Here is a 70,937-nt window from a genome sequence, read left to right on the forward strand (position 1 = left end):
AGAATCCATTTACACTGAGCTCACCACTAGGGGGCGATAACACCTCCCATATATATAGTTCAGCTCAGGCTTAGCTAGTGCGCACAGCTTCCTGTTGAGACTAGAGTTGCAGTTGGGCACAGCCTAGCAGTGTATGCAGTCTGTTATCTCCATCCCTCAGTTATATATCTCAGCCCGGAGCTGAAGTGCTTTATCTACTCAGAAAACACTAAGGAAAGGAGGCCCCCAAAGGGTTATGGACGCATCTTATTAGTGCTTTAGGACCTTTGGACTCCACTGTGAAGGATTTACCAGCCTTTGGCAACTTCACGAGCCTGAACCAGGATCACCAGGACCATTCCTGAAGTCCTCTATCAGTAAGGCTACAACTTCCTTATATTTAATATCTAGAGAGGGACATTTGCACCCGTCAGCAGAGGACCTGCAGCAGTGCTATCTCTGTACTGTTATCAGAAGTCATCTTCAGTAAAGTTCCACTTTGAGTTTCATCCTGCTTGCCTCAGTCTCAAGTTCCTCTATTAACACTATAGTAAATGGTTCCATACAAAAGGTACTGGCGTCACAACTACAAGGGACCTTGCCACTGCCACATTAATACAGACCACCAAGGGCACCTCAAACCACCATCTGGCCGGTGTCCCTTACATCAGAGTGTGCCCCAGAGAATTCCTGTGCCGTTCTCCTCATCACTTATGCGAGCCTGCCCAGGGACGACGTAACCGTGAGTAACCAGAACTGTACTTACCTCGGCCCACCTACTGCTCACACCGTGACCTCACACATAATTCCCCCGCAAGGTCTGGCATACCGCAGAGGTGCCGTTGTTTTTTTGTGGGTGGAAGGCAGGAGATATAGGTGCTGCAGGCGGCGGACGGTGCTGGAGTCAGTAACCAGACGAGATGTAGAAAATAGATGAGTCTCTCTTTACTGAAGTATAGAATTGGAGTTGTAGTACATTCTATGGTATCAAACACAGTTCCAAACACTTCTCAGTGCACATCTCCCCAAATAGGGATGTATGGATTTAAGTAACGATAGGAGTTGTAGTACTCCTTCCAGCTATCTTTCCAGTCTTTCTCTGCAGAATCTAAGGCTAGCAATACGGTTGTTGCAAGCGTGTCTGTAGTTCCCAGGCTGAAGGGTGCAGGATTGGGAAGCAGTGGGCCAAACCGTGTCCAAGAGTGAAAGCTGTACCAGCGATGTCCCTCTCACTGCAGTAAAGTCTCCATCAGCCTTAGGCTCCATTCAGACGTCCGTAGTGCATTGCGGATCTGTAAACTGCGGATCCGCAATACACCCGGCCGGCACCCCCATAGAAATGCCTATTATTGCTCTATTTTTTTCCGTAGCTGCGGATCAGAAGATCGGGGCCGCGCTCTGGAAATGCAGATGCCGACAGCGCAATGTGTGCTATCCGCATCTCTTCCGACCCCATAGAGAATGAATGGGTCCACACCCGTTCCACATAATTGCGGAACGGATGCGGACCCATTCTACGGACGTCTGAATGGACCCTTAAACAGTGAATACTAGTGATGAGCGAGCACCAAAGTATTTGGGTGTTCGGCCCGAACACTTCGCGATATTCGTGCGCTCGGCCGAGCAACCAAGTATAATGGAAGTCAATGGGAGACAACCAGGCACCCCCTGCTCTGAAGACGTGCCTAGTCCATTGGAAAATGTCAGAAAGTGACAGAAACACCACCGAAATGGGTCGGGAACACCATGGGGATGATGTCTGGATGCATCTTGGACTCCCAGGTCGCTGCGGGGAACCGTTTTGTCTGCGTTGTACGCCACTTTTACAGACTGATCAAAATACACACAAAACCCCCCCTAAAAAATTTATTTTAGAGTAAAAATTGTTAGGAAATATTCTGTCCTGTATATTAAATTGTATATAAAGTGCAAGTTCTGGCAAAAATGACAAGGAAGAGGCACTCCGATACAACCTGTATATCACATAAAGGAGGGCCTCATTCACATTGTGGCACAATTGTTCAGGTAGTGGGACTCCTACATTCATAAAGCCTATGCAATACGTGAAAGGGCTGCCAAAAATTACAAGGAACCATCACTACAATACACCCTTTATTACACATAAAGGAGGGCATCATACACCCTTGAATAATTATCATTATTGGCCTGCTGGTGACCCTCAAAAACATTAAGAAAAAAAGGGTGAATGCAGCAGCAACCTGCAAACCAGATAAAGTACAATAACGCCATAGTCACAAAAAACATTATAGTGCTAATGCTACGCTTATTTATAAAGTAAGATGCTTGGCAAATGCATTTTGTACAAAATCATCTGAGCCCGTCTGCCAAACGTCAAGGCGATCTCTGTAAAACAGGTCCTAACACTAAATTTTGCCTGTTATGCGCCATAATGGCCGCCATAAAGTTTAGGAAGTTCGAAAACATTAGGCGCAAGGCCATGCTGATCTGACCATCTAAAATATCAGGGGTGAGGGCCTGCAGATGAGCAGACGCTCTAAAACATTATATGCGAGGGCCTGCAGATGAGCAGACGCTCTAAAAAACATCAGAGTGGAGGGAATATATACAATCTGGATGAGGAGGAGGAAACAAGATTCAACCATATGCTCTTTTTTGTGTTGGAAAAGGTGCATGGGAATACACTACAGTAGATTGAGTACATTATAAATGATAGATTGAAATTGCCTTTATGTTCATCATCAGCTCAGCTCTCCTCTGGTGGAGTAGAGAAGTCAGGGGCAATCCAGGCCTTGTCCATTTTTATCTGAGTCAACCTGTCAGCATTGCCAATGGACAAGCGGATACGCTTATCTGTTATAATGCCACCAGCAGCACTAAATACACTAAAAACACTGGTGGCAAGGAAGGCCAGCACCTTCAAGGCGTAGAGTGCAAGTTCGTGCCACGTGTCCAGCTTGGACATCCAGTAGTTGTAAGGCACTGAGGGATCATTGAGGACGCTGGCACGGTCTGCTATGTACTCCTTCACCATCTTCCAAAAGTATTCCCTCCTTGTACCACTAGGCCGCACTTCAGGGTGAGGTTGCTGGCGGGATGTCATGAATGTGTCCCATGCCTTGGAGAGTGTTGCCCTGCCTTTGTTGGAACTGCTGTGTGTTCCCATTGTCTCCCTTCCTTGGTTGCCTAAGGAAGTACGGACTCTGCCACCAGCGTTGTCACATGGAAAATACAGGAACAATCTCTCAACAAGTACCTTCAGGTATTGCACCATTTTACTCATCCTCTCTACCACAGGAATAAGAGATGAGAAGCTCTCTTAGTAGCGGGGGTCGAGAAGTGTTATCTAAAATGCGTATAACGCGAGGGTCAGGGGAAAGGCAGCCTAAGATGAATTCAGCCATGACTCTTTATCTCTTCCTCCTCCTCTTTGGCCCATCCATGCTAAACAGATGGAATTAAAGTTCCATGGGTACTACCCTCTGTAGCAGAGGCAACTGTCTCCTCCTCCTCTTTATGGTCCAATTCGTGCTGAGAAGACAAACTGTGGGTGGTCTAGGTATCACCCTGTGTGATGTCTTCCCCCAGTTGCTCGTCTGCCACATTCAGAGCGTCGTCCTTAATTGTGAGCAGCGATTATTTGAGTAGACACAGCAGTGGGATGGTTACGCTGATAATAGCGTTATCGCCACTAACTATCTGTGTGGATTCTTCAAAGTTTCTTAACACCTCACAGAGGTCTGACATCAATGCCCACTCCTCGCTTGTGAATAGAGGCTCGTGAATAGAGTTGACTCGAAAGTCGATGACCATGTTGCAGCTAGTATTCCACAACTGCCCTCTGCTGCTCACAAAGCCTGGCCAACATGTAGAACGTAGAGTTCCAGCGCGTGCTCACGTCGCACAACAGTCGATGAGCTGGATGCCGCAAGCGCTGCTGCAGCGTTGACAGACCGGCTGAAGCTGTGGACGACTTGTGGAAATGTGCACACACAAGGCGCGCCTCCACTAGTAGCTCTGGCAAGTTGGGGTAGGTTTTGATAAGCTGCTGAACCACAAAGTTTAAGATGTGGGCTAGGCACGGGATGTGTGTCAGTTTGCTGAGCTCCAAAGCCGCCACCAAGTTATGGCCATTGTCAGACACAACCATGCCTAGTCCTAGGTTGAATGGCGAGAGCCACAGCTCGGTCTGGTCCCTAATACCCTGCCGAAGCTCTGCGGCGGTGTGCTGTTTGTCCCCTAAGCAGATCAGCTTCAGCACGGCCTGTTGACGCTTACCCACAGCAGTGCTACACTGCTTCTTGCTACCGGCTGATGGCTGACTGCTGCTGGAGGTGGAAGAGGAGGAAGATGAGGTGGAGGAGGAGAAGTGGAGGTTGGAGCCAGTAACATAGCTGCTGGTGGAGACCCTGATGGATCTAGGGTCTGCAATCCTGGGCGTGGGTAGCACCTGTGCCATACCAGGCTATGACTCACTCCCGGCCTCCACCACATTCACCCAGTGTGCGGTCAGGGAAATGTAGCGTCCCTGGCCACCAGCACTTGTCCATGTGTCTGTGGTTAAGTGGAACTTCCCAGTAACTGCTTTGGTCAGGGCACGGGTGATGTTCTGGGACACATGCTGGTGTAAGGCATGCACGGCACACCGTGAAAAATAGTGGTGGCTGGGGAGTGCGTACCGAGGGACGGGCGCCGACATCAGGCTGCGGAAGGCCCCAGTGTCCACAAGCCTATATGGCAACATTTCAAGGGCCAGTCATTCTGAAAGTTGCGCATTTAGTGCTATGGCCTGTGGGTGGGTGGTTGGGTATTTGCGCTTGCGTTCAAATGACTGTGTTATGGACATTTGGACGCTGCGCTGGGACAGGGAAGTAGATGTTGTTGCTGTTGGTTCATGCGAAGGTCCAGGTGCAGGGTGAGAGGCATCCGGGCCTGCGTCTTGGACAGGGGATTGTACAGCATGTAACACAGGGGAAGAAGAGGCAGTAGTGTGACCCGCAGACCCAGATAGTGGAGCTAGGCATTCGGCCCACTTATTTGGGTGCTTGGATGCCATGTGGTGGATCATGCTGGTGGTGGCGAGGTTGCTAGTGTTCACACCCCGGCTCATTTTGGTACGGCACATGTTGCAAACTACCACTCTTTTGTCGACTGCACTTTCCTCAAAAAAGCGGCATACTGCGGAACACCTACCCCTTGACAAGGTAGATTTACGCATGGGGGTGCTCGGTGTAAAGGTTGCTGGCCTGTTTGGTGTGGGCCGACTTCTCTTTTTTGCAACTCCACTGCCTCTTCCAGCCTGTTGCGGTGCTGCGGATCCCTCCCCCTCTGTACTGCTGTCTTCGCTCCGCTTTTCACCTTCCCATGTTGGGTCAGTGACCTCATCGTCAACCACCTCCTCTTCCACTTCCTGACTCTGCTCATCCTCCTGACTTGACCTAACCACAACCTCAGTGATTGGTAACTGTGTCTCATCATCAATAAATTCAAAGACTCCAGTCAAGTTTTATGCGAAGTGCAATTTTTGTTTATTCAGCAAACAGTGAAATGTTGCTACGGCAAAGTAAATGGTGACGTTTCGGCACATCCGTGCCTTCATCAGACCAGTGCCGCTTGTGGTACAGATGATCGCAGGTGCAGACGTAGATGTGGACGCAGTGATAGAGAAACGTGCGGATTTACCGCTGAAGTGAGAAGGCGCCAGTGTCTCATCATCATCCACCTCGTGAACGAATGATTGCCGTTCACCACCGTCATCTTCTTGAGACTGTGAAGGCTCAAGAGGTTGGGAATCAGGGCACAATATCTCAGGTCCCTCTTCAAGCGTGCTGGCCGCGAGGGCCAAATGTAATAGTGGTGTTGGAAAGAGCTCCTCGGAATATCCGAGTGTGGGATCACTCGTTTGACAAGCCTCTCCATGGTGGGTGGAAGGATGATCAGAGAGAGTATTCGGTTGACCAGACTCTTGGCTACAGAGACTGGACTTGGTGGAAGAGAGGGTGGTGCTTAACCTACTGGAAGCATTATCGTCAGCAATCCAACCAACCAACTGTTTGCACTGGTCCGACATGGACAGTGTTGTCCTTTTTGTGGTGCACTGACAGCAGGCACAGTTTCATTGCGCCCACTTCCCCGTCCCTTAGTGCTGGCCTTCTTCATATTTATGGATTTGTTACTGGTTGTGACGCAGTTTTTTTTACTGTCCACAAAAGACACCGTTTTCAGATGCAGTACAGTACATGACACAGAACAGTACAGATTTTGGACACTATTTTAGACATAGATTATTGGAATCTGCAGTACAGAGACTGTTTTATGATGTTGTCTATGTTTATAACTAGAGTTGAGCGGACACCTGGATGTTCGGGTTTAGCAGGTTTGGCCGAACTTGAAAAAAAACTTGACCCCGAACCCCATAGAAGTCAATGGGGACCCGAACTTTTGGGCACTAAAATGGCTCTAAAATAGTCCTGGAAAGGGCTAGAGGGCTGCAAAAGGCATCAAAATGTGCTTAAGAGCATGGCAACTGTTCTGCAAACAAATGTGGATAGGGAAATGACTTAAAATAACATAAAATACAGAAAATTTTAAAATAACAATCTGGATCTAGGAGTAGGAGGTTGAGGAGGCCGTAGATGGGTGGATGTGGCGGTGTAGGTTGACGTGGCGGTGTAGGTGGAAGTGGCGGTGAAGGAGGAATAGGTAGCCAATACTGATTTTCGTTATTTTTTATTTTTAAATTGGGGTATCCCCCAAAATATTGGGACATATAACAAAATAAAACAAAGAATAAGTGCACTTGAGTACAAGAATGGATGGTTGAGTCTGGTATAAATGTCTATTCTGCACAAGGTACGGACAAGTCCTGTGGGATCCATGCCTGGTTCATTTTAATAAACATAAGCTTGTCCACATTGGCTGTGGCCTGTGATAATGCTCTCTGCTGTGCTAAACACACGTTCACACTATACACTGGCTGCAGGGCAGGGCAGCACCTCCAAGGCTGACAAAGCTTGTCCACATTTTGGCCATGCTAACCCTCCCTTCTCAGGTGCTGGAGGTGCCCCAGCTGCGTTGGCGACCTATTCCTTCTCCTCCTCTGCCTTCGCCTTGTGCTTCCACTGTGCCCCCGCTGTCAGGTGGGAATGCCATCATCAGCGTGCGCTTGTAGTCGCGCATCTTCTGATCAGTAACAGATGTTTTCACTAAATTTAGTTCCCTGTCAGCGATGCAGAGCAGGGGTTCATTCACGGCAAAAGGGGGTTCATGTCACCCAGCAATAGAACAGAGGATTTTGAGAGATTTAGGCCCCTGTCACCCAGGCACAGCAGGGGTTCTTCACGCTAGACAGGATACAAGATACCACAGAAAACCACAAACAAGTGTCTAGGCCAGAAGCTGGTCACCTCCTTACTAAATGTCTAGGTCACCTCCTTACAAATCCCTACCAGCTCTCCCTAGACTACTGTGCCCACGTTCAGACCCTGAAGGTGGGAATAACGTGCCCCCGTGCCTAAAGCTGAAGATACCCTAAAATCCCTAGGATGGTGACAGGGGAAAAGAGACAGCCTGCTTTCTCAGGACCTTGAGGAGGCAGGCGTCTCCCTAACAGCCTAGACAGAACACACAAAAGAAAACCAAAACCAACTAATCTTGTCACAGAGCAGAAATAGCAAATCCTTCCTTACTTCTTCCACAGAGCAAGATTGAAGTGATAACCCGCACGGAACACTGGGAAGAGGCGTGATTTAAACTCCTACAAACAACCCCACCATGAGCACATGAAGGAAGGCGGATACAGCTCAACTCCAAAACAAAAACAAAAAACTACACACAGTGCTGCTAGCCTGGCAGACCTCCGCACATAATCTGAGCAGGGCATGACAGGTTCATTCACGGCAAAAGGGGGTTCATGTCACCCAGCATTACAACAGAGGATGTTGAGAGATTTAGGCCCCTGTCACCCAGGCACAGCAGACAGCAGGGGTTCATTCACGGCAAAAGGGGGTTCATGTCACCCAGCAATAGAAAAGAGGATTTTGAGAGATTTAGGTCCCTGTCACCCAGGCACAGCAGGGGTTTGTATGCGCCAAAAATTGTAAAATGTCACCCGACAATTGAAAATAAGATTTTTTTTTATTTAGGGCACTAAAATTGGCACTTTTTTGCATTAAAATGGCTCTAAAATAGTCCTTGAAAAGGCTAGAGGGATGTAAAAGGCAGTAAAATGTGCTTAAGAGCATGGCAACTGCTCTGCAAACAAATGTGGATAGGGATATAACTTAAAATGAAATAAAATAACAAAAAATTACAAATTATTAACCTGCAACTCAGAGAAGGAGGTGGATATGCAGTCAGAGGTTGAGGAGGCGGTGAATGTGGTGTTGTAGGTGGAGGCAGCAATGGAGGAGGAGGAGGAGGTAGCCAACAATGTTTTTTTTTTGTTTTTTTTTATTGGGGTAGGTAGCCCCCAAAAGATTGGGACAAATAAAAAAAAAGAAAACAAAGGATCATTGCACTTGACTTGAGTACAAGAATGTATGTTTGATGGTGGTATAAATGTCTATTCTGCACAAGGTACAGAGAAGTCTTGTGGGATCCAGGCCTGGTTCATTTTAATGAACGCGAGCTTGTCCACGTTGGCTGTGGACAGGCGGCTGCGTCTGTCTGTAATGACGCCTCCTGCCGTGCTCAATACACGTTCAGAGAGTACACTGGCTGCAGGGCAGGCCAGCACCTCCAAGGTATACAGGGCAAGCTCTGGCCATGTGGACAATTTGGAGACCCAGAAGTTGAATGGGGTAGAACCACCAGTTAGTATGTGTAGTCGTGTGCACAGGTACTGTTCCACCATGTTGTTCAAATGCTGCCTCCTGCTAACACGCTCCATATCAGCAGTTGGGGCCGGTTGTTGCGGCGAGGTGACAAAGCTTTTCCACATGTCGGCCATGCTAACCCTGCCTTCTGAGGTGCTGGTGCTGACACAGCTGCGTTGGCGACCTCTTCCTCCTCCCCTGTATTCGCCTTGTGCTTCCACTTGTCCCCCGGCGTAAGTCGGGAATGCTCTCAGGAGCGTGTCTACCAGCGTGCGCCTGTAGTCGCGCATCTTCCGATCACGCTCCAGTGAGGGAATTAAGGACGGCACATTGTCTTTGTAATGGGGATCCAGCAGGGTGGCAACCCAGTAGTCCGCACACGTTAATATGTGGGCAACTCTGCAGTCGTTGCGCAGGGACTGCAGCATGTAGTCGCTCATGTGTGCCAGGCTGCCCAGAGGTAAGGACAAGCTGTCCTCTGTGGGAGGTGTATCGTCTGCGTCCTCCGTATCCCCCCAGCCACGCACCAGTGATGGGCCCGAGCTGCGTTGGATACCACCCCACTGTGAACCTGCTTCATCCCCATCCTCCTCCTCCTCCTCCTCGTCCTCCAGTAGTGGGCCCTGGCTGGCCAAATTTGTACCTGGCCTCTGCTGTTGCAAAAATCCTCTTTCTGAGCCACTTCTAAAAGACTGGCTTGAAAGTGTTAGAGATGACCCCTCTTCCTCCTCCTCGTCCTGGGCCACATCCTCTTCCATCATCACCCTAAGTGTTTTCTCAAGCTTGCTGTGCTGCAGCTGAAACTCCACTATGGCCTGCTGCTGTTCGCACAGTCTGTCCAGCATGTGCAAGGTGGAGTTCCACCTGGTGGGCACGTCGCATATGAGGCGGTGAGCGGGAAGGCCGAAGTTACGCTGTAGAGCAGACAGCCGAGCGGCGGCAGGATGAGAACGGCGGAAGCGCGCAAAGACGGCCCGCACTTTATGCAGCAGCTCTGACATGTCGGGATAGTTTTGAATGAATTTCTACACCACCAAATTCAGCACATGCGCCAGGCAAGGGATGTGCGTCAAACCAGCTAGTCCCAGAGCTGCAACGAGATTTCGCCCATTATCGCACACCACCAGGCCGGGCTTGAGGCTCACCGTCAGCAACCACTCGTCGGTCTGCTGTTCTATACCCCGCCACAACTCCTGCATGGTGTGGGGCCTGTCCCCCAAACACATCAGTTTCAGAATGGCCTGCTGACGTTTACCCCTGGCTGTGCTGAAGTTGGTGGTGAAGGTCTTTTGCTGACTGGATGAGGAGGTGGAAGAAGAGGAGGAGGAAGCCGAGTAGGAGGAGGTGGCAACAGGAGCCAAAGAATGATGCCCTGCGATCCTTGGCGGCGGAAGGAAATGCGCCAAACAGCTCTCCGTCTGGGGCCGAGCAGCCACTACATTTACTCAGTGTGCAGTTAGGGAGATATAGCGTCCCTGGCCGTGCTTACTGGTCCACGTATCTGTGGTTAGGTGGACCTTGCCACAGATGGCGTTGCGCAGTGCACACTTGATTTTATCCGATACTTGGTTGTGCAGGGAGGGCACGGCTCTCCTGGAGAAGTAGTGGCGGCTGGGAACGACATACTGTTGGACAGCAAGCGACATGAGCTGTTTGAAGCTGTCCGTCTCCACCAGCCTGAATGACAGCATTTCATAGGCCAGTAGTTTAGAAATGCTGGCATTCAGGGCCAGGGATCGAGGGTGGCTAGGTGGGAATTTACGCTTTCTATCAAAGGTTTGTGAGATGGAGAGCTGAACGCTTCCCTGTGACATGGTGGAGGTGCTTAGTGACGGAGGTGGTGTTGTTAGTGGCACATCCTCTCTTTGTTGGGCAGCAGGTGCCAATGTTCCTCCAGAGGCGAAGGAAGAGGCCGAGGCAGCAGCAGAAGAGGGAGCAGGAGGGGCCTGAGCCCTTTCTTGTTTTTGAAGGTGTTTACTCCACTGCAGCCCGTGTCTCGCATGTAGATGCCTGGTCATGCAGGTTGTGCTAAGGTTCAGAACGTTAATGCCTCGCTTCAGGCTCTGATGGCACAGCGTGCAAACCACTCGGGTCTTGTCGTCAGCACATTGTGTGAAGAAGTGCCATGCCAGGGAACTCCTTGAAGCTGCCTTTGGTGTGCTCGGTCCCTGTTGATGGTGGCCAATAGCACAGTGAACTGTTTTGGCGACGGCTGCTCTGCTTTTGCACCCTGCTCCCTCTTTTGCTACGCTGTTGGCTCCGTCTCACCACTGCCTCTTCCTCTGAACTCTGAAAGTCAGTGGCACGACCTTCATTCGATTTGGGGTCTAGGACCTCATCGTCCCCTTCATCGTCTTCCACCCAGTCTTCCTCCCTGACCTTCTTTTCGGTCTGCACACTGCAGAAAGACGCAGCAGTTGGCACCTGTGTTTTGTCATCATCAGAGACGTGCTGAGGTGGTAGTATTCCCATGTCCTCATCAGGAAACATAAGTGGTTGTGCATTAGTGCATTCTATGTCTTCCACCCCTGCGGAAGGGCTAGGTGGATGCCCTTGGGAAACCCTGCCAGCAGAGTCTTCAAACAGCATAAGAGACTTGCGCATGACTTGAGACTCAGACAGGTTCCCCGATATGCACGGGAGTGATGTGACAGACTGATGGGCATGGGTTTCAGGCGCCACCTGTGCGCTTTCTGCAGAAGACTGGGTGGGAGATAATGTGAACGTTCTGGATCCACTGTCGGCCACCCAATTGACTAGCACCTGTACCTTGCTCAGGCCTTACCATCCTTAGAACGGCATTAGGCCCGACCAAATATTGCTGTAGATTCTGGCGGCTACTGGGACCTAAGGTAGTAGGTTCAGTAGGACGTGTAGCTGTGACAGAACGGCCACGTCCTCTCCCTGCACCAGCGGCTCCACCAACACCACCACCACGACCATGACGCGTCCCTTATTAGATGTTTGCCTCATAGTTAGCGTTCACAAAGCAAAGTAAAAAGTGGTTAAGTCTGTTAAAAATAATTAACTGCCAATATAAACCCTGATGTAGGGTATTGCACTAAATTATTTTTTTGAAACTCCATATGACAGCGGTATTTGTGGCCTAAATGTGACACTCACTTATGCACCTATAATCCTAGATGTGCACTATATGAAACTATAAGATTTTTTTTTTTCACCCCAGCATACCCCATTAAGCAAAAAGCCGTATTTGTGGCCTATATTTCACAGTCACTTATGCACTTCTAATCCCAGATGTGCAGTATATCAGTGGGTTTTTCTGACCCCAGTAAGCAAAAAGACGTATTTCAGTCCTAAATGTGTCACTTTTGCTTGTCTAATCCCAGGTGTGCAGTATATTAGAGGGTTTTTTCACCCCAGTATGCCAAAGCTGTATTTCTGTCACCGCCACTTCTGTGAGAAGGTCTGTTAGATATTCTTCTCTACCTGCATGACGTTCTTTGTTTTGGCTTCACTTTGTCATCTCCTTTCCTTCTCCCAGCTGTCACCTATTTACACTAATTGTCTCCCTTTATATTACCTCCCATACTGCCTCACTTTGCGGTTTATACTTCTTCCTGGATTGTGTTCACTGCTGGAGGCTGCTTCTGCTGATTCCTCAGATAAGTCTGTTTCCTTTATTTGTGTTTCCTTGCTGGCCTGATTCTAGGTGACCCTGACTCCATCCGTATTAAGTGCAGGGAGCCGGTGGTCGTGTCCCCTCACTATTATAGGGTTTTCAGGTGTCACATAGTATGAGGTACGTGGGCATGCAATCGTCTACCATAAAGACCTTTGCATGGGCATAGCAGCCAGGGAGAGCTCTAGAGGGTTTATAGGGCTCCCCCATATGCTCCTTAATTTGGGATCAAGCCAGTCGGATGTTTATTTATAAGTTCCAGCTTTCTGCAACACCATCCGTGACAATATATGGACTTGCAGATAGCCAAGAAAGCGCCGAACACCGAACCCGAACTTTTACGTAAATGTTCGGGTCCGGATGCCCAAAAAACCTAAAGTTCGGTACGAACCCGAACTTTACAGTTCAGGTTCGCTCAACTCTATTTATAACTATATTATTCCCAATATATGGCCCTAACAACCACAGACGGTGTTCAAATGCTGAGCACTGAGATTAACGGCTTAATCCGCAGACAGCAAAAATGTGGTCAGATTCTGGGAAATATATGTAAATGATAAAAAAAAAAAAAACTTTGCACTTTCAAATTGCTGCCAACACACATAATAGTCCATAAAAGGACTTTTGGGTCTTTAAAACGTCCTTTAAAATGAGTAATTTGCTCGCAATGAGCCGAACCTGCATGACCGGGTGCTATATACAGTAGCACCCGATGACGCATTCCAGCCAGCCAATCACTGTAATGCCAGTAAAAAACATGGCTACTGGCATTACAGTGATGGCAATACTTACCTGCACATTTATTGGCTGCTTAGCGGGCGCCAAACGTGCGGGGTGGAAACTCGAGCATGGCGCTCGAGCACATGTGATACTCGGCCAAGTACCGCCATGTGCCAAGCGTAGCGATGCTCGAGCCAAACAGGTATTCGGCCGAGTATGCTCGCTCATCACTAGCAAACACAGGAGGATCAAGTGCAGTGCTCACAGCCACGATGAGTGACAGACTGTCGCCTACAGGCACTGAGACAGAGCCACTGAGCAAAGGTAGCCCTAGTAGTACTTTCTGAGACAAAGGTTACTGATGGTGAGTACAGCATGTTACCATCACTCTTGTGCCAGTAAGAGAAACCACGGGTCCAGGAGCACACCATGCCAGATGGTGCAACAGGAGGTCACGTTACCGAGGGAGAGACTGCAGAGACAGTAGAGTATTGCCATGTACAGAGAGTGCCCCCAAAAAAGGAGAATGAACCAAGTCAGCTGGTGTAAATCAAACTACCAATTATATTGTTTATGGACAGGTGAAATGGTAATGTCATGCCCTGCTCAGGTTATGTGCGGAGGTCTGCCAGGTTAGCAGCACGTGTGTAGCCTTTTGTTTTTGTTTTGGAGTTGAGCTGTATCCACCTCCCTTCATGTGCACTGGGTGGGGTCCTTGGTATGAGTTTAAATTACGCCCACTCCCAGTGTCCTGTGCGGGTTATAGCTTCTGTCTTGCTGAGAGGAAGGAAGAAAGGATTTGCTGTTCCTGCTCACTAACAAGATAAGTTGGTTTTGCTTTTCTTGTGATTGTCTGTCTAGGCTGTTAGAGAGACGCGGCCCCCTCCAGGTCCTGAGGGAGCAGGCTGCCTCTTTTCCCCTTTTCACCATCTTAGGGATTTTAGGGAAAATTCAGACTAGGCATGGGGACACGTTCATTCCCACCTTCAGGGTCTGAACGTGGGCATAGAAGTCTAGGGAGAGCTGGTAGGGATTTGTCAGGAAGTGACCTTTATCCCCAGCTTCTTGCCTAGACACTTGTTTGGTTGTATTCTGTGTATCTTGTATCCTGTCCAGCGTTACAGGTAACCTTAAAGAGACTGCACGTGGTGGCGAGTTGCTATCACATCTGAGACTGAAATAGATCAGGACCCACCTGGGAGACATCAAATGTTGTGCCCATTCACAAGAAGGTAGTAGGGAGGAATCAGGCAACTATAGGCCAGTAAGCCTGACATCAATAGTGGGGAAATTAATGGAAACCATACTTAAGGAGAGGATTGTGGAACATCTAAAATCCCATGGATTGAAAGATGAAAAGCAGCATGGGTTTACTTCATGGAGATCATGTCAAACTAATCTTATTGATTTTTTTGATTGGGTGACTAAAATAATAGATGGCAGAGGTGCATTAGACATAGCTTATCTGGATTTTAGTAAGGCTTTTGATACTGTCCCACATAGAAGGCTTATCAATAAATTGCAGTCTTTGGGCTTGGACTCCCATATTGTTGAATGGATTAGGCAGTGGCTGAGGGACAGACAACAGAGGGTTGTAGTCAATGGAGTATATTCAATGGGATCTGTTCTGGGACCCATATTGTTTAATATCTTTATCAGCGAAATTGCAGAAGGCCTCAATGGTAAGGTGTGTCTTTTTGCTGATGACACAAAGATTTGTAACAGGGTTGATGTTCCTGGAGGGATGCACCAAATGGAAAAGGACTTAGGAAAACTAGAGGAATGGTCAAAAATCTGGCAACTAAAATGTAATGTTAATAAGTGCAAGATAATGCACCTGGGGCGTAAAAACCCAAGAGCAGAATATACAACCAGTGATACAGTCCTAACCTCAGTATCTGAGGAAAGGGATTTAGGGGTCATTATTTCAGAAGACTTAAAGGTAGGCAGACAATGTCATAGAGCAGCAGGAGATGCGAGCAGAATGCTGTGGTGTATAGGGAGAGGCATTACCAGTAGAAAGAGGGAGGCGCTCATGCCGCTCTACAGAGCACTAGTGAGACCTCATCTGGAGTATTGTGCGCAGTACTGGAGGCCTTATCTCCAGAAGGATATTGATACTTTGGAGAGAGTTCAGAGAAGAGCTACTAAACTGGTCCATGGATTGCAGGATAAAACTTACCAGGAAAGATTAAAGGACCTTAACATGTATAGCTTGGAAGAAAGACGAGACAGAGGGGAGATGATAGAAACTGCTAAATACATAAAGGGAGAGAAGATTTAAAAAAAGGTAAAAGAGGAGAGAATATTTAAAAAAAGAAAAACTGCTACAAGAGGACACAGTTTTAAATTAGAGGGGCAAAGGTTTAACAGTAATATCAGGAAGTGTTACTTTACGGAGAGAGTAGTGGATGCGTGGAATAGCCTTCCTGCAGAAGTGGTAGCTGCAAATACAGTGGAGGAGGTTAAGCATGCATGGGATAGGCATAAGGCCATCCTTCATATAAGATAGGGACCAGGGGCTATCCATAGTACTCAGTATATTGGGCAGACTAGATGGGCCACATGGTTCTCATCTGCCGACACATTCTATGTTTCTATGTAAGCAGCATGAAGAAGTCCATCTGAGAAAGATGGATGAAATGTAGAAATGGAAAGATGACAAGGATGAGGGACAAGTCCAAGAAAAGAAATGGAGGCAGCATGATCGGTAGAAAAGTTCCCTTTAATGGGAACCGCCAAGTGAACAAACGTGCAGCAGTTGTGACGTTTCGGCTGCTTCACAGCCTTTATCAAACACAAAGGATGAGGGACAGACAGGGGGGAGAAGAGACAGCTAGGAACAATAGGAGTCAAACAGGAGGGAGAAGAAACTGATAGAAACAATACAAAACAAGAGGAAGAACAGATAGGAAGGATAAGAGACAGACAAGAGGGAAAAGAGACAGAAGGGAAGGTTGAGAGAAAGACAAGTGGGAGAAGAGACAGAAGGGAAGGATAAGGGACAGACAAGAGGGAGAAGAGACAGAAGGGAATGATAAGAGACAGACAAGAGGGAGAAGAGACAGAAAGGAAGGATAAGAGACAGACAAGAGGGAGAAGAGACAGAAGGGAAGGATAAGAGACAGACAAGAGGGAGAAGAGACAGAAGGGAAGGATAAGAGACAGACAGGAGGGAGAAGAGACAGAAAGGAAGGATAAGTGACAGACAAGAGGGAGAAGAGACAGTAAGAAAAAGAGTCAGGGCTGCAGAAAGCAATAGACACAGTACTGAGGGTCCTCAGAGAGTGGAGCTTCTACTGGTGGTTCCCCACTTGCTCCTGGACCTTGTGCCCTGGTGTCTCCTCAGCTGCTGGTTCTCTGGATGACCGGGTAATAAAGACTGGTATGATGTAATCAGTGTTACAGCTGACACCGTAATAACACATCATGTCACCTGGGACACATTAGTCCTATACTAAGGACAGAAAAGACAAATCAGCGGCCGGAGAAGATGAAAGACATCCACTACACAATGTGACACCACAGTCCTACACAAGACGGTGGTGGGGGCACCACACTGCGGGATCACCCATATGGCATCACCTCTTCACCCTGGCTTGGGGTCTACAGGTGTATACGTCCATAGTATACTGTGACTGAGGACTGTATGGAAGCCTACCGTTTACAGGAAAAAGTAAGTGAACCCTTTGGTGTGACCTGGATTCCTGCATTCATTACTGATAAACCGTGATCTGATTGTTATGTGATTCGCACGATGTAAGTAATAGCACACGGTTATACCGCTAAACCTTCACAATCCAGGGAGAGAAAGTAAGTGAACCCCAACATTAAGAACATTTAGATCCAGTTTTAGCGGCAGGCACCTCTACCAAATATCCTGGAACTGCAGATAGGATTTTCACTGTGTTGAGGAGGAATTTTGGACCATTATCCCCACATGTACACTCCAGTCATAGTGTGCCAGTTATGATGCCCCTTGGTGCCCTACACAGTAATAGGTACCTCCCTTTGGGCCCCACGCACTATACTGCCCACTTTAGTCTCCCTATCTGACAATGCCTCCCTTTGTACCCCTCACAATACTAATGCCATCCTTTGGGGCCCATACAATACTAACACCCCCTGTGGGCCCTCAAGCAGTAGTTATGTCCCCTTATACAGTAGTAATGTCCCTTCTGGACTTGGTCGTGGTTGCACTTCCTGTGACTGCAGTCATTGCTGGGGGCGCTAAACATCAGACATTAATTAAAATAAATCATCTGACAAACTATAAATTGCGTGACTGAAAATGTACTTGAAGAACACCGTACCCTGCGAAAAAATGTGATGTGTAAATACGCCCCTAAGGGCATGAATACATTTCCACGTCTCCATACATTCAGTTTATCAAATTGGAAACAAGCGGGGATATTGGTTGACATGTTCCTCAGATATCGATCAGTCTCTATCATCAAGTGTCCTTCAGATTAAAGTCCATCATCCCCAGGTGACCACTACTGACCACCACTCGTGATCTCACATCTTCCTACTGATGGTCAAGGTATCCCAACTGTGGCTTCATCTTGTAACTGAAAAGATTGCAGTACACATAGCAACCAGCAGGGGCACAGTCACTGCTTCATAGAACTTCACCGTACTTGGAGCTGGAGGGTAAAGGAAAAAAACATAAACCAAATAATTCAGAATATAATTTTTGTCGGACAATCTGTCTAATGATATTCTTTTTGTAGTTTATGGTATGAGTGAATTGAGTTCCTACAGCCCTTAATGAGCATGTCCACAATTTTATTTAGTTTTTTTATATTATGTCAAAGTCTAAAGTTTGCAATTATTGTAGGAGCTCTCTGTTTTGGACCACCCCTACCTGTTAGAAGGATACCTTGAAGATAAAATGACCACTAAGTTTTCCCTAGTGAGCAGCTGTAATCTGGAAGTAAGAAATAATTTTGCCTGCAGCTCCCCCACAGGGGAGATGGAGTATTGCACAGTGTCCATTCCAATCAATGAGTTGACTGGGTAGTATAGGACAGGACCAGTCCTCCAGAAAGCTGCATCTCTGGTCAGGAGTTGAGTATCCTGATGATCGGACCCTTCAATAAGCTCAGAATTCACTAATAGGGTGTATGGATGCGTTTTCTAGACTGTACGACCACCATAACGTCATAATACATCTTTAGGGTCTGGAGCTCCGTTTTTCTGCTACAGAGCTCAATCCTCACCTGAGTTATAGATGCAGCTGCGCCTTTTGCTCCCTGAAAATACAAAAGAAACAAATGACCTTCATTCCTATTATTACAATATAAATGCAATAAAATACTTTAGTTTGTTTTATGTACATTCCATTTTCCTCTCTGGTAGCGCCCCCTGCTGTTTATTCTTCCGGACCGCCTTCTCCTGCATTCAGTGGTGGACAGACATGCTCAGTGGCTTCCCTGCTCCCCTCAGTGATGGCATAGTGATATCAAAGAGACCTTTCATTCATTCATCCCTACTACTAAAATCTATAGAAATATATATGGCTACAACTACATCTCTCTGTAGACAGGGGAGAAGAGAGGTGTGGGGGCGTTATATGCCATAGGTATCACTGGAGTCATAGCTGAGGGACTATTTTCTAGGTGGGGCAGGAAGGGTTTAACAAGAGCTAATTGTAAAGCCTCCTGTGAGATGCAGTTGCTTGTCTGAATCTTGTGAGTTGCTGCCCATCCACAGAAAGGGAAGAAAGTCCTGCAATAATCCACTACTAATTAATATACTTTTTGTATTGAAATGGAAACAATAAGAAAAGTGAAGCGGTGTCTATGACACATCAGGTCATATGTGGACCTTGGACAATGGTGGTTATGGTTTTCAAGGCTGAAGATTTACCCTTCTTATTTTTTCATCCATATAGATCCATAATTCTGTGCTGTTTATTCCACATCTTTACGGCAACTAGCTGTAAGGACCTCCAAATGCCCTGCATAGACATAAACTGACCCTTGCTGCCACCACTAGAGGGAGTTCTGGACCCCAATGCATACAGATATATACATCGAAAGGGAATTCCCATCTGGGACATTGATGCCATATCCCTAAAATATTCCATCAATGTCAGATGGCTGCGACTCTCAGCTCTGGAACCCAGTCCCATCTACAGAACATGTTCCCAAAATGGTTGTATTTATCTGTATGCAGTAAGCTTCTCAGCTCCTCTTAATGGTGGCTGTATACAGTACAGACCAAAAGTTTGGACACCTTCTCATTTAGAGTTTTCTTTATTTTCATGACTATGAAAATTGTAGATTCACACTGCATCAAAACTATGAATTAACACATGTGGAATTATATATATAACAAAAAAGTGTGAAACAACTGAAAATATGTCATATTCTGGTTCTTCAAAGTAGCCACCTTTTGCTTTGATTACTGCTTTGCACACTCTTGTCATTCTCTTGAAGAGCTTCAAGAGGTAGTCACCTGAAATGGTCTTCACTTCACAGGTGTGCCCTGTCAGGTTTAATAAGTGGGATTTCTTGCCTTATAAATGGGGTTGGGACCATGAGTTGCGTTGTGGAGAAGTCAGGTGGATACACAGCTGATAGTCCTACTGAATAGACTGTTAGAATTTGTATTATGGCAAGAAAAAAGCAGCTAAGTAAAGAAAAACGAGTGGCCATCATTACTTTAAGAAATGAAGGTCAGTCAGTCCGAAAAATTGGGAAAACTTTGAAAGTGTCCCCAAGTGCAGTCACAAAAACCATCAAGCGCTACAAAGAAACTGGCTCACATGCGGACCGCCCCAGGAAAGGAAGACCAAGAGTCACCTCTGCTGCGGAGGATAAGTTCATCCGAGTCACCAGCCTCAGAAATCGCAGGTTAACAGCAGCTCAGATTAGAGACCAGGTCAATGCCACCCAGAGTTCTAGCAGCAGACACATCTCTAGAACAACTGTTAAGAGGAGACTGTGTGAATCAGGCCTTCATGGTAGAATATCTGCTAGGAAACCACTGCTAAGGACGGGCAACAAGCAGAAGAGACTTGTTTGGGCTAAAGAACACAAGGAATGGACATTAGACCAGTGGAAATCTGTGCTTTGGTCTGATGAGTCCAAATTTGAGATCTTTGGTTCCAACCACCGTGTCTTTGTGCGACGCAGAAAAGGTGAAAGGATGGACTCTACATGCCTGGTTCCCACCGTGAAGCATGGAGGAGGAAGTGTGATGGTGTGGGGGTGCTTTGCTGGTGACACTGTTGGGGATTTATTCAAAATTGAAGGCATACTGAACCAGCATGGCTACCACAGCATCTTGCAGCGGCATGCTATTCCATCCGGTTTGCGTTTAGTTGGACCATCATTTATTTTTCAAAAGGACAATGACCCCAAACACCTCCAGGCTGTGTAAGGGCTATTTGACCATGAAGGAGAGTGATGGGGTGCTGCGCCAGATGACCTGGCCTCCACAGTCACCGGACCTGAACCCAATCGAGATGGTTTGGGGTGAGCTGGACCGCAGAGTGAAGGCAAAAGGGCCAACAAGTGCTAGGCATCTCTGGGAACTCCTTCAAGACTGTCGGAAGACCATTTCAGGTGACTACCTCTTGAAGCTCATCAAGAGAATGCCAAGAGTGTGCAAAGCAGTAATCAAATCAAAAGGTGGCTACTTTGAAGAACCTAGAATATGACATATTTTCAGTTGTTTCACACTTTTTTGTTATGTATATAATTCCACATGTGTTAATTCATAGCTGTGATGCCTTCAGTGTGAATCTACAATTTTCAAAGTCATGAAAATAAAGAAAACTCTTAGAATGAGAAAGTGTCCAAACTTTTGGTCTGTACTGTATATCTGTATGTAGTAATCTCCCGATCTCCCTCTAGTGGTGGCTGTATATATCTGTATGCAATAGGCTCCTGATCTCCTGCTAGTGGTGACTGTATATATCTGTATGTAGTAATCTCCCGATCTCCCTCTAGTGGTGACTGTATATATCTGTATGTAGTAATCTCCTGAGCTCCCTCTAGTGGTGGCTGTATATATCTGTATGTAGTAATCTCCTGAGCTCCCTCTAGTGGTGGCTGTATATATCTGTATGTAGTAATCTCCTGAGCTCCCTCTAGTGGTTGCTGTATATATCTGTATGTAGTAATCTCCTGAGCTCCCCCTAGTGGTGGCTGTATATATCTGTATGTAGTAATCTCCTGAGCTCCCTCTAGTGGTGTCTGTATATATCTGTATGTAGTAATCTCCCGAGCTCCCTCTAGTGGTGACTGTATATATCTGTATGTAGTAATCTCCTGAGCTCTCTCTAGTGGTGACTGTATATATCTGTATGTAGTAATCTCCTGAGCTCCCTCTAGTGGTGTCTGAACATATCTGTATGTAGTAATCTCCTGATCTCCCTCTAGTGGTGGCTGTATATATCTGTATGTAGTAATCTCCTGAGCTCCCTCTAGTGGAGTCTGAACATATCTGTATGTAGTAATCTCCTGATCTCCCTCTAGTGGTGGCTGTATATATCTGTATGCAGTAGGCTCTGGAGTTCCCTCTAGTGGTGACTGTATATATCTGTATGCAGTAATCTCCTGAGCTCCCTCTAGTGGAGTCTGAACATATCTGTATGTAGTAATCTCCTGATCTCCCTCTAGTGGTGGCTGTATATATCTGTATGCAGTAGGCTTCTGATCTCCCTTTAGTGGTGACTGTATATATCTGTATGCAGTAGGCTCCGGAGCTCCCTCTAGTGGTGACTGTATATATCTGTATGCGGTAGGCACCTGATCTCCCCCTAGTGGTGACTGTATATATCTGTATGCGGTAGGCTCCTGATCTCACCCTAGTGGTGACTGTATATATCTGTATGCGGTAGGCTCCTGATCTCCCCTAGTGGTGACTGTATATATCTGTATGCGGTAGGCTCCTGATCTCCCCTAGTGGTGACTGTATATATCTGTATGCAGTAGGCTCCTGATCTCACCAGAGTGGTGACTGTATATATCTGTATGCGGTAGGCTTCTGATCTCCCTTTAGTGGTGACTGTATATATCTGTATGCAGTAGGCTTCTGATCTCCCTTTAGTGGTGACTGTATATATCTGTATGCAGTAGGCTCCAGAGCTCCCTCTAGTGGTGAATCTATATATCTGTATGCAGTAGGCACCTGATCTCCCCCTAGTGGTGACTGTATATATCTGTATGCGGTAGGCACCTGATCTCCCCCTAGTGGTGACTGTATATATCTGTATGCGGTAGGCTCCTGATCTCACCCTAGTGGTGACTGTATATATCTGTATGCGGTAGGCTCCTGATCTCCCCTAGTGGTGACTGTATATATCTGTATGCGGTAGGCTCCTGATCTCCCCTAGTGGTGACTGTATATATCTGTATGCGGTAGGCTCCTGAGCTCCCTCTAGTGGTGACAGTATATATCTGTATGCAGTAGGCTTCTGAGCTCCCTCTGGTGGTGACGGTATATATCTGTATGCAGTAGGCTCCTGATCTCACCCTAGTGGTGACTGTATATATCTGTATGCGGTAGGCTCCCGATCTCCCCCTAGTGGTGACTGTATATATCTGTATGCAGTAGGCTTCTGATCTCCCTCTGGTGGTGACGGTATATATCTGTATGCAGTAGTCTACTGATCTCACCCTAGTGGTGACTGTGTATATCTGTATGCAGTAGGCTCCTGATCTCACCCTAGTGGTGACTGTATATATCTGTATGCAGTAGGCTACTGATCTCCCCCTAGTGGTGACTGTATGTATCTGTATGCGGTAGGCTGGCTGCTGGTACCTATAATTTATTCATGTAACATACTGTATATTCAGGGAATTTGGTGCTCCCTATCAGAAAAACAAACCTTAGACTGCTATCATTCATCAGCAAAGAGCTTTTGTCCTAAAGTGAAGAGATGATTTAAGATGGAGATTTGCTTCAAAGCTAAATATGTATATTGAAACCTCACTAATGGGCATAACTACAGTTATAGCAGCTTCTGTGTGATCCAGATGCTGAGATGAACCAGGTGCCAAAATCTTGCCAGAACAGATATAGTAAACTGACGCATTTCTCATGAGATCTCAGTATCGTATGAACATTATACTTCTTGCATCCTGCCTCCTTACCGTCATCTGCCACGTTATCCTTAGCCATGTTACGAAGCCTGTGTAATGGGTTGGCCATTGATTATAGGCTAGCTACCTCTACTTGGTAGCATTACCGTCAGCTTTCTTGGAAGAGACCTAATCTGCATATCCCTTTTCCCAAGGAGCATTGAATGGCCTATAAGACCCCCAACACCTGTTCTGACACTCTCCACATGAAGAAATATCTTGAGACTTACCCCCCAAGTAGGCACAGTTGTAAAAACTGCACCTCCTATTAGTGGTCTTGAGGATGAGCCTGTTCCCCTCCTTAATGTACTTGGTGACATGAAACACTTCATCGACAGGTATGAGCACCTCCTTCTGGGATGGGTAGTGTGAGAATTTTTCTATATCTGCCCCGAAACACGTGGTAATATTGAAGAATGATGCTTGGCCAAATTGCTGGGCCTGCTTGATATCAGCAGAGCTGGAAGAAAACTGGCTAAGTCTTATAGTAGCTTGAGGGTCAGATGGCGGCTCAAACTGGACCGTACTGGTTCCTCTGTATGTAGACCATGGATTCCCATCACAGCCAGCTCGAAGCAAACTGAGAGCTCTGGTAAGATAGAAATGCCATGAGTGGAACATGAAGGAGTCGGGACGTTGTCCATATTCCCGGACACCTCTGTTTAATTCCTTGTACAAAGGTAAATCCATATAGGTATATAATAATAAGGCAACCCCATATTCATCCTTAAAACCATCAGGAAGGTGTCCCACAGAAGATTTCTTTTCATTCCATGCTGCAGATGAGGTATTCCAAGCGACATCCAGGTCTGGTCTCAACTCTCGTTCCTTCTTCAGTAATTCTGGAGCTATGGACTCCATTTTGTCCAGACATCCAATGTACTGATCGTCCAATGAATCCTCATACATTTCCAGATGCACTCGCAGGCAGAAGACCTGAGAAGGCAGGAAAAGACATAAAGTGGGTCCATCAACAGCACCATCATAAAGACCTCATCACAGTGACCCCCCAGTGCTAGCCTGGTGTATAACTATAGGGGGTACAGCAGTCACATTGGGGTCCTGGTAATTGATGGGGCTTAAAGACTCCTCTGCTGCATAAGAAGTAAGACATTTGTGGCTGTTATAGATTTTGCACAAGGACCAAGTAGATATCTCTATCTGTAGCCATGTAGTGCCAAACAGTGTTTCAGTAGTCCCATATAGTGCCATACCTGTTGTTCCTTAGCCCTTTGCTACCCTTTGTCTGGATGTTTTGACGATAATTCTCTTGAGGCCTGTAGCTTGTGCAGCCTGCATCCGACCACGTAGACCTCTTTAGGTCCATGTTCTGCCTACAGAAGACCTGCAGCTGGCATGGCACATACTGGAGAGTGGAGCAAAGTGCTCCTTAGAACCCAGCAATGCAAACCAAATCACAAGCCCAAGGCATGCATTTTTAGATCGAAACAGGAAATCCAAAACTTTTTTTAATTTGGGATAATAGATTTAACTCCCCCTTTCCCCCAAGTATTTTTCAGTCTACCACCTTGTAGGAATCTTTCAGAGAACACAGGCGATAATTTTTGACTAATTCATGGGGCGGTAATTACTGTTTTCTGGTCTGCTATTGCAAACAACAATGGGGGTGGGCTCCTGCTAAAATCAAGTGCCTAACAGTCAGACAGAGCTTTGTGGTATGAGAAGAGAGGGGGCTGATCTCCTGGGACACAGCTTCGACTGAAATCAGAGACTCTAATGACAATCAGATTCTCTACATTTAGTTTTCCTTTAAGCATCAGCAGACCATAGGCGTGCACACGGGGTGTGTCGGGTGTGCCTAGGCACACCCTAATCAAGCCGACTCGAGGTTCTGTCAGGGCCGGGAAGCGCTGAAGGCGCTATACTCACCTCTTCCTTCCTGGTCCTCGGCGATCCACTGTGAAGGCTGCACACAGTGTGAGGCCTGTGCGTGCTGACACAGCAGACTGTACAAGAGGATTACCGAGTGGGGGCGGTGAGGAGCGGCAGCATCCGGAGCAGGAACGGTAAGTGTTTTTTTGTTTTTTTTGGGGGGGGGCTGATGGAGGCAATGTGGGCTGGAGAGAGGGTGTCGGGGGGCTGATATGAGGCACTGGGGGCTGAAGAAAGGCTGCTGGGGGGCTGAAGAGGGGCACTGGGGGCTTATATGAGGCACTGGGGGGCTGAAGAGGGGCATTGGGGGGTGATATGAGGCACTGCTGGCTGAAGAGAGGTTACTAGGGGCTGAAGAGAGGCTGCTGGGGGGCTGAAGTGGGGCACTGAGGGGCTTAAGAGGGGCAGTGTGGGCTGATATTAGGCACTGGGGGGCTGAAGAGAGGCTTCTGGGGGCTGAGGAGGGGCACTGGGTGGCTGAAGAGGGGCACTAGGGGGCTGAAGAGGGGCACTGGGGGCTGATATGAGGCACTGGGGGATAAAGAGAGGCTGCTGGGGGGCTGAAGAGGGGCACTGGGGGCTGATATGAGGCACTGGGGGCTGATATGAGGCACTGGGGGGCGAAAAGGGGCATTGGGGGCTGATATGAGGCACTGGGGGCTGAACAGGGGCATTGGGGCCTGATATGAGGCACTGGGGGGCTGAAGAGAAGCTTCTGGGGGCTGAGGGGGGGCACTGGGTGGCTGAAGAGGGGCACTAGGGGGCTGAAGAGGGGCACTGGGGGCTGATATGAGGCACTGGGGGCTAAAGAGAGGCTGCTGGGGGGCTGAAGAGGGGCACTGGGGGCTGATATGAGGCACTGGGGGGCTGAAGAGGGGCATTGGGGGCTGATATGAGGCACTGGAGGCTGAACAGGGGCATTGGGGCCTGATATGAGGCATTGGGGCCTGATATGAGGCATTGGGGGCTGATATGAGGCACTGGGGGGCTGAAAAGGGGCACTGGGGGGCTGAAGAGAGGCACTAGGGTGCTGAAGAGGGGCACTGCGGGCTGATATAAGGCACTGGGGGCAGAAGAGATGCTGCTGGGGGTCTGAAGAGGGGCACTAGGGACTGATATGAAGCACTAGGAGCTGATATGAGGCACTGGGGGGCTGAAGAGGGGCATTGGGAGCTGATATGAGGCACTGGGGGGCTGAAGAGGGGCATTGGGTGCTGATATGAGGCACTGGGGCTGCTATGAGGCACTGGGGGGCTAAAAAGAGGCTGCTGGGGGGCTGAAGAGGGGCACTGAGGGCTGATATGAGGCACTGGAGGCTGATATGACGCACTGGGGCTCTTATCTGAGGTCTGATTGGGGGTAATTCACATTGGGGTCTGATCTGAAGTCTTACTGGGGTCTTATTAACATTGGGGGTCTTATTGGGGCTGTCAGCTGAGGTCGGATTATCACTGGGGGTCTGATTGGTGGTCTGACCTCAGGTGTAATAAAAAATATTTTTTTCTTATTGTCCCCCTCTAAAACCTAGGTGCGTGTTATGGGCCGGAGCACCTTATAGGGCGAAAAATACGAATAAGTTTAAAAATTATTTAGTCTCCCTTCATTATATTGATAGTGCGGGTCTGTATGTATGCAGAGTGTATTTGTGTATATATATATATGTGTGTGTGCGCGTGTATATCATATATACATATATACACACGAGCGCGGCATATGTGTTTGTGCTTTAGGGTGCACACCCTAATGCAATAGGCTGCGCACGCCTTTGCTGCAGACGTTTTGCAGTAAATACTACAGAAATATCACCAAACCCTGTTACTGGCAAAGACAAAGGGATCTTTGTGATGGAGTCAGGCTGCCTCGATGGATATGAAGGCTTTTGTTGTCTGTAAGCCGATGCATGCAGATCATTCATATAAAGGGCATAGCTATGGACGGTGCACCAGACTCAGATGTCTGATAGGACCAAAGTCCACCAGAAATCCAGTCTAGATGTAGTGAAAGGGCACATGTGTACCTGAGTATATGTGTTACATATGTCTGTGTGTGTAGTAAGTGTGTTTAACCATGACCAGACAATTTTGGGCCTTAAATGGGTTTCCAAGATTTTCTTACTGATGACCTATCGTACTGATGACCTATCCACCCGTTTCCCCCACCGATCATCTGCTTGAGAAGTCAGCAGCGCTCCTGTGAGTGTCGCAGCCTTTTCTCTCCTTTTTCTAGGGCGAGTGACGACACGTTCATCAGTCACATGGCCTGGGAGCAGCTCAGCCCCATTGAAGTGAACAATACCAAGCACGGCCGCCATACTATGAACTTGGGAAGCTTCAAGAAAGGAGCCTTCTGAAACAGCTGATTGGCGGGGGTCCCGGGTGTCAGACCCCCACCGATCAGATACTGATGAACTATCAAGAGGATAGGTCATCTGTAAAAAAAAAAATCCTGGAAAACCCTTTTCACCCTTTTCTAATATCTTCCGTATATGCATGGTGGATGTCGGGTCTTTAAAGGCAGTGCCCACTCTGGAGCTGCAATGGTGCTACAGCCAATGGGTGCCTGCTGTTCTACACAGCAAACATCCACCATGCAACCATGGAATGTGGTCATTTGCAATAACTGTAGTGGCGCATGCACAGTCACTCTCCAGTAGAAGAGGCTCTGCGCTTGCGCCTCTACTCAGAGCATCAGCACTGGTCAGGGACGGCCGATATATATTTGGCCCTGTCAATCAAGCAGCAGGGACGGCATCTCCAGCAGCGGGGACAGCCCTTCATAGGTGTAGAACTCTGGTTGATGAGACGAATCGACTTGTATGAATCCATTTGCTCATTTCTAGAGGCAAAGAAGGCTTCAAAATAGATGGACACAAGGTAAAACAAAATCTCACTGTCGTGTAGCAAAGGTCTGTGTGAATCCACCACCTAATGCAACAACGGAGTCCTGCCCAATATTACACAGAACAATAGGCTCCTTTCACAAAGACGACTCCATCATACTCATTAGTGATGAAAGAAGTCTGACAAATCCTAATACTATTATCATACCTGATCAGTTATGAGGAAAGCCAGCCAGAAGCAGAAGAAGAGCAGCGGAGGACGAGTCATGGCTGGATGAGAACCTACAAGAAACACATGGAGTCACCAAAAATCTAATCAAGAGAATGTACAGATATATATATATATATATACAGGGCCTTCAAAAAAAATTAGCATATTGTGATAAAGTTCATTATTTTCTGTAATGTACTGATAAACATTAGACTTTCCTATATTTTAGATTCATTACACACAACTGAAGTAGTTCAAGCCTTTTATTGTTTTAATATTGATGATTTTGGCATACAGCTCATGAAAACCCCAAAATTCCTATCTAAAAAATTTGCATATCATGAAAAGGTTCTCTAAACGAGCTATTAACCTAATCATCTGAATCTAATTAACTCTAAACACCTGCAAAAGATTCCTGAGGCTTTTAAAAACTCCCAGCCGGGTTCATTACTCATAAACCGCAATCATGGGTAAGACTGCCGACCTGACTGCTGTCCAGAAGGCCATCATTGACAGCCTCAAGCAAGAGGGTAAGACACAGAAAGACATGTCTGACCGAATAGGCTGTTCCCAGAGTGCTGTATCAAGGCACCTCAGTGGGAAGTCTGTGGGAAGGAAAAAGTGTGGCCGAAAACGCTGCACAACGAGAAGAGGTGACCGGACCCTGAGGAAGATTGTGGAGAAGGACCGATTCCAGACCTTGGGGGACCTGCGGAAGCAGTGGACTGAGTCTGGAGTAGAAACATCCAGAGCCCCCGTGTACAGGCGTGTGCAGGAAATGGGCTACAGGTGCCGCATTCCCCAGGTCAAGCCACTTTTGAACCAGAAACGCCGGCAGAAGCGCCTGACCTGGGCTACAGAGAAGCAGCACTGGACTGTTGCTCAGTGGTCCAAAGTACTTTTTTCGGATGAAAGCAAATTTTGCATTGTCATTCAAGGTGCCAGAGTCTGGAGGAAGACTGGGGAGAGGGAAATGCCAAAATGCCCGAAGTCCAGTGTCAAGTACCCACAGTCAGTGATGGTCTGGGGTGCCATATCAGCTGCTGGTGTTGGTCCACTGTGTTTTATCAAGGGCAGGGTCAATGCAGCCGCTATCAGGAGATTTTGGAGCACTTCATGCTTCCATCTGCTGAAAAGCTTTATGGAGATGAAGATGTCATTTTTCAGCACGACCTGGCACCTGCTCACAGTGCCAACACCACTGGTAAATGGTTTACTGACCATGGTATTACTGGGCTCAATTGGCCTGCCAACTCTCCTGACCTGAACCCCATAGAGAATCTGTGGGATATTGGGAAGAGAAAGTTGAGAGACGCAAGACCCAACACTCTGGATGAGCTTAAGGCCGCTATCGAAGCATCCTGGGCCTCCATAACACCTCAGCAGTGCCACAGGCTGATTGCCTCCATGCCACGCCACATTGAAGCCTCCTGGGCCTCCATAACACCTCAGCAGTGCCACAGGCTGATTGCCTCCATGCCACGCCGCATTGAAGCCTCCTGGGCCTCCATAACACCTCAGCAGTGCCGCAGGCTGATTGCCTCCATGCCACGCCGCAGTGAAGCATCCTGGGCCTCCATAACACCTCAGCAGTGCCACAGGCTGATTGCCTCCATGCCACGCCGCATTGCAGCATCCTGGGCCTCCATAACACCTCAGCAGTGCCACAGGCTGATTGCCTCCATGCCACGCCGCATTGAAGCCTCCTGGGCCTCCATAACACCTCAGCAGTGCCACAGGCTGATTGCCTCCATGCCACGCTGCATTGAAGCAGTCATTTCTGCAAAAGGATTCCCGACCAAGTATTGAGTGCAGAACTGAACATAATTATTTGAAGGTTGACTTTTTTTGTATTAAAAACACTTTTCTTTTATTGGTCGGATAAAATATGCAAATTTTTTTAGATAGGAATTTTGGGTTTTCATGAGCTGTGGCCAAAATCATCAATATTAAAACAATAAAAGGCTTGAACTACTTCAGTTGTGTGTAATGAATCTAAAATATATGAAAGTCTAATGTTTATCAGTACATTACAGAAAATAATGAACTTTATCACAATATGCTAATTTTTTTAGAAGGACCTGTATGTGTATGTATATATATATATATATAAATAATAATGTAGGCTGGCTCACAGTATTTTTGCATATAAAAATATATTGACCCACTAGATATTAAACAAAACTAATTTGATGTCGACATATCAGCATAAATACATAAATATATATATTGTATAGATATATATATAATATTCATGATACAGAGAGACATGGGGACTATAGGTCTCATGCAATGTCACTACTACATCGTTCCTAATGACAGCAAATGTGGTTACAACCTGCAAGTAGCAACATTTACTATGTTCATCTTGCAGGGCTACTTGTCACTGTGTAGTCCTAGACACTTGTTGTAGCTGACCAGCTAAGACCTGTCCTAGGTTGCTAATATAGCTTGTGTGTTTATACAGCTAGACCTGCCAATAACCTTAATACAATTCTTATGTTTGTGTGTTAAAGACAAAAGCAGAGTTATTTACAGTGACTTCATGTTTGGATGTCATATAACAGTTATATATTGTGTTCACAGAAGCAGAAAAGATAATATGCCTTTAAGATCCATTATATAATGTAAGGTAAGCTCAATGACACAGCAGAAACAACAGAAAGCATACAGTTAAACTGTTGTTGCTGGGCAGGAGTCTAGACCAATCACAGCCAGCCTCACACACAGCCTGTGTGGGAAATTCCCTAGCAGGAGCTGCTAGAAATTATTATTCACCAGATAGAGAAGCTGAACAGAGATTCACTCCACTAAGAGCTGTATTTTATGGAAGCAGAGAGGCCAAAATAGGTATTTAAAACAGTTATATCCTGTTCCTACTGTTAATATAGTGATTAGAACTGTATACTGAACCAGTTATATGTGTGTTTACTTACAGTTCCACCAATTGCAAATTCAATTGCAAACTACAAAGTTCACAATCCAAATTCAAATTCCATATTGCAATCCAAATTGCATACAACATACCAGATCATACTCAACCAATCTGCAAATAGTTACTGTTAACTGCATATTGCAAATTGCGACCAAATTCAGCAAGTTAACTATTAGTTAGACCTCAGATATACCTCTCAAAGAGATCATAAAGTGCTTAAATAACTTAAAGTGAGAGTACAGATACTGAAGAGAGAAATATATCCACCATTTTATGTTGAATGACAAGATTGAGCAGTTGAACCATCATCTTATGCATACCGCCATTTTGTGATATCTTTTCAACACGTGTTATGTACATGGACTATCTGCTGCGGAGGCGGCAGTGTTATATATGAAGAAAAGTTGAAGTTAATAAAGAAGTTATTTCAGGCATGTGGTGAGCTCTTTAAACCTACTGTTTCCATAGAACGGCGCTAGAGGAATTACAGAGTAATAGACAGTCTGGTTGGACTAAAAGTCAGAGATATCAAAATTCTTCTAATGCAACAGTGCAAAAGGCACTTCATAGTGCTGCGCCTGCCACAGTGGTGATATATATGATGGGGAAGTCTGAGAGACAGACTGATACCAGGAAAATAAGAGACAGGAGGAAGAAATGACAGACAAGAGCCAGGGCTGCAGACAGGACTGAGGCTCCGCTGGTGGTTTCACCACTTACCCCTAGGTCTGGGGCTGGGATCTCCTCAGCTTACTCCCTGTTGATCTTTGATTCTCTGTACGAGCTGGTAATAACAATGACAGGACTTTCCTCCTCGTCGCTGAGACGCTATAATTAGCCTCCATATAACAGCTGGCGTCAGAAAAACACGACATGTCAGGGTAAAGTTACATTGTGAAATCCAGGGTTTTTTCTACACATCAGAATGACCAAAAGAAGAGGAACTGACCATCAAAGAAGCAAAAAGTTACCAAATGTCAATCAACTATAACAAAAACACATTTCCATGTCATGCAGACGACAGCGAGTGTGGGTTCGGGTGTAAGCAGCTGTCCAGCAGAAAGGGGACGTTACTGCTATAAATAGGGCTTTGTATGCCTCCCCTAGAGGAAATGTCACCGCCAAGATCATGTATGGAAAGATGAAGGTCTGATTCGTCCACTTCTACCCATTGACCCCATTTCTCAATCTGTCTCCGTTATGGTTCTCACCAGACAAGTAGATACTAGAGCTGGACTTGGTCTGTCTCTGGCTACACTGACGTCTAACTTGCTGCATTTTAGATATATATAAACAGGGAGGAACACGAAACAGATAATGTAGTGGAAAGAGAACAATTTGATATCAATTTCAGCTGCTCATATCTGAAGAGATCTGAGCAATGTAGTGTCTCAGTTGCGACTTTCAGAATCTGTGAGAATGGAGCCTCCATCAGGGATTAACACATAAGATTAGCAGCAAGATGGGAAGTTCAGGATCTTCTTGAGACAAATGAAATCGTTAAGATCAAGAGGTTCTGTTCCCTCAACAAAATGGATTGTCCTCTGGCAATAGCTGATCTTTCATAAACTTGGGAGAAAATCCTCCACTTCATCTTGTTCCTTTAGTCCTAAGAAAAATGCAGACAAGGAAATAGAGGCCATCTTTGTAATGCAGCAGGTTTGGACCCTCTGTGCCGTTGAACAGATTTGCCCTCAGGCTACGCTTGAGGAACCTAAAGGTACCATATATACCAAAGGAAGGCTGTCATAGGCTGAGGACAGACTAGCCTATACACATGATGGCCCTTTAAAAGCCAGGGAAAGTGCACACACCCTATGGAGCCCAGCAGAAGAAGGAGGCAGGGTTGGCCGGAACTGCAATGCAGCAGGAGGGGTGAGTAATCAGGCGCTCACGTCTGCTGAAAGAGGAGAGATAAGTCCTCTTCTAAAGTCCACACTGTAGATGGAATCTTCAGAGAAGATCTGGCATGTTGATGTTTCAGCAGGCTTAGAAGAGCTTTCCTCCAGGCAAAATACCTTCCAATGCACCAAGCAAAACAATTTGCTTCCAACCCTCTTGACAAAGACTGGAAACTCGAAGTAGAAGTTGAGAAACAGTGGTTTGAGATATGAAATATGGAAGGAAATGAGTATACAAAGAGACAATGTAAGTAAGGCATAACTTACTGAAATAAAGGATTGATCTGCTTCAAAAGGACCCAAAAACTAAGGAGAAAACTTGTAGGTGTATTCTCAAATGGATGTTCTCTTTATACGAGTAGTCACTTGGACCAGGCAAAATTTTGTGTCCAGCCAGATCTGGAGGAAGTCCTTGGGCATAGAATCAGCAGCTGGCACCTCAAAGGAAACAGAAAGAAGGAGTGAAATCTGCAGTTGTCTATATATGATGTACAATAGAATGGAGAATTGCCAGTGGACTTGCCTATAAGTAATGGTGGTTAGAAGACAATTCAGGCCAGGGAAGCAAAGGCACCCATCCCAGTGATTTAGAGGAAAACAGATGAAATGGTGCAGATATTTCTCCAGAACTTGATCAATAAATTCGACCAGTCCGTTGGACTGAGGATGATATGATGAAGAGAAGTCCAACTTGACATTCAGCAATCTGTAGTGGGACTTCTAGAAACTGAACATAAATTGATCTCCTTGATCAGAGATGATGTGATAAACCATGTTAACAAAAAATGTCCTTAAAAAACAGGTTGGCAGTAAGAAGACAGTTTAGAGCAGGGGCGCACAACCTGCGGTCCACATGCGGCCCCCAGAGACAAGGTTTGCGCCTCCCGTCCTGCTGGACAGATCGGATGATCAGCTGTGTTTCTTCCTGGAGCGCCACACAGGGAAGGATGACAGCTCCTGCCCCTGTACTATAGCAGGAGTCTGGAGCAGGACGGGACCCTGGCTATTGGTTAGAGGGGGGGAGCCGAGGAGAAGGCAGGCTCAGTTTATCAGTGCTTATACCTTCTTCTCAAGGAGCGCTCTGCAGCAGTGGCGTACTAATGGAGAGGCCCTGGGTGCCGCTCTCAGGTGGGTGCCAGAAGCAATGGGCGCTTCCATCAATACAGATGGAAGCGCTCATTGTTGAAACACAGGGAGCTGCAGTTCCGTCACTCACCGCTCCGCACTCCTTCCCTTCTTCAGGCCGGCGGTGCTCTGAATGGTAGAGTAGGAAGACTTCTCCCCGCTCCACCATTCAGCCTGCAGACACGGATCGCACTGCCAGCATATGTGGGAATCTACATAAGCTCCGCCCACACAGTGCTGCAGAGCGATCTGTGCCGGCAGAGAAGAGAGGTATGTGACCTTCCGGAACGGGACAAGGTGAGTTGGTACTGTGTTTTTGTTTTTGTTTTTAAAAAGGGGGCACAATGGTCATTGCTAATGTAAAGGGGGCACAATGGGCAATTCTACTCTGAAGGGTGGACAATGGGCATTGCTAATGTGAAGGGGGCACAATGGGCATTTCTACTCTGGAGGGGGCACAATGGGCATTTTTTTAAGGAGGGGCACAATGGGCTTTGCTAATGTGAAGGGGCACAATGGGCATTTCTACTCTAGAGGGTGCGCAATGGGCATTGCTAATGTGAGGGGGGCACAATGGGCATTTATACTCTGGAGGGTGCACAATGGGCATTGCTAATGTGAAGGGGGCACAATAGGCATTTCTATTGTGCAGGGGCACAATGGGCATTTTTACTCTGGAGGGGGCACAAAGGGCATTGCTAATGTGAAGGGGGCACAAAGGGCATTGCTAATGTGAAGGGGACACAGTGCACAGAGGGCATTACTACTCTGAAGGGAGCACAGAGGGCATTACTACTATGAAGGGGGCACAGAGGGCATTATTACTGTGAAGGAGGCACAATGTGCATTACTAACACAGTAACTACTACTATTAAGGGGGCACAATGGGGATTTCTACTATGAAGGGGACACAATGGGCATTATTACTGTGAAGGGGCAAAATGGCTGTTATTACTGTGAAGGGGCACAATGGGCATTATTACTATTAAGCGTGAACAATGGGCATTATTACTATTAAGGAGGCACAATGGGCATTATTACTGTGAAGGGGGACAATGGGCATTACTACTATTAAGGGGCATTATTACTGTGAAGGAGGCACAAAGAGGGCATTACAACTGTAAAGGGGCACAGATAGGGTATAACTACTGTGAAAGGGGCACAGAGAGGGCATAACTACTGTGAAAGGGGCACAATGAGGGCATAACTACTAAGAAGAGGGCACAATGTTGGCATAAAGACTGTTAGGGGGCACAAATCTGTACAAAACAATGAGGGCAATACTACTGTGAGGGTTTACGATTTTCTTAAAGTATTGGGGGGGGGGGTGCCAGAGAAAGGACCCGCCCCGGGTGCCAAAGAGCCTAGGCACGCCACTGCCACTGATCAGCTGATAAACAAGCGATCACTCGTTTGTCGGCTGATTTGCATGTTTTATCAGGATGAAAGATGTACAATTATTGTCAGCACATCTCCCCGTGTGATCAGGAATTTGCTGCCAATAATCAACAGAACTGAATGAGGGAGCAGTGACTGTGGTAGCGATCATTCCTCTCCATTTACTTTGCATCAGCCTGTGTAATAGAGCAATGTGACAATGCGGCCCCGAGACCAAAAGAGGTTGTGCACCCCTGGTTTAGAGGGACAAAAGAAGACATCTTGCAGACATTGTCTAAAACCACCCAGATCATACTACAAATGGAGTATGGAGGCAAATCCATTGCAGTATGTTGACACAGAGAATCTGACAAGGACAAAGAAAAGAGAAACGCACAGATTTTTGAGAAGACTTGTTTTGTGTGCAATCGGTAGAGGTGGCAAAATGTAGGCCACCAAAACTGTTCAGAAATTGTATTTAATGTCATGCGATTGTCAGCCATTTATGGCCCTAAGAGAGTTTCCTTTTCTCAGCAGATTTTCATCCAATAGAATAATTTCTCTTGGCAGGGGAGAATGCCTTCGAGAAGACACCAGAACATGTCTGAGTGTCACCACAAGAGCTTTTCTTGGTCACCAGCTCCAGCTCCTATGGAAGATGCATCCACCACCAGAAAGAACTGTCAGGTGAAGTCAGGAAGATGCAAGATGGAAGCAGTGCAGAGCGATTTGTTTTAGGGCTGTGTCACCACCAGACATCTGAGAAGCTCTGACAGACGTTCTACAGAACCTCCTGCTTGAGGTTCCTTTTGTTTTGCTTTCGTTTTCTCATCTCGTTAGCCTCTCTCAGCTGTCATGTAGTTGCACTGATTGCATCCCTTTAAATCCCTTCCCATACTGCATCACTTTGCAGTTTATACAACTTCCTGGAGTGTGTGCATGCTGGATGCTACTACTGAGTCTTCTACAGATAAGTTTGTTCATTCATTTGGATTTTCCTGTTTGCTGGATCCTAGGTGACCCTGACTCCCTCCGTATTTAGTGTAGGGAGCCGGTGGTCGTGTCCCCTCACTATTATAGGGTGTTCAGGTGTCATACAGTCGAGGAACGAGGATATGCAATCATCTACCATAGAGATTTCTGCATAGGCTGAGCAGTAAGGGAGAGAGCCAGGTCTGTTACAGGGCTTACCCTCTAGTTCCTTAGTTTTAGATCCAGTCAGTCGGATCTTTATTTTGTGTCTTCTAGTTTCTGTACACCTTCCGTGACATTATAAACCGCCAAAACCGTCTCAAGCATGGATCCGGTTTCACTTTTGACTGAACACATGCAGGGTCTTTCATTGGAGGTAGCAGATCTCCGTAAAACTGTTTCTCAGTTTCAGGTGACCGGTTCAGCTTGCGTTCATGGAGTTTGTTCTGAGCCTAAGATCTCGCTCCCGGATACGTTCTCCGGGGGTAGTGAGAATTTTGTTCGTTTTAGAGAGGCTTGCAAACTCCATTTTCGCCAACTTCCCCATTCCTCTGGTGATGAGGAGAAGAGGGTGGGGATCATCATCTCGCTGCTCAGGGATAACGCTCAGTCCTGGGCCTTTTCGCTGCTGGTGGGGGCACGGCCCCTCGGTTCAGTGGATGAATTTTTTTTAGCCCTGGGTCAGATATATGATGATCCGGATCGTATTGCTCTGGCTGAGTCTAGACTACGTCTTTTATGCCAGGGTAAACAGTCCGCAGAGATATACTGTTCAGAATTTCGGAGATGGGCAGCTGATACTGGTTGGAATGATGCTGCACTCCGAAGTCAATTTTGCCATGGTCTTTCAGAGGGATTGAAAGATGCATTTGCCTTTCATGAGAGACCTACCTCCTTGGACTCTGCCATGTCTCGGGCCGTTCGTATTGACAGGCGTCTTAGAGAGAGAGGAGAGATCACTCCTTCCTGTCATACTCAGTCCAAGGACAGTGCGGCGGTCTCATTCAGTGCACAGGGGTCTCAGTCGCTCTCAATCCCTTCTGAGCAGGAGCCCATGCAGCTGGGTTTGCTTGCCTCTGACAATAGAAGATTCAGCTCTCATAGGAAGGTTTGTTTCTGTTGTGGAGGTATAAATCATTTGGCAAATGTTTGTCCCTCTAGGAGATTCAGGCAGTTTTTTGAGAGTAATAAAGAAACAAAAAGAAAAAAATCCTCTAAAAATGTTCCATCTGTTACTATTGGCAAGGTTGATGCGGAAATTGAAGGTTTTCCGTTTGCTTGTAGTTCCCATTTTGTCCTACCTGCCAGGGTGGCGCTAGAGAGCAAGAACATTTTTTGTGAGATTTTTGTAGATAGTGGAGCAGCTGTCAATCTCATTGATAATCAATTTGCTATAACTCATGGTTTCCAGGTATGCACTTTGGGAAAGGATATACCTGTTTTTGCTATTGATTCCGTTCCACTTTCTCAGAAATCGTTAAAGGGCATAGTTCACAATATCCGTTTGATTGTGAGTGATACTCATGTTGAGGATGTGTCATGTTTCGTCCTAAGCGGGTTGCCTACTCCTCTAGTGTTGGGGCTACCCTGGCTCACTAAACATAACCCCACCATTGATTGGCAAGCGAGGCAAATAAAAGGTTGGAGTGACTTTTGCAGAGAGAATTGCCTCACGACATCTGTTTCTGAGGTTTCTACTAAGACTGTACCATCTTTTCTCTCTGAATTTTCGGATGTGTTTTCTGAGAGTGGTGTTCAGGACTTGCCCCCTCACAGGGAGTACGATTGCCCTATTAATCTCACCCCAGGCGCCAAGCTGCCTAAATCTCGTTTATACAATCTCTCCCAACCTGAAAGGGTCGCTATGCGTGCTTATATCTCTGAGAGTCTGAGAAAGGGACACATACGACCCTCAAAGTCACCTGTTGCCGCTGTTTTTTTCTTTGTTAAGAAAAAAGATGGTTCTTTAAGACCATGTCTGGATTTCAGGGAGCTGAACAGTATCACAATTCGTGACCCTTATCCGCTTCCTCTGATCCCGGACCTGTTTAACCAGATTGTTGGGGCTAAAGTTTTTTCCAAGTTGGATCTAAGAGGGGCATACAACCTGGTCAGGGTCAGAGAAGGAGACGAATGGAAGACGGCCTTCAATACCCCTGAGGGCCATTTTGAGAATTTGGTTATGCCTTTTGGTTTGATGAATGCTCCAGCCGTCTTTCAGCATTTTGTGAACAGCATTTTTTATCATTTAATGGGGAAATTTGTATTAGTGTATCTAGATGACATTTAGATTTTTTCTCCTGATTTCAAAACTCATAAGGACCACCTACGTCAGGTCTTGCTCATCCTGCGGGAGAATAAATTGTACGCTAAACTGGAAAAATGTGTGTTTGCGGTTCCAGAAATTCAATTTCTGGGGTTTCTTCTCTCCGCTTCTGGTTTTCGCATGGACCCCGAGAAGGTCCGCGCTGTGCTTGAGTGGGAGCTTCCTGAGAATCAGAAGGCGCTGATGCGTTTTTTGGGTTTTGCCAATTATTACAGGAAGTTTATTTTGAATTATTCCTCTGTTGTTAAACCACTCACTGATATGACTAGAAAGGGGGTAGATTTTTCCTCCTGGTCGGTAGAGGCGCGTAAGGCCTTTTCTAGTATCAAGGAGAGTTTTGCTTCCGCTCCCATCTTGGTACAACCTGATATTTCTCTGTCCCTTCATAGTTGAGGTGGACGCTTCTGAGGTGGGTGTGGGTGCGGTCTTGTCTCAGGGTCCCTCTCCTGCCAAATGGCGAACCGTGTGCCTTTTTCTCGAAGAAACTCTCCTCCGCAGAGAGAAATTACGATGTGGGAGATAGGGAGTTGTTGGCCATCAAGTTAGCTTTTGAGGAATGGCGCCATTGGCTAGAGGGAGCCAGACACCCTATTACCGTGTTTACTGACCATAAGAATCTGGCCTACTTGGAGTCAGCCAAGCGTCTGAACCCGAGACAGGCCAGATGGTCTTTGTTCTTTTCAAGGTTTAATTTTGTTGTCACGTTCCGCCCTGGGGTTAAGAATGTGAAGGCGGATGCCCTGTCACGTTGTTTTCCGGGAGGTGGGAATTTTGAAGACCCGGGTCCCATTTTGGCTGAAGGTGTGGTGGTCTCTGCTCTTTATCCTGAATTGGAGGCAGAGGTTCAGGTAGCCCAGTCAGAGGCTCCTGATCTTTGTCCTCCTGGGAGGTTTTTTGTGCCTCTCGACACAAGATTTTTAAGACACAAGATTTTTAAAGAACACCACGATACTGTCCTTGCTGGGCACCCGGGGGCAAGAGCCACAGTGGATCTCATCGCTCGGAGATCCTGGTGGCCGGCGCTTCGTAAGTCGGTTGAGGGTTTTGTGGCAGCCTGCGAGACCTGCGCTCGTGCCAAAGTCCCTCAATCACAGCCATCAGGTCCTCTCCTTCCGTTACCCATACCTTCCCGTCCTTGGACACATCTGTCCATGGACTTCATTACAGGCCTGCCTCGTTCCTCGGGGAAGACTGTGATTCTGGTGGTGGTGGACCGTTTTAGCAAAATGGTGCATTTCATTCTTTTTCCTGGGTTGCCCAATGCTAAGACGCTGGCGCAGGCATTTATTGATCACATTGTCAAATTGCATGGTATTCCTTCAGACATAGTCTCTGATAGGGGCACGCAGCTTGTTTCCAGATTCTGGAAGGCTTTCTGTTCTCGCTTGGGGGTTCAGTTGTCATTCTCTTCTGCTTTCCACCCGCAGTCGAATGGCCAGACAGAGCGCGTCAATCAGAATCTGGAGACATATCTGCGCTGTTTTGTGGCGGAGAATCAGGAGGATTGGTGTTCTTTTTTGTCCCTTGCTGAGTTTGCTTTAAATAACCGTCGTCAGGAGTCCTCTGATAAGTCACCATTTTTTGGTGCATATGGGTTTCATCCGCAGTTTGGGACATTCTCTGGAGAGGGGTCTTCTGGTTTACCTGATGAGGACAGATTCTCCTCGTCTTTGTCATCTATTTGGCAAAAGATTCAGGATAATCTAAAGAGCATGAGTGAGAGATATAAGCGTGTGGCGGATAAGAGACGTGTGCCTGGTCCGGACCTGAATGTTGGTGATCTGGTGTGGTTGTCTACTAAGAATATCAAATTGAAGGTTCCCTCCTGGAAGTTGGGTCCTAAGTTTATTGGGCCTTACAAAATCTTGTCCTGTCATCAATCCTGTTGCCTACCGTCTTGATCTTCCTCAGACTTGGAAGATCCATAATGTTTTTCATAAGTCCTTATTAAAACTTTATGTCCAACCCATTGTACCCTCGTCTTTGCCTCCTCCTCCGATTGTGGTTGATGGTAATCTTGAATTTCAGGTCTCTAGGATTGTGGATTCTCGTGTTGTCCGCGGTTCTCTCCAGTACCTCGTTCATTGGGAGGGTTATGGTCCTGAGGAGAGGATGTGGGTCCCAGTGACGGACATTAAGGCCACTCGTCTCATCAGGGCTTTCCATAGGTCCCATCCTGAGAAGGTGGGCTCTGAGTGTCCGGAGTCCACTCGTAGAAGGAGGGGTACTGTCACCACCAGACATCTGAGAAGCTCTGACAGACGTTCTACAGAACCTCCTGCTTGAGGTTCCTTTTGTTTTGCTTTCGTTTTCTCATCTCGTTAGCCTCTCTCAGCTGTCATGTAGTTGCACTGATTGCATCCCTTTAAATCCCTTCCCATACTGCATCACTTTGCGGTTTATACAACTTCCTGGAGTGTGTGCATGCTGGATGCTACTACTGAGTCTTCTACAGATAAGTTTGTTCATTCATTTAGATTTTCCTGTTTGCTGGATCCTAGGTGACCCTGACTCCCTCCGTATTAAGTGTAGGGAGCCGGTGGTCGTGTCCCCTCACTATTATAGGGTGTTCAGGTGTCATACAGTCGAGGAACGAGGATATGCAATCATCTACCATAGAGATTTTTGCATAGGCTGAGCAGTAAGGGAGAGAGCCAGGTCTGTTACAGGGCTTACCCTCTGGTTCCTTAGTTTTGGATCCAGTCAGTCGGATCTTTATTTTGTGTCTTCTAGTTTCTGTACACCTTCCGTGACAGGCTGGAAAGCAGCCTCAGCTGCAGGAAACATCCACATGAAACGGGTCCATCGGTGACTTTCTGTGGAAAATCAGCAGCATATTTGTTGAATTCTGCAGCAGAAAAATGTGAAGTATAAAGTAAGGCCCCTGGTCTACTCCATCTACTGATGGCTTTTATTTATTTACTCTAATGGAAAACTGATACATTTTGCTTAGCAATGAACATAAATTAAAAAAAGGTTTTTAAATCACAAAAATAAATATATTTTTACAAAAATAGAAAAATAAATATTAAAATTGTGCATAAATGTCCCACCTGCACAACTATCCCCCGTCAACTACCCCTAAACTCCACAACTTGCTCAATTTAGAAATCTTAATAAAAAGTATTTAAATTACATCCCAAATGTGCAAATGGCGGGAGGCGATAGATGAGTCCGGAGGCTGGCGTGATTGACTTGGGCCACTGCTGGTTTAGGGACTGTGCGAATCAGGGAAAAAGGAACTGGAAATTTGTAAACCAGCAGTGAGCAGGAGTTGAGGGATAGTAAAACTAGCAGGTTAGTCTAGGAGCAGATGGACATAACCCTGATCTTGGGTATGGAAGGAAAAGGAGCATCCTGCAAACCAGAGACTGAACAGAGATTGCCTCCAAGTGCAGCATCTAGGTTTGGGGTGGCTCCAAAGCTACTCTGGGTGCCTAAGGGTACTTTCACATTAGCGACAGGGGACTCCAGCAGGACTGCGGGTCCATCCCCATTTACTATAATGGGGGAGGGGGCAGAGTTTTGGCGGCAGCACGGCAGTGCACGGCGAGAGGCAGCCGGACTAAAAGTGCTGCATGTTGTACTTTTAGTCCAGCTGCCTTTCGCCGGGCGCTGCTGTGCTGCCGCCGGAACTCCGCCCCGTCCCCATTATAGTCAATGGTGGCAGTCCTGGGGCACACGTGAATTAGCGGCAGGACAGATCTGACAGGCTGTTCACCCGCAGAGTGAAGGCAAAAGGGCCAACAAGTGCTAAGCATCTCTTGGAACTCCTTCAAGACTGTTGGAAGACCATTTCAGGTGACTACCTCTTGAAGCTTATCAAGAGAATGCCAAGAGTGTGCAAAGCAGTAATCAAAGCAAAAGGTGGCTACTTTGAAGAACCTAGAACAGTGATGGCGAACCTATGGCACGGGTGCCAGAGGTGGCACTCAGAGCCCTCTCTGTGGGCACCCGCACTGTGAAAAAAGTCTATGGTCTACCAATATGCCTTAGACTTTTCCTGCCATTCATCAGCGCAGGGCGCACTATGAACGGCACAGGCAGTGCACTAAATGTAGGCAGGTTTTAATAGCTAAATGATAAAGTACATGGAAGATATACTATATTCAACTATAGTATTCAGGTTAAAATTGCCGTGTTGGCACTTTACCATAAATAAGTGGGTTTTGGGTTACAGTTTGGGCACTCGCCCTCTGAAAGGTTCGACATCACTGACCTAGAATATGACATATTTTCAGTTGTTTCACACTTTTTTGTTATGTATATAATTCCACATGTGTTAATTCATAGTTTTGATGCCTTCAGTGTGAATCTACAATTTTCATAGTCATGAAAATAAAAAAAACTCTTTGAATGAGAAGGTGTGTCCAAACTTTTGGTCTGTACTGTATATATATGTGGCGAAACCAACCTCGCCACGGTGTTTTGGAGGGGGCTGTTTGCCAGCCTCCTGCCCTGGGATTATGGTCCCTTAAGTTATTGGGTCTTAAGGCACTTGGGACGGAGCCCTCTGTCCCTGGATTGCATCATTTGCCTTACTTGCTTGGATGGAGCACATGGTGAGAACAATAGATAGCGGCCATTTTAACTCACAGACCACTGTTTGACCCTGAACACCGAGCCTTGTCTCGTTATTGGGGGGATTCCCTGTATGCTGTTGGAGACTGATTGCCAGGAGTGTAAGCTGACTGATACGCTTTTCCTGTTCGTCTGCTGGCAGCTACTTGCGAGGTTCCAGTTTGGAGTGCTATTTTGTATCCAGTTCGGGAGGTTGGTGTTCTGCAGTAGCTGTGCCTGTCTCTCGGAAAGGGGCATATCGCCTAAACGGATCTTAACCCCTTGTGAGCTGAAACGGTGCCGTTACAATATATATATATATATATATATATATATATTGTGAGACAGTGACAGGTCTCACGCAGGTTGGAGGTAAGGAAGGGGTGGATAGTGCGGTCCACACCCCTGTTCCACCTCAGGTGAGAGAAGCTGGAGGTAATCAGCCTGGCATAAGGCACCTCCCAGAGTGTCAGAAAGGGGGGAGTGTGGTACCTGTGGACAGAGGCCTGGAGGCTCTGTGTGGTCCAAGCCAGGAGGGCTGACAGACCACGATTCCCCAAGAGACACTGGACTGGAGGCAGTGGGCGTACTGCGCTCTGTACAGCCAGGAGGCTGTGGGACATTGGCTCAGAAAGCTGCACGTGTTCACAGGGTGTGAACAGGGACTTAGGTGAGTCAGGGATCCATTTGTTTAGTTAGAGCTTGGACGGGCGAGTGTTTATTATTTTGTTGTTGCTGGTGTTGCACAATAAATGCACTGTTTGGACATTATATTCGTGTCTGGTGAAGTAACCTGTGAGAATGACCCCCTAAGAAGAGCTAATCCCCCACAAATGGTGTCGGATGCGGGCAAGTGTCCCTGCTGAAAGGAGATAACTGGTTGCTAGGGGCAACGGCAAGAGCAGGTGCTGCTGAATTCTGCTATGTTGCAAAGGAAATTGCTGTGTGGATTTAAAGGGCCAGCAGCCCTGGGAAAGAAACTTTAATGTCTGCAATGCAAAAGAGACTGTGAATGCTGAAATTGTCTCTTGAGAGTGAGACACCTGGAGGCCGGCTCTCTGTTAGTGGACTTGTTGCTGAAAATTTTTATGGTGCCTGGGCTGTCTGTTGCTGTGGGGTGGATGGAGGATCTCACCGAGCAGCTGAGGCAGGCCAATTTGGAGGCTACCCAAAGGCACTTGAAGTGGCAGCAGGAGCATGAAAAACTCATGGAGGATTATGAAAGACAAAGAGAACTCCTAACCCAAAGCGTTTCCCAGGGTAACAGCTGTGCTGATGCTTTGAGGATGCCATTGCAGTGGGCCCTGGAGAAAAAACCTGAAAAGCTGAGTGGACAATGTGTAAAAGTCCAAAGTGTCGGTGATGCGGCTGAAAAAGCAGTCAAAAAGGTGATGTGTGCCGTTGCCAAGGGCAACCGTCAGGAATCAAAGGCGGGAGGTTCCTAATGTCCAGGAGAAGGACGGTGACCTCGGGGAAGATGTTCCTGGCTCTCCCTCATCGCCTAAGGCTGCCGAACCAGTGACGTCTGTGGGTAAGACTGTTCCGTGTTTTTCTGGTGTAAAAGACAAAGTGACAGTGAGCACGGTTCTGGAGACTGAGCCGCAAATGATAGATGTGTGGGACAGTCATGCGGATAATAAGGACTATCCGGTGGTTCTCACTCAGTGTGAAACTCCAGTGAGAACTGGGTATTGTGGACCTGATGTTATAAATATGTTCATATATGATGTGATGTTGGGCTGGGATATTGTGTCGTTGTTGTGGGGTAAGGTAGACACTTCTGCAGATAGTGAGGAAACTCCTGCAGAACCTGTACCTGTCCCTTTAAGTGAAGGTCTAAGGGAGCTGCACTTTGACCTGCATGGGGAAAGAATATTGACCATTGAAAACAATGGTGCTGGTAAAGTGCAAAGTGATGGTGACAAGAGTGTGGAAATGCATAGGGAAAATGTGATGTCATATGAAATATGTGACGACAGTGATGCACCTTTTCCGTTGCAGGTTGTGGTCAGGGGAGAAGCTCCCCCTGGTGGTAAAAATGTAAATGATAATGAAACTTTATTTTCTGCATCTGCTATGTTTCATGAAGTGCTATATGACTTGATCAAAAGGTTTGAAGACATGCATATAAGTAGTGTGGAGCAAAGCCCAGCTCCAGCTCAGTGTTTGAAGGTGCAGGAAAATAGGATGGGGTTAGAGGGTGTACCGCACGGACCAGAGGTGGAAATGCAGTCTCCACAATGTTGGTTGGTTACTAAGGAAGTGTCCCAGGTGGGGATTAGCTCATCGGTGCCCCTAGAGGTCAGAATTAATAATGACACGAGCGGTATAGGTGACGTATGTGCTGTGACTGATAGCAACCCAGAGAGTGAAACAAAGGTGGTTACTAGTAGCAACCAGACAGTTATATCTGACGAGATGGGAAAAAAGTCGGGTGACATCAGCCTAGTGTCTGAGGCCCATGTCCAGGCAGTTATAGATGACCTGACCCGACAGTACAGCGGCAAACAGGGGAAGTGTGACTGGCTCCTAGCTGAAGAGAAATACATTTCGGCTCGATATGGTGAAAAACGTGACCAAACAGAGACTGATGCTTGGGAAAAGGAGACCAAGGCCCTCTCCTTGGCTAGAGCCCTGGAAGAAGCGCTTAAGGAGCATGCTGAATTTGAGAGGCTGAACAAGCAACTCCGAGCAGAGACTGAAAATCTCATGAGCTTAAAAGATGAGTTGGAGAAATCTAAGTGTGCTCTCGAGCAGCAGGGAGAAGGTGAGAAACCTGAAGAGGAGAGTTCTCTGCAAGACGTCATGAAGCCAGAGCCTGTTAAAAATGGTACTGGAGATGGTGGCACTGTGGTGCTGGCTGTGGCAGAGAAGATGGAAGATGCTTCTGCTGAACCAGTTGATGGGGCTGATGTGGATGCCGAAGACCACAGACCCGTGGGAGCGTGTAGCCCAGGCCTGGAAGATGTCCCCTCTGCATACAAGGCCTTCCAAATAGCCAGCAGCATGCTGGGGAAGAAATACGAGGAGGTGAACGATCAGTTTTTGGATCCGGGCTATTACGATGGGCTGTATGTCCTGACTCCTCCCCAAAAGGAGAACAGTGTCCTGGGTGAGCCTCTGGAGAAAATGACAGAAGACGAGGAGTCTGCTGAAGACCCTGGTGCCTCCTGCCTTGGTGAGAAAGAGGGGGAGGAGTTAACAGGGCAAGTGTATGGTGCCATGTCTGAGAAGGATGAGAAGGCGGTCAAAGAGACTGGAGACTTCGAGAAGACAAAGGCTGAAAAAGTTAAGGCCGATGTGTTGGTTGACATGAAGTCCCCAGGTGCTGCAGAGACCAAAGTTAAGCCAAAGGGAGCCGCGGCCAAAGTGGAAAAAGCCGTTAGAGAAGCAGAGGTCTCTGAAACTGCCATCGTAGCTGGGGTAACTACTGCTGGAAAGAAGGAAGAAGTGACCCAGATGCACGTAAAAGAAGCAAAGGGGAAAGTGTCGGGACATGACCATGACTGGGAACGGTTCAGGCAAGAACTGCAGCAGTCCAAGAAAGGACATGAGGCCTTTAAGCAGATTAGATTGGGCAAGAGGCTGGTTTGGGTGATAAACCAAGCGCTGTTGTCCTGGGTCTGGCAGAACAAAGGGAAGGTACGTGTCACCGAGGTTCCTGGCCTCGGTGAAATAAGAACCGGTAAATTTACATGTCAGCGGCAGCTAGTGCTCGCTGACACTGGGTTACTTAGTGTGGCTGTAAAGCCAAGCTGGGCCGGTTCTTATTGGGAGCAGCCAAAGAGCAGGGTGGGTGGCTGTTCCCCACGTCCAGGCCTGGATGTCCTCTCGCCAGCCTCCCGTGGTTATGCAGGTGTTCACCCTCACAGGCTTGAACAAAGGGGGGGGATATGTGAGACAGTGACAGGTCTCACGCAGGTTGGAGGTAAGGAAGGGGTGGATAGTGCGGTCCACACCCCTGTTCCACCTCAGGTGAGAGAAGCTGGAGGTAATCAGCCTGGCATAAGGCACCTCCCAGAGTGTCAGAAAGGGGGGAGTGTGTTGCCTGTGGACAGAGGCCTGGAGGCTCTGTGTGGTCAAAGCCAGGAGGGCTGACAGACCACGATTCCCCAAGAGACACTGGACTGGAGGCAGTGGGCGTACTGCGCTCTGTACAGCCAGGAGGCTGTGGGACATTGGCTCAGAAAGCCGCACGTGTTCACAGGGTGTGAACAGGGACTTAGGTGAGTCAGGGATCCATTTGTTTAGTTAGAGCCTGGACGGGCGAGTGTTTATTATTTTGTTGTTGCTGGTGTTGCACAATAAATGCACTGTTTGGACATTATATCCGTGTCTGGTGAAGTAACCTGTGAGAATGACCCCCTAAGAAGAGCTAATTCCCCACAATATATATATATATATATATATATATATATATATATGTGACACCCAGCATAACTAAAGTGCAAGTACATATTATCAATTAAATCTCCATATCAACAAGTAGCCACCAGTAGCATAGCAACAGTGCTACCATAATAGCCCAAATATACAGTTGCAAGAAAAAGTATGTGAACCCTTTGGAATGATATGGATTTCTGCACAAATTGGTCATAACATGTGATCTGATCTTCATCTAAATCACAACAATAGACAATCACAGTCGGCTTAACTAATAACACACAAAGAATTAACTGTTACCATGTCTTTTTTGAACACACATTATGTAAACATTCACAGTGCAGGTGGAAAAAGTATGTGAACCCCTAGACTAATGACATCTCCAAGAGCTAATTGGAGCGAGGTGTCAGCCAACTGGGGTCCAATCAATGAGATGAGACTGGAGGTGTTGGTTACAGCTGCCCTGCCCTATAAAAACCACACACCAGTTCTGGGTTTGATTTTCACAAGAAGCATTGCCTGATGTGAATGATGCCTCGCACAAAAGAGCTCTCAGAAGACCTACGATTAAGAATTGTTGACTTTCATAAAGCTGGAAAGGGTTAAAAAAAATGTATCTCCAAAAGCCTTGATGTTCATCAGTCCACGGTAAGACAAATTGTCTATAGATGGAGAAAGTTCAGCACTGCTGCTACTCTCCCTAGGAGTGGCCGTCCTGTAAAGATGACTGCAAGAGCACAGCGCAGACTGCTCAATGAGGTGAAGAAGAATCCTAGAGTGTCAGCTAAAGACTTACAGAAGTCTCTGGCATATGCTAACATCCCTGTTAGCAATTCTACAATACATAAAACACTAAACAAGAATGGATTTCATGGGAAGATACCACAGAGGAAGCCACTGCTGTCCAAAAAACCATTGCTGCACGTTTACAGTTTGCACAAGAGCAGCTGGATGTTCCTCAGCAGTACTGGCAAAATATTCTGTGGACAGATGAAACCAAAGTTGAGTTGCTTGGAAGAAACACACAACACTATGTGTGGAGGAAAAGAGGCACAGCACACCAACATCAAAACCTCATCCCAACTGTGAAGTATGGTGGTGGGGGCATCATGGTTTGGGGCTGCTTTGCTGCGTCAGGGGCTGGACGGATTGCTATCATCGAAGGAAAAATGAATTCCCAAGTTTTTTAACCGCCTCCGGACCGCCTAACGCAGGATCGCGGTCCGGAGGCGGCAGCTCTGCGCAGAGTCACGCATATACGCGTCATCTCGCACGAGCCGAGATTTCCTGTGAACGCGCGGACACAGGCGCGCGCGGACACAGGCGCGCGCGTTCACAGGATCGGAAGGTAAGCGAGTGGATCTCCAGCCTGCCAGCGGCGATCGCTCGCTGGCAGGCTGGAGATGCGATTTTTTTAACCCCTAACAGGTATATTAGACGCTGTTTTGATAACAGCGTCTAATATACCTGCTACCTGGTCCTCTGGGGGTCCCTTTTGCTTGGATCGACCACTAGAGGACACAGGCAGCTCAGTAAAGTACCACCAAACACCACTACACTACACCCCCCCCTGTCACTTATGAACCCCTGATCACCCCATATAGATTCCCTGATCACCCCCCTGTCATTGATCACCTCTGTCATTGATCACCCCCCTGTAAGGCTCCATTCAGACGTCCGTATGATTTTTACGGATCCACGGATACATGGATCGGATCCGCAAAACACATACGGACGTCTGAATGGAGCCTTACAGGGGGGTGATCAATGACAGGGGGGTGATCACCCCATATACACTCCCTGATCACCCCCCTGTCATTGATCACCCCCCTGTCATTGATCACCCCCTGTAAGGCTCCATTCAGACATTTTTTGGGCCCAAGTTAGCGGAAATTTTTATTTTTTTTTTTTCTTACAAAGTCTCATATTCCACTAACTTGTGTCAAAAAATAAAATCTCACATGAACTCACCATACCCCTCATGGAATCCAAATGCGTAAATTTTTTTAGACATTTATATTCCAGACTTCTTCTCACGCTTTAGGGCCCCTAAAATGCCAGGGCAGTATAAATACCCCACATGTGACCCCATTTCGGAAAGAAGACACCCGAAGGTATTCGCTGATGGGCATATTGAGTCCATGAAAGATTGAAATTTTTATCCCAAGTTAGCGGAAAGGGAGACTTGAGAAAATACAAAAAAAAAAACTATTTCCGCTAACTTGTGCCAAAAAAAAAAATTCTTATGAACTCGCCATGCCCCTCATTGAATACCTTGGGGTGTCTTCTTTCCAAAATAGGGTCACATGTGGGGTATTTATACTGCTCTGGCATTTTAGGGGCCCGAAAGCGTGAGAAGAAGTCTGGGATCCAAATGTCTAAAAATGCCCTCCTAAAAGGAATTTGGGCCGCTTTGCACATCTAAGCTGCAAAAAAGTGTCACACATGTGGTATCGCCGTACTCAGGAGAAGTTGGGGAATGTGTTTTGGGGTGTCATTTTACATATACCCATGCTGGGTGAGATAAATATCTTGGTCAAATGCCAACTTTGTATAAAAAAATTGGAAAAGTTGTCTTTTGCCAAGATATTTCTCTCACCCAGCATGGGTATATGTAAAATGACACCCCAAAACACATTCCTCAACTTCTCCTGAGTACGGCGATACCAGATGTGTCACACTTTTTTGCAGCCTTGGTGGGCAAAGGGGCCCACATTCCAAAGAGCACCTTTTGGATTTCACCGGTCATTTTTTACAGATTTTGATTTCAAACTACTTCTCACGCATCTGGGCCCCTAAACTGCCAGGGCAGTATAACTACCCCACAAATGACCCCATTTTGGAAAGAAGACACCCCAAGGTATTTTGTGATGGGCATAGTGAGTTCATGGAAGTTTTTATTTTTTGTCACAAGTTAGTGGAATATGAGACTTTGTAAGAAAAAAAAAAGAAAAAAAAAGAAATCATCATTTTCCGCTAACTTGTGACAAAAGATAAAAAGTTCTATGAACTCACTATGCCCAACAGTGAATACCTTAGGGTGTCTTCTTTCCGAAATGGGGTCATTTGTGGGGTTTTTCTACTGTCTGGGCATTGTAGAACCTCAGGAAACATGACAGGTGCTCAGAAAGTCAGAGCTGCTTCAAAAAGCGGAAATTCACATTTTTGTACCATAGTTTGTAAACGCTATAACTTTTACCCAAACCATATTTTTTGGACCCAAACATTTTTTTTTTATCAAGGACATGTAGAACAATAAATTTAGCGAAAAATTTATATATAGATGTCATTTTTTTTGCAAAATTTTACAACTGAAAGTGAAAAATGTAATTTTTTTGCAAAAAAATAGTTACATTTCGATTAATAACAAAAAAAGTAAAAATGTCAGCAGCAATGAAATACCACCAAATGAAATCTCTATTAGTGAGAAGAAAAGGAGGTAAAATTCATTTGGGTGGTAAGTTGCATGACCGAGCAATAAACGGTGAAAGTAGTGTAGTGCAGAAGTGTAAAAAGTGGCCTGGTCATTAAGGGGTTTTCAGCTAGGGGGGTTGAAGTGGTTAAGACATTTTGCAGGAGAACTTAAGGCCATCTGTCCACCAGCTGAAGCTCAACAGAAGATGGGTGTTGCAACAGGACAACGACCCAAAGTATAGAAGTAAATCAACAACAGAATGGCTTAAACAGAAGAAAATACGCCTTCTGGAGCGGCCCAGTCAGAGTCCTGACCTCAACCCGATGGAGATGCTGAGGCAGGACCTCAAGAAAGCGATTCACACCAGACATCCCGAGAATATTGATGAACTGAAACCGTTCTGTAAAGAGGAACGGTCACGAATTACTCCTGACTGTTGTGCACGTCTGATCTGCAACTACAGGAAATGTTTGGTTGAAGTTATTGCTGCCAAAGGAGGTTCAACCAGTTATTAAATCCAAGGGTTCACATACTTATTCCACCTGCACTGTGAATGTTTACATGGTGTGTCCAATAAAAACATGGTAACATTTAACTCTTTGTGTGTTATTAGTTTAAGGAGACTGTGATTGTCTATTGTTGGGACTTAGATGAAGATCAGATCACATTTTATGACCAATTTGTGCAGAAATCCAGATCATTCCAAAGGGTTCACATACTTTTTCTTGCAACTGTATATATAAGAAAATAAAGTGTTGGGGGGCCAGGACTAGGATAATATATATCAAATCTGTAAACAATCACACCACTAATATCTTAAGCCTCACAGTGATACATAATATAATCACCCATTATGTTACGGATATCCACCTCAGGAGAGCCACGTACCCCGACGTGCGTTTCCCCAGAGGAAGGCATCGCCGAAAATAATACAGGCAAGGCACTGAGCTGGCTTCTCCAGTCTCCTCCTTGACAGAAGAAGGCTCTGTCCTAAGGAAAGGCCTTAGCGATCTGACCTTCTCTCTCTCAGAAGGCTGGCCCTCTGGTCAAAGGGCTGGCTGACACTATGGTGGTCTATGGATGACACTATTATGGGGGATCTGTGGATGACACTATTATGGAGTGGATCTGTGGATGACACACTGGTTTGGGGATCTGTGGATGACACACTGTTAAGGGGGCATCTGAGAATGATGCACTGTTATGGGAGCAACTGTGGATGACACTGTTATGGTGATATCTGTGGATGACACTGTTATGGGGATATCTGTGGATGACACTGTTATGGGGGATCTGTGGATGACACTGTTATGGGGATATCTGTGGATGACACTGTTATGGAGATATCTGTGGATGACACTGTTATGGGGATATCTGTGGATGACACTGTTATGGGGGATCTGTGGATGACACTGTTATGGGGATATCTGTGGATGACACTGTTATGGAGATATCTGTGGATGACACTGTTATGGGGATATCTGTGGATGACACTGTTATGGGGGATCTGTGGATGACACTGTTATGGGGATATCTGTGGATGACACTGTTATGGGGGGGATCTGTGGATGACACTGTTATGGGGGGATCTGTGGATGACACTGTTATGGGGGGATCTGTGGATGACACTGTTATGGGGATATCTGTGGATGACACTGTTATGGGGATATCTGTGGATGACACTGTTATGGGGATATCTGTGGATGACACTGTTATGGGGGGGATCTGTGGATGACACTGTTATGGGGGGATCTGTGGATGACACTGTTATGGGGATATCTGTGGATGACACTGTTATGGGGATATCTGTGGATGACACTGTTATGGGGGGTCTGTGGATGACACACTGTTATGGGGATATCTGTGGATGACACTGTTATGGGGGCATCTGTGGATGACACTGTTATGGAGATATCTGTGGATGACACTGTTATGGGGATATCTGTGGATGACACTGTTATGGGGGATCTGTGGATGACACTGTTATGGGGATATCTGTGGATGACACTGTTATGGGGATATCTGTGGATGACACTGTTATGGGGGATCTGTGGATGACACTGTTATGGGGGGATCTGTGGATGACACTGTTATGGGGGGATCTGTGGATGACACTGTTATGGGGGGATCTGTGGATGACACTGCTATGGGGGGATCTGTGGATGACACTGTTATGGGGGGATATAGCATATTGTGCTATATATGTGTCATCCACAGATGCCCCCATAACAGTGTCTGTTCTGTCTTCATACACGTTCACGCAGTGTGCAGTCTAATATTCAGCATAAACCATTCCTGTCTTCCAAATAAGAGGACTGTTTTCTGTAGTCTAACTTGTTTATTGGTCAACAGGATTGTGAATTGGTAAAACTACAAGAATACAAAAACTTGTATAAGTATAAGGCATAACATGTATTAGCAGAAAGCATAGAACACCATATACCATTTGCATAATGCTGGGCACATGTCCAGAATGGCTGCCTATACATAGATTGCATGGCTAGCTAACAGAAATAACTCCCTGAGTAACACTACCACTACTTGAACAGCTCTGCATAACATACTGTCCCTGAAACAAAGGTAGATATCACTCACAAAGATGGAGGACTGCATGGGACAGCTCTGCTGATGTCCTGTAGTCTGTATGTAGACTGGACTTCTCATTCCCAGAATGCCTAGCACCTCCCAAAAAACAGTCATCTTTATTAACGAGAAAACAAGGTGCAATACATTTTTACCACCGCTAACTAATAACTACAGGAATACAGAAATTGCAGCAGAATGAATTAGAAATGAAATAGACGTGAACTGAAATGCATGTCCCTCTGCTGGAGGCAGAACAGTGTCCCTGTGTAAATAGTGACCCACAACACAGGGAGTGGAGGCCGGCAACTGGTGCTGGAATCGCGGCGGGGCCCGGTGCAGTCACTGTACTCTGACACCGGGCCCCGCTCACAGCAGTCTTTATATTTAAAGTGTAGTCATGGGAGTTTTATTAAAGTATCGCAATCCTCTGCCGCAATCCTCTGTAGTACTCACTATCAAACTACCGTAGCAGGCAGGCCGGCCGGCAGTGTAACGTCACTCGCCCCGTCACGCGCCTGCTCTGCAGGATTGCAATACTTTAATAAAGCTCCTATGACTACACTTGCTGTGAGCGGGGCCTGGTGTCATAGAGTACAGTGACTGCACCGGGCCCCGCCGCGATTCCAACACCAGTTGCCGGCCTCCAGCCCCTACTCCCTCCCCGCTGATACATCGCAGGCCATGCTGTGCAAAAATGGCAGCATTCGCTTTATAAGACGCACTGCAATTTTCCCCCAACTTTTGGTGGAAAAAAATGCGCCTTATAAAGTGAAAAATACGGTACATCTTGACATAATCCCTCTGCTTTTCACTGCACTGTATCCATCTGTCAGCAAGCTTTCATTTTATCACAAACTTACCTGTCCGGGCTCCAGCGGCAAAATCTCCAGCTTCAGCGCGACCGCACCAGGAGAGATACACTGCTAAGCCACGCCCCCCTGGTGACGTAACAGCATCCTTTAGCAACAGGATGCAATGCTCTGTTTCTCCACACAGCGGGCGTGTGCTGGAGGAGATTAGTAGTGGACTGATTGCTCAGCTGCTCTATTACTGTTTGCTAGTGCTTCGGACTAATGGAGGGCAGAGTCATGGACCTATCAGGTTCTGATCCTGGAACTCAGTGCTCTATTTAAACCCCTTCCTGGCTATACACCAGTACCAAGGATAGTCTTGTTTGTGCTCACTAGCAAGGTTTCTGGTACCTGGATTTATTTAGATTTCTTTGCTTTTGAATGTGGCTTGTGTTTTGACCACCCTCTGTCTCAAGTGATTTGTACTGTGCATCCTGTCTGGTATTTGACTTCGGCTCGTCTTCTGACTACTGGTTTTGACCCATTTTTCACAACTTTCCCTTTGTGTTGTTTATGTCTTTAGATGTTTGTCTGTCTCTGCACCCTGTCAACCAGTTGCGGTCTTGCTACCTATAGCTTGAACTGCAAGTAGATAGAAAGTAGGCTGGGTTCTAGGTCAGGGCTCACTGTCCATGGCTGGAATGACCCGGCTCCCAGTCACAGTTTAGACTGGGTCTTTCTGATACTCTGAAATACCTTCTAGAGAGTCACCCCACCCCAGGTTCCCTAGGTATTCGACTAGGCAGACTTCTTAGGGAACGTAAGCAGGAAAGATCTGTCCTTGTCCATACTTCTCTCTACTTGTCTGACTTTCTACAAAAAATTTGCATCTCAGATTATCATCTGGTAAACTTACTCCTAAGTTTATTGGAGCATATAAGGTCATGTCTGTTATAAACCCGGTATCTTTTCGCCTTTAGTTACCAACTCCATTCAAGATGCATAACATTATTCATAAATTATTGCTTAAGAAGTACATTCCTCCTGTGATTCCACCTAAATCTCCTAATCAGATTGTAATTCTAGACAAGGTTGAGTAAAATTCGCAGGTTGGTCTAGGAGTAGATGGGCATAACACTGAGCTTGGGGATGTAAGGAAAAGGAGCATCCTGCAAACCAGAGACTGAACAGATATTGTTTGTATTACCAGACAGTACTCTGAGACGCAATTTTTTGTAGAAAGCCAGACAAGTTCTCCCAAGACAAAGTTCGGACCCAAAGAATGCTTTTTATTAGATTGTTTAAATTGGATGCTTTGAGTTTTTTGTGAGCCTGGGCCCAAACTGTGCTCAGATCATTCACTATAACATCCACTGCAGGATTCAAAGAGTTTGACCCAGAGACTGGATTAAAGTCATAATTACCAAAAAAGTGAGATGCCACTAGAGGAGCTGACGTGGTTGTTAATAGCAAAAACCTCTTCCACTCATTGTGACAGTCAGAAATAAAGCATCTTAAAAACTGCTCCAAAATCTCGTTGACCCTTTCAGTTTGTCCATTTGTTTCAGGATGGAACACAAATAAGAAGGAGAGTTTGATCCCTAACCTGTTGCTAAATTCTCTCCAGAATCTTGAGACAAATTGAACACTCTATCTGAGACAATGGACTTGGGTATCCCATGTAATTTAAGAATATTGTCGACAAACAAAGCAGTCAATTTTTTGGCGTCAGGAAGTTTCTTCAATGGAATTAAATGACATATCTTAGAGAACCTATCAATGACCACCTAGACAACCATCTTTCCTCAGGAGGGTATGTAATGAAATCCATTAAAATGTGGGTTCAAGGTCTCTATGGAATGGGCGAGGGGCAAAGTAAACCCGCATGACATCTCCTGGGTACCTTGGCCCTAGCACACACATCACATGCCGAGACAAAGGCAACTATATCTTGTGACCAAGTAGACCCTGGAGACCAGATGTTTAGTCCCAGCAATATATGGATGACCTGCCAATACAGAGCAATTAGATTTCCTGCTCATCAAGTTCTCATCAGCAAGTTCTTTTGCCTATTAATTTATTTTCACTGGGAAGGTCAGGTGGAGAAAATTCTTGACTGTTGGATAGCTATGCAGAACCTAATTCATTTGAAGGGGTATGGTGCTGAGGAGAGAACATGGGTGCCAGCTTGAGATGTTCATGTTCCTCATTTAATAAGAAAGTTTAATTTAAATTTTCCATCGAACCCTATGTTAAGGGTCCAGTGGCCCCTCTTAAAAGGATGGGGGGGAATGTCACAAACGTACCTATCTGGGCTCCAGCGGCGAGATCTCCAGGACAGATGCAATGCTAAGTCACACACCCTGGTGACGCGGCAGCATCCTTACCAACAAGATGCGATGCTCTGTTTCTCCCCACAGCCTCTAGCCTGAATACAAGATAACATCCAGCCTCTAGCCTGGGTACAAGATGACATCCAGCCTCTAGCTTGGATACAAGATGAGATACAGCCTCTTGTTGAAGCCAGTGTCCCAGCCTGTCCCATAAATGATCAATTGGTGTTAAACCTGGTGACCGGGCAGCCCAGGAAATGTTGTAATCTGGAGGAGAGATTTCTGGGAAACCCTTACTGTTTGTGGACAAGTATTATGCTGCTGAAAAATGCCAATTGGAAGCCCAGCCATGAGAGGAGCACATGTGGCTTCAGGATGTCCTGCACATATCACTGAGATGTTAGTGTCCCTCGTATCACTATTAGGGTTGACCAACTGTCGTATGAGATGGCTTCCCAGATCATTACAACAGTAGTGGTGGCAGTGTGTCGCTCCACAGCAAAGGTGGGATTAAAGAGCTCATCACGAGGCCTCTGTACTCCAACACATCCGTCATTGGATCCTAAACAGAACCTGGATCACCTGGTACCTTCCTACATGCAATCTCTGTTCCTCACAAGACCACCTTCTCTACTCTGCTCTCATCTGCTCTTCCCACAGTCGCCTCCAAGATTTCTCTTGGGCATCCCCCATATTGTGGAACCTTCTACTCAACCTTCTACCTAGAGACACCTTGGTGCCATTATGCCACCATATGACCAGCTTTAACCTCACCCATTGTATCCTTCCCCCATCCCTTTTAGATTGTAAGTACTCATGGTCAGGGTCCTCTATCGTTCCCCTTTTCATATGTACAGTGTCATGGAATGAATGACCCTTTAATAATAATTAATATATAGATAGATAGATAATGACAATGCAGTTCCAGTCTGTAGCAGTCCAATTTTATTGTTTGACACCAATGCAAGCAAAGGAGATGGCGACTGGCGGTCAATGGCAGGACACTTAAAAAGGTTTTCCAAGATTTATTGTAACTGATGACCTATCCTCAGGTTCCCCACCGATCAGTCGTTTTGAGAGGGCAGCGGCACTCCTGTGAGCGCCGCATCCTTCTCAAAGCTTACCAAGCACAGCACCATACATTGTATAGCGGCTGTGCTTGGTATTGTACTCAGCCCTGTTCACTTCAATAGGGTTGAACTGTGTAATGTCAATGGCCTAGGAAAAGCTGAGAGAAGGTCGTGGCGGTCACAGGAGCACTGGTGCTTTTTCAAATATCTGATCGTGGGGGTCCCAGGTGTCGGACCCCTACTGATCAGATACTGATGACCTATCCGGAGGAAATAGTTGGGGCAGAGACACGGTGGACATGGTGGACAACGAAACTGTAGGAGCTGCTTGTCGCGAATCAAATGATTTTCTCTACTGGTGGTCTGACTGGGCCGTATGTAACCTTTTCAGCTTGTGTGCATTCCATCACATAATCAAGGCTCCCAACACCTTGACTGACTGGCCTAGATGTGGACAACTACTTAAAACGACCGTCCTGCTTCTCTCAGTCTAGTGATTCCCTACTTCTCAATGCCTGTCAACTGGGCAATATCTCTTTGAGTGTGTTGTAGAGTTATATCTAGCAGTCAACAATCTCTCACTAAGAGGCACACTACCCAGAAGTAGCTTCTGAGAGTTTTACAGCAATACATTTCTATCTGGGTGTATTATTTTCTTTGTCAACAAGGGTATATAGCGCGATAATAGCCACAACTAGCTTTTTCAAAATGGTTTCCAAGCTGTACAATCGAAGTCTTGCAAGACTTTGGACTTAACGAATGTCACCTCCGTACAGCAATTTAATCAAAGTCTTGCTCGACCTTAGCCACAAGACTAGATCGACTCTTTGGAAACCTCCAAATGGAGAAGCCTTTCTGGATCTGATCGGACCAGTATTTTATTGATTCATTTAGCACTGCAGCTATTATTGTGCTGTTTGTATCTATGTATTGTTATGAGAGCTATTGTCTCTCGCCTCCCTAGTTGACATGTTCCTTGTCCGAGTCAGATTAATGTGCATATTAATACAATTCTCACATATGATGCTAGGATGAAGAAATCAAAACTGGAACTTCTGTAGCAATTTCCCTGCCAGGAGTAAGAGCGTTGGTTTTCTGGTAGGAAGTTGTGTAAGTACATCGCATCTTCTGACATAAGAGAAATAGATATTGTTGGTCTTAACTTCCCTTTCTGGTTGCGTCTCGGACATATTTCGTTTGAGCAGTCGAATCACCTGCTGCCGATACCTGTCTTTCCTTTTCGTCGCCCAAGATTTGGCCAGACATACTTTCCAAGGGTGTATCGAAATTCATCCATATTCCGACTCCGATATATGCACAGATTCCAGATGATATACCTTCCGTATTGTCATCAGGTTTGCTTCAGTAATTCATCCGGATTCACATGCGTATTACTTCCCTCCTCCGTTTTTGATGCTCGCCCATAGACTTTAGTGTCCGTATTTGGAAGCAGGACCAGGACATGCTGCAGATATCACTGTTACGACCAGAGGATGTGGATCCTCTGTGTCTGCTGATAGAGGACTGGGAATTAGCCCAATATTGCTGACTGCTGACTCTCAGAGACAAGACCCTGGTGTCTGCACCAGTTACCCAGAATGCTGCTAACCGGCGGAGTAATACTGGCAGACAGTATTCAAAGGTCACTTGACAGATACAGGCAACACAAAGTTCAGAGCAATACAGCGTGCAGATATAAGCGGTCTCGTTGTCGGGCAGTGAAGGGTCTATATCCGGACGTACAGCAGGCGATGGGCAGATGCGTAGTCAAACGAAGCTGAGGTCAGAATCCAGGAAATCCAATAAACAGACACAGTGGGGCGCTTCAGCGGGAGTCAAGAGGTACAACAACCACGCTTGGGTACTTCATGATCAGTGAAGCTGCCTTAAATACAAATAGTCCTGCCTCCAGGTGGGGACGGTAATCAGGAACCAGCTGCCTACACCTATAAGAAAGGGAGAGGTGCGCGCGCGTGCTGCAGCGCATCAGATGGCACCTGGCAGTGACGATAGATGCGGCGGTATGCTGGCGGGCACCTGCGTCTCCTACAAGGTAAGCCAGTACCATGGGCCGGGACCCATAGTGCTGCGATGTGCAGACAGGGATCTGCCACCCTGCGGTGGAGACGCAGACCCCATACTGACAATCTGAAACACCCATGTGAACAGCCCTATTCGCGGAATCCAGTGCAGAAAATACGCTCCATATACTGACAGCAAGTACTGTCGTGTGAAAGATCCTTAAGGGTAAGAGGAAGATTTTTTTTTCTCTTTTTAAGTTTGTGATTTTTACCCTTTCATGACCGGGCTCAAAAAAGGCCTAAATGTCCAGGCAAGTTTTTGTGATTGTGACGCACGTGGTGGTTTTGTGACCATAGCTTTTTTATTTGTTTGACTACCAAAAGAATTTTTGTGTTTCTTTTTTTTTTTTACTTGACACTTATTAGAATGGTTTTTTAGATGTTTTTTTCCTTTATTTAGGTATAATTTGGAGGAAAACGGCTAATTATTATTAAAAAGTTTTTTTTTTAATTATAGCTTTTTATTTCTTAAATATTAAAACTGACACAAAAATTAATTACTGCAATGGGCTTCCTATTTTGTGACGATCGTTTTCATATGTAACATGTATAGGTTTGAGCAAACGGGGTGACTATGGTGACCAGGGGCTGACTGGGAACTTAAAAAGGCCCTGGAAAAAAAACTAAAAGTGGCCCGTGTTGTAGGTGGGTCCAAAGGCGGGACAACAGAATTAGGCAGGGCCAGCAATACCATGATGCAGCACAAAATACTGCCACCCAAGCCACAGTATGAAACTGTATCATTGTCCTGAGGATGGCAATACATTCATTAATACTGAGAACATCAGGTCTTTACGTACCTGGCTGGTGGCCAAAAGGACTTGGGTGGCCATCTGGGCATCGGCCCAACGTGAAATTTCCCTGTAGAGTCTATGGCCAATCCACCCATGATAGTGACAGTTTCTGTTAGCAAATGCATTTTAAATTTTTTACCCCTTTTTTTTTTTTTTTTATAGTTATTTTTAACTTATATTTTAATTTATTTTTGGCACATAGTATGTCCAACAGGAGGTTATTAAAAGACCTCTGGAGGACACAGACTTTTTTTCTTTAAACTTATATTTTTTCACAGTTTCTACTGTAACTGGGGCATCCACAAGAAACCCAGTTACAGGCATTACACACAGTCAGAGCTGAGCAGGGTCTCCTTAGACCCTGAAGCTCTGCTCCTGCCCCTGACATCCCCAGCAGTCATGTGACCGCCAGTACTAACAGAGACGGCGGCTCTACCGCTTCCTGCTGTCACGGAACAGCGGGTGTGGACCCACTGTGCCACTGACTGGCTATACTCTGGAGGGGGGTGTCTAAGCAACTACCTGGTTTTTACTAGAGCCTCTGATGGTGAGGATAGACTTGAGTCGTTAGAGTAGTTGCCAGGGGCTACTCCAGAGCAATCCTCGAGTCAGTGGCAGCTGGTCCAGGCAGACCAGGAGGTACCTGACTAGGTACCTGAAGTATAAACGTAGTCAGGCGAGCAGAGACATTACCAGGAGCGATGGTGCAGGACCGAAGGATGAGGCAGAGACGTAGTCAGACAGGCAAAAGGTCAGGGCAGGAGGCACAGGTTCAGGTCAGGCAATCCGGGTCAGCAACAGTAGAGTCAAAGCAAGCAAGCAGGCAGGGATCAGACGATAAGCAGAGTCCAGGGAGGAAGTATAGGTCAGGAACAAAAGTGGTAATCAGGCTCTTTAGCAAAAGACAAGGACCTTGACATTGAGGCATCTGGGAATAGGGCAGAGCCACTTAAGTACCTGCAGGAGAGCCAGGGTTGGTCAGCGAGGTCACCTGACCTAACCCACACAGCCCAGCAAGTGATGCGCTTAGAGCAGTGTAACATGAACCCAGCTGAACTCAGGCTGTAGGCAGGGCTGAGTGGAAGCTGTGGAGCTGCTCACTGAGATGGTCGCACATGCTCAGTTTCATCCGTCACCTGACTCTTGAGTCGTGATAGGGAGAGCATGGACAAGCCCCCTAAACTGCAGCAGAAAAGACAGCAGAGCAATAAACAGGGAGATCTCTGGATCCATGTCAGGTACAGGGCTGGTTCTAGCTTTGTTAGAGATTGTCATGTCCTATATGATTGAGTAAATAAATGGGACCAGTGGCTCTACTCACCCAGAACAGTGGACCAGGTGCTCACTCCAAAAAAGGCGCACCTAACATCAGAAATTAAAAATAGTAAATAGATTGGAGGGCGCTCAATATCTAATGCTGCATGAAACACTCAAATGCAGGTGGGTCAAAGCAAATGTTTGTATTCACATACACCATAAGCGGAGCGGACTTGGAGACTCAGAATAGGTGTCACGACTGAGGATGGGGGAAACCCTCAGCCGTGAGATGCCAGGTGTTGTAAAGGCTACTCGGCCATGAGAACAGGATAGGGAGCAGGTCACCTCCTCACGCATCCCTACCCTGACCCTAACTCCTAACCTGCATGGGCCGACCTTTAAGGTAGGAGGACCCATGCGCAGGAACCTCGGAGCCCTGACTTACCCTCCGCAGATCCCTGAGCTAGGAGCTGGGTAAGACGACCTACTCCTCCTTGGCACGGAGGAGCAGGAGTCTCAATGGTCAAGCTGTTGGGAAAAGGGGGACATGAACAGCCTCACGGGAATGGCAGGCGAACACTAAGTTCCACCAACCTGCCACAGCCTTGCTGACTGGATCCCTGAGCAGACAGGAATCCAGAACCGTGAGCTGCACCAAAACATAAGAAGGTCCCAACAGAACAACATACAACATAAACACACAGGCAAACTTAAACATAAACTTAGACCAGAACTTAGACCTATGACCACAGTGGTGGCTCTCACTGGCAGATAGCAACACAGGAGGCTGCTCCAGCTAGCAAGGCTGAAGCAACCTACTGAGCCATGCAAAAGGCCCAGGCTATATAGGCCAAGAAGCCACACCCAACGAAAGGACACACCCAGTGACATCAGACACACTGGGAAGGGAGTTAACCCTTCCAACACCACAGAAGGGAAACTCACAAACATAAAGGGGAAGTGTCCAACTCAACATCACACACTGTGGCTGTTGCCGCTGGCAACGACATGGATGGCAACCCTGTCCTGGGAGTCAGCCCGAAGGCCGGGACAGTGCCACCACATGTACACATTACCACCAAACGTTGCCACGGACAACCACAGTGAGGGGAAAGGTGTCAGTGCACACCACACATACTACACAGAGTGCACACAGACAAACAACAGTGCATAAATACACACGCACCTAACAGAAAGGTTGTTAGGTGCAACCGCATGCAACTGCAGCAAGCTGCCTAGCCACGCTCAGGCTGCTGCTGCACATACACATGAGACAAACAGTTGCCCGCGGCAACCACAAGTTAGGCCACACGCCAGCGGCCCTGTGGTTTTAACCCACACGAAACCGCAGGCAACCGCATGCGGTTAGAGAGTCACGGTCATAGCCATGGCCGTGACAGTAGGTTGGAGATCTCACTGTGTACATCATGAGGTTCCATTCACTGCATTTGAGTGTTCCCTGCAGCATTGGATATTGAGCGCCCTACAATCTATTTACTATGTCCTATGTGATGTCTGATTTTCATTTTTTAGATTAGTCATGGGATAACCCCTTTAAGGCAGAAAAGTGCATGTGTTTCATTAGAAAGCTCTTTGCACACTTAAGCCGCTCAGCACATGTTTCTTGGCAGTGAGGATCCTGTTTCCTGGGACTTGTAGTGAGTTGTCAGGAGATCTGGGTGTCGAGTCTCTTCCGTGTTTCCCTGCATTGGTTAAGCCAGAGCTGGCAGCATTGTATCTAAGCAGTGAGTCACATGCTGGAAGGACTGGTTCACTTCCAGGAATGTGGGCGTGATACGGAAGAGGAGTCCTCATACAGCTTAGCTTATTTTCACTTTTACACGGCTCGCTAAGAACCAAGGTCGATGTAAGTAATGGTTACTATATGCATCGTACAGGGTACAGAGGATCTTGAAGGGTTTCACTTCATACAACCTTACTTCAAGAGCAAACCCTTCAGAAATGTATCTGAGGATAAACTAATAGTAGAGGATCCCATTCCTGGGATCCATGAGGATGAAGTCATAGTAGAGAATCCTGTTCCTGGAAACCCTGAGGATAAGCCAGTAGTAGAGGAGCCCGTTCCTGGGATCACTGAGGGTAAACTAATAGTAGAGGATCCTGTTCCTGGGATCCGTGAGGATGACGTGATAGTAGAGAATCCTGTTCCAGGGGTCCCTGAGTATGACGTGATAGCAGACAGTCCTGTTCCTGGGATCCCTGAGGATGAAGTGATAGTAGACAGTCCTGTTCCTGGGATCCCTGAGGATGAAGTTATAGTAGACAGTCCTTTTCCTGGGATCCCTGAGGATGACGTGATAGTAGACAGTCCTGTTCCTGGGATCCCTGAGGATGAAGTTATAGTAGACAGTCCTGTTCCTGGGATCCCTGAGGATGAAGTGATAGTAGAAAGTCCTGTTCCTGGGATCCCTGAGGATGAAGTTATAGTAGACAGTCCTGTTCCTGGGATCCCTGAGGATGAAGTGATAGTAGAGAATCCTGTTCCTGGGATCCCTGAGGATGAAGTGATAGTAGACAGTCCTGTTTCTTGGATCTCTGAGGATGAGCTGACAGTAAAGGATCTTATTCCTGGGATCCCTGAGGATAAGCTAATAGTAGAGGTAACCATTCCTGGGATACGTGAGGATAAACTAATGATAGAGAACCCCATTCCTGGCATCCCTGAGGATAAACTAATAGTAGAGGATCCTGTTTTTGGGATCCATGAGCATAAGCTTATACTAGAGGATCCTGTTCCTGGGATCCATGAGGATAAGATAATAGTAGAGCATCCCAATCATGGGATCCCTGAGGAAAAGCAAATATTCTGTTCCCAGTATTCCTGGGGATAAGCTCACACTAGAGGCTCTCGTTCCTGAGATTCCCAAGGATGAACTGATAGTAGAGGATCCTGCTCCTGGGATCCCTGAGGATTAGATAATAGTAGAGTACCCCAATCATTGGATCCCTGATAATAAGCTAATAGTAGAGGATCCTGTTCCTGGGATCCTTGGGGATAAGCTGACACTAGAGGATCTCATTCCTGAGATTCCCAAGGATGAAGTGATAGTAGAGAATACTGTTTCTGGTATCTCTGTGGTTGAGCTAATAGTAGATGGTCCCATTCCTGGGATCTCAGATAATAGGGGGTATTGTTCCTGGATCCTTGAGATCTGCTATAACAATATGAAATTGTACATATCCATGTGCAGAAGGGAAATGAAAAATTACATGACACAGTTTAAGTAACAAAGGGTCCATTGAGAAGGAGAAGCCACATAATTTCATCTGAACAGAGAGCGGTCTCCCACCCTACTAGCCATTGCTTCCAGCACTGATAGACAAGAGGGTCACTTAAGGATATTATATGGATATTATATTAATTATATATATATATATATATATATACAGACGTGGACAAAATTGTTGGTACCCTTTGGTCAATGAAAGAAAAAGTCACAATGGTCACAGAAATAACTTTAATCTGACAAAAGTAATAATAAATTAAAATTCTATAAATGTTAACCAATGAAAGTCAGACATTGTTTTTCAACCATGCTTCAACAGAATTATGTAAAAAAATAAACTCATGAAACAGGCATGGACAAAAATGATGGTACCCCTAGAAAACACAGAACATAATGTGACCAAAGGGACATGTTAATTCAAGGTGTGTCCACTAATTAGCATCACAGGTGTCTACAACCTTGTAATCAGCCATTGGGCCTATATATATGGCTCCAGGTAATCACTGTGTTGTTTGGTGATATGGTGTGTACCACACTCGACATGGACCAGAGGAAGCAAAGGAAAGAGCTGTCTCAAGAGATCAGAAAGAAAATTATAGACAAGCATGTTAAAGGTAAAGGCTATAAGACCATCTCCAAGCAACTAGATGTTCCTGTGAGTACAGTTGCACATATTATTCATAAGTTTAAGATCCATGGGACTGTAGCCAACCTCCCTGGACGTGGCCGCAGGAGGAAAATTGATGACAAATCTAAGAGACGGATAATCCGAATGGTAACAAAAGAGCCTAGAAAGACTTCTAAAGAGATTCAAGGTGAACTTCATGCTCAAGGAACATCAGTGTCAGATCGCACCATCCGTCGTTGTTTGAGCCAAAGTGGACTACATGGGAGACGACCAAGGAGGACACCATTGTTGAAAACGAATCATAAAAAAGCAAGACTGGAATATGCCAAACTACATGTTGACAAGCCACAAAGCTTCTGGGAGAATGTCCTGTGGACAGATGAGACAAAAATCGAAGTTTTTGCCAAGGCACATCAGCTGTATGTTCACAGACGAAAAAATGAAGCATATCAAGAAAAGAACACTGTCCCTACTGTGAAACATGGAGGAGGCTCTGTTATGTTCTGGGGCTGCTTTGCTGCGTCTGGCACAGGGTGTCTTGAATCTGTGCAGGGTACAATGAAATCTCAAGACTATCAAGGAATTCTAGAGAGAAATGTACTAGCCAGTGTCAGAAAGCTTGGTCTCAGTCGCAGGTCATGGGTCTTGCAACAGGACAATGACCCAAAACACACCGCTAAAAACACCCAAGAATGGCTAAGAGGAAAAAATTGGACTATTCTAAAGTGGCCTTCTATGAGCCCTGACCTCAATCCTATTGAGCATCTTTGGAAGGAGCTGAAACATGCAGTCTGGAAAAGGCACCCTTCAAACCGGACACAACTGGAGCAGTTTGCTCATGAGGAGTGGGCCAAAATACCTGCTGAGAGGTGCAGATGTCTCATTGACAGTTACAGGAAGCGTTTGATTGCAGTGATTGCCTCAAAAGGTTGCGCAACAAAATATTAAGTTAGGGGTACCATCATTTTTGTCCATGCCTGTTTCATGAGTTTATTTTTTTACATAATTCTGTTGAAGCATGGTTGAAAAACAATGTCTGACTTTCATTGGTTAACATTTATAGAATTTTAATTTATTATTACTTTTGTCAGATTAAAGTTATTTCTGTGACCATTGTGACTTTTTCTTTCATTGACCAAAGGGTACCAACAATTTTGTCCACGTCTGTATATATCATAATAGGTATTATATGTCCGTTCACTACACGGGGTCACTAGTTGTGCTCTTTAAACATTACAGGGGTTTCCAGGACTTAAATGCTGATGACATATCCTCAGGATAAGTCATCAATATCTAATTGGTGGGGCCCAACTCCCCCAACAAACCTGTTGAAAGGGGCTGGGGTATTCAGGCGAACATTGATTCCTCTTCTTCGGCCAGTAATGTCCATCAGTCACATTTAAGTGTTTGGGATTGAGCTGCAATACCAAACCCGGGCACTATACGGTGTACAGCCGTGTGCTTAGTATACTATGACCAGGCAGCAGCATTAGTCCGAGCGCTGCTGATCAGCAGGGGTAATGGGTGTTGGACTTCCACCAATCTCATATCGATTACCTATTATGAGGGTAGATCATTAATACTTAATTTCTAGAAACCCCCTTTAAACTTTTTCTGCCGTCCAGGATGGGAACTAAACTTACAACTCTAATTGTAGATTTTTTAGAAGTTGACTTCATGTGGATTTGAAGTTTCAGTTCAGTATTTTTGTCCACACAATTTACCTACAGAATTTTTTAAATAATGTAAATAAAAAGTGTGTGGGTGAAACCAGTCTGAAAAATACTACAATTAAATATTAGGGGGACTTGAATACATTCTCAGAACTTCCCAAAAATGTTTTGGTAAGTCCAGCTTCCCATAAAAGAAGTTCTTTATTAATTAGGAATAAAATCCAGTTATCGATTAGTCATGAGGAAGAATCCAAATGTTTTGGGGTCTGAAACGCGTAGACTGTACACACTGATGAGCGCTGCAGTTTTTACACTTCTTTTCTCAGAACCTGTACAAACACATGTCCTAAAAACCGTCCAAACCACAAGGGATCTAAATCTAATTTCCAGCTAAAAACAGAATTCTATACACAGCAGACGTTTGGCCGATCCCTCCGGTATTGGTAGGTTTTGCCAGTGCTCATCTCTTGGGCGACACCAACTCAAAACACCCTTCATGCAACCTTGTGATATCATGCTTCACCTTGATAATGCAAAACAATCTCACCCTTTTCAGGGTGCTATGCGTCACTGAAAATGTTGAGGCAAAAGAATATTCGGTGCAACACAAGAATATTCATTTTTCTTATGCAGAGGCACAGCAAGCTTGATGGTTGCAATCACTTTAGGTGGTACACAGGCATTCTGGTTACACACATGGAGTGGGGATCTAACAGCAGTTTTGAGCTGAGGCCTTACAGACAGAGGGAACGGCATATTCCTCTGTCCTCACTGGGAACACATGACACGAATGCATGTGACTGCAGGAGTCGAAAGGAATGGGCACTTACTCAGGTTCCCCAGCTTCTCGGGATCTCATGTTAGAATACAACATTTCTACATTTTAAGGCTGTTTGTTACCAATTACAATGTAGTATTTTTTTCATTCTTTTTAGGTGTGAGAATTGCTGGTTCCATGTAGATTTCATCATCGAATAACAATGCACGTTCCAAATTTCACCCAGCAACCAAACGTTGGTTCTTCTTCTCAATATCAGTTTACTCATAACTACTCCTAACATGCAGACATCTCATGAAGATCTAAACTAGAATTTTTGAGCATTGCAGAAGAATGATGGAGTCTGAAAAACCTGAACTTTTTGGGTACTACTTTCAGATACCTATAAAGGCAGAAGTGAAAAAAGTCCAGATCTCCATGTTGTCTTCTTCAGTTCAGGAGAAAATAAGACAACTGGGAGGTTGCACCAAAGCCTCTTATGTCGTAGTTGTGTCACCAATTACTATTCAGAAGTTACCAAAGAGCCACAAATCAAGAACACATTCTCCTGTGACAATGAGTGACACAAGTCAGTCATCCAATGTAAGATCTATGGGAAAAGCAGACAAACAGACGAAGAAAGACCTTGGGACTTACCTAGTTCCTGTTAAATGTTCTAAAGACATTGCACTGACCATATTACAGCTGGCCCAAACAAGCAATGAGGATAAGTCCAGTTCTGAGAGTGAATCGTCAAACTTCAGCAACTCTCTTGTTCTCAACCACAACCTACAGATGATTGAGATGAAAGCCAAGACTCTGTACGTCTACAAAAACATTATGTATTTACTGCCTAAAAGCCAGGAAGCAAACACAAGTGATAAAGAAATCGAAGCAGAGAATTCAGAGGCCACCGAATCCCAGGCAGGGGCCAAATTGAGAAAAAGAAAATACAAGCACAAGAGCCTGGGCTGCGTGACACTGCGCAGTTTCTCATTTCTGCAGCAGCAAGATCGCAGAATAGTGGGCAGTGTGACTGAGAAATCTGCAACGATTGTGAAATCGTGCAATAAAGAAAGATGTGATCTGCCAGACGAAATGAAACCCATCGATGTTGGTCCATCTTCAGGATCTTCTACCGGTCTACAGGTAAATTGCCAAGTTAAAGGGGTTGTCCCATCTCAACATTTATTGCATATGGAAGGTATGTGCCACCAACGTCCGATAGATGCAGGGCCCCCCTATCTTAATAAAGAGTACACTGTGTAAGCGTGGCTTTCTCCATTCACTGCAATGGGACTTCTGAAAATAGTCAAGTACTCGCTGGCTATTTTTTGAAAGTCCCATAACAGTGAATGGAGAAGACACCACGCATGCACAGCGTCCTTTTTAGGGGGCCCCGCACTAGCAGACATTTAAGGCACAGCCTAATAATATGTCATAAATGTTCAGCTGAGACAACTCCTTTAACCCTTTCATGCTCCATGATATATACAACACTGTGATCTTGTGGGTACTGCCACTGTACCCATGAGGACAGCAGCAGGAGCACGACTGATACACATTGCTGGGCTCCTGCTGCAACTGCCAGGAGAGTAGATTACTCCGCTCCCAAAAGTTTAATTCCATAGATGCCATAGTCAATAGATACCATGGCATCTAAGTAGTTAGTTAGAGTAGTTCCTGACAATGGCATCAGGGTCTGCCATCTACAAAAGCCTAATAGACCCGGCATGTCATTTACACCACACAGTGAACATCATAAAAATACAAAATGTCCCCCCCCCCAAAATAAATAAATAAATAAAATATATATATATATATATATATATAAAACGAACTAACTTTGCAGCTAGGATACTATTTACCGGGTTATCCGGGTCCTATAGACAAACAAGGGCTGTCTTTATAATTATTTATTCTTATGCCTCTGTTATAGGTTTCTTGACCACCTTACATTGATTTTTGTATGGTTGATTGTTCCAACTGGTTCCTACAAATTGTGCCCAGCTTTGTAGGTTTTAGAAAGAGATGTTCTACAAATACATATGGCTGTGATGTACCATTGTGAATATACACCAATGTAGTGAATATACACCAATGATACACAAACAGAATGTCATTGTGTGATTTTTATATTTGTGGCTCCATCTGATGTCTCTTTCTTCTTCATCTCCAGATGTCTTTTTGGGAACAATCAGAAAGACAAATTAAAAGAAAATTGCCTTATCTCAGTAACGAGCAACCATTTATAAAAAAAAACTCATCAAAGTGATTCTGATGCAAAGCAAGACTCAATTGTAGCAAAGAATGTCCTGGTCCGTTCTCCTCTCCAGCCCCACCCATCATCTTCAGATGCTCCTTCTCCTCTAAGTCCTCAAGAGTCACCTGTATCATTTGCTCATGAGAAATCATCTCCATGTGGATATCTAAGTGATTCTGGTGCCATACAAGACTCAACTGTAGCAAAGAATGTCCTGGTCTGTTCTCCTCTCCAGACCTACCTATTATCTTCAGATGCTCCTTCTCCTCTACGTCCTCAAGAGTC

General features: G+C 46.1%; 1 protein-coding gene across 2 annotated transcripts; it reads right to left on the bottom strand.

The window, feature by feature from the left end:
- Window positions 1–17,414: 17,414 nt before the first annotated feature.
- Window positions 17,415–32,196, bottom strand: LOC122931083 (ecto-ADP-ribosyltransferase 5-like). 2 transcript variants are annotated; one of them, XM_044285015.1, is made up of 6 exons: window positions 32,062–32,196; window positions 31,833–31,964; window positions 28,175–28,248; window positions 23,465–24,170; window positions 18,360–18,392; window positions 17,415–17,783 (listed from the first exon to the last, which is right to left on the bottom strand). In XM_044285015.1, exons 3-6 carry the CDS (start codon window positions 28,232–28,234, stop codon window positions 17,698–17,700), a joined length of 885 nt encoding a protein of 294 aa, XP_044140950.1. In that variant the 5' UTR covers window positions 28,235–28,248; window positions 31,833–31,964; window positions 32,062–32,196; the 3' UTR covers window positions 17,415–17,697. The 2 variants fall into 2 exon arrangements, with proteins under 2 accessions (XP_044140950.1, XP_044140949.1); XM_044285014.1 differs by having other exon boundaries at window positions 31,833–32,196.
- Between the last annotated feature and the right edge of the window lie 38,741 nt (window positions 32,197–70,937).

Source organism: Bufo gargarizans, chromosome 3, assembly GCF_014858855.1.
Source record: "Bufo gargarizans isolate SCDJY-AF-19 chromosome 3, ASM1485885v1, whole genome shotgun sequence".
NCBI classification, from domain to species: Eukaryota; Metazoa; Chordata; class Amphibia; order Anura; family Bufonidae; genus Bufo; species Bufo gargarizans.

What these genes read in the sequence shown, in the direction of transcription:
- LOC122931083 (XM_044285015.1), bottom strand. Translation starts at nt 28,234, where the DNA reads ATGACTCGTCCTCCGCTGCTCTTCTTCTGCTTCTGGCTGGCTTTCCTC. An exon ending in CAACTGTGCCTACTTGGGGG is followed by an intron (nt 18,393 to 23,464) that starts GTAAGTCTCAAG and finishes TTGTATTTTCAG; the next exon opens with GGAGCAAAAGGCGCAGCTGC. An exon ending in CAGCTGCATCTATAACTCAG is followed by an intron (nt 17,784 to 18,359) that starts GTGAGGATTGAG and finishes TTTACCCTCCAG; the next exon opens with CTCCAAGTACGGTGAAGTTC.